Consider the following 72089-nt stretch of genomic DNA (forward strand, 5'->3'; position numbering starts at 1 on the left):
GCTCATGTAAGAGTTAAATGAATTCTCTCTAAATGATAATATGAGTCTTTAATGGGTTTTGATTTGACATAATTCCTTACATGCTCTCAGTGGAATACTCTTTAAGAGCTGGATTATAACTGTATAGCTCTCACAGGTCAAGTTACATAAATCTATTTATGAAGTATAAGCCAGAGGGCTATTTTAGGAAGTTTCTATGGGTTCAGAAGATGTATTGCCCAGAATGGTTTTTAGGATTTATCCTCATTTTTTGGGATTTAACTTCTCTCTCATTAAAAAAACAAAACAAAACAAAAACTAGTTACAGGATAAAACCTGGCACCAAGTGATTGGAGCACTATTTACATATGGTTAGGAAGGTTACGGCTGATCATTTCATAAGAATTTGTGACTTTTGGGGAATGAGTGGAAGTTGAGAATGACATAAGGTGTTTTCCTTTGGAAGCTGGAGGTTCAATTCATTTAATCCTCTTCAGAAAACACCACTGGAGTCAAGTTTAGCCCAGAAACAGATGCTAAACACCATTTCGATGTATTCAGCTGGTATAAGTGTTATAGGAAGCCACTCGTAGGCACGAAATACTTGATGTAAAAATAAAAATTCATTTAAAACTGGTCTTAAATCTAAAGCTCATTTTAACAATTTTATTACTTCAACTAAGATAAAATGTGTAATTTAAATAACGACAAATAGTTAATTAATGTATACATAGCACGTAGCCCAAGCAATGTTTGAGAGGTGTCTTAAATAATGTAGCGATTATGCATGATAAAGAGAAATACACGTAGGAGATTGTGTCTTATGGCGTTACGCCACACGTTACTTGAGCTATCACCTTTTCTTGAGGGTTACTTAGGCTAAAAGAACTTGCTTATGATGTGACTAACATTTCAACATTTTAAAACTTGGTGAAAGCTTTAAAAGTAGCAGTTTTTTTTCCCCATTTTATTTTATTATTGAGTATTTTTATTAACATTTAATGTATTATTATTTGTCCCAGGGGTACAAGTCTGCGAATCCTCAGGCTTACACAATTCACAGCACTCACCATAGCACATACCCTCCCCAAGGTCCATAACCCAACCACTCTCTCCGTACCCCCCTCCCCCCAGCAACCCTCAGTTTGTTTTTTGAGATTAAGAGTAAGTAGCAGTTTTGAATGCATTAAGTAGTTCATTTTTTCTCCAGGCACAAGATTTATTTCACCAATAACACTTCTAGTTAATAGCTGATGCTTTCCCAAAAGAGAGCTCATCAATGGTTTCTATTACTGTTTTCATTTTAAAAGGCTTTAAAATCAGTGACTGTTTTAGCCGATTTTCAAGGAATGTGGCTCAGGCTTAGTGAGAGGCTCTTGACAAAGCTTTTCCTGCTTTGTGGTCAGCTGCAGCTAGGAGACCAGAGCTCTGTGAGACCTGGAGGACGGGGACACACCAGAGGGCTGCCTCCTAACTACCGGATTCCCTCCCCGCTGCCCAAGTTCCGGACTTAGAGTGGATGTGTCCTAGTTGCTGGGCCACACGTATCCAAACGACCCATACTCAAGGGCCCTCTGAGTAACAAATGTAGTTCTTTGAGCATCACCTTGACATTTTACTTCTGTCCTTTTATTCTTTTCCATTTGCTTTATATTGTTTACTCTGAGAATTATTTTAAAAGCTTGAGCCACTAGCACCAGCTTAAAACCAATCTTCTCAGTAACCTGGGTGGCTCAGTGGGTTAAGCCTCTGCCTTTGACTCAGGTTATGATTTCAGGGTCCTGGGATCGAGCCCCACATAGGGCTGTCTGCTCAGCAGGGAGCCTGCTTTCCCCCCCTTCCCCCCACCTGCCTCTCTGCCTACTTGTGATCTCTCTCTGTGCGTCAAATAAATAAATAAAATCTTTAGAAAAAAAGAAAAAAAAATCAATCTTCTCTCTTGGTTTCCTAGTACTCATAGGATTCTGAGGGTTCTTAATCAAGAAAAGTTCACTATTTGGTAGTTCAGCTCCCTTTGCAGGATAGGCTCATTATTCTCTCAGCAACCCTCAAGTCATATTTCTTTTTTTTTTTTCTTAAGATTTTACTTATTTTATTTGACAGAGAGATCACAAGTAGGCAGAGAGGCAGGCAGAGAGAGAGGGAAGCGGACTCCCCACAGAGCAGAGAGCCCGATGCGGGGCTCGATCCCAGGACCCTGGGATCACGACCTGAGACGAAGGCAGAGGCTTTAACCCACTGAGCTACCCAGGTGCCCCAGCCTCAAGTCATATTTCAAATCTTCCTTCAAAATACAGTTCTTCTAGGCAAATCCATGAATAACTGATTCATCACAGATATTGTGTTAAATCAAACTAAAAATTAAACGAATTTATAAAGGAAATGTCACAACTGAAAGAGCATGACCCTGGGCGTTTGGAGACTGGGCTGCAGTGCTGGTTCTACAACTTGCTAGGGGTCCCTCATCTTGATTTGCTTGGTCTTCACTGAATTTCACTTTCCACACATCATTTACTTAAAATTTAGCAAGGTAAACTATATATAATCAATATCTTGATATCTACTCAATACATAAAGTACTATTTATCAAAAAGAAATATTTACCAGATATATAAAATATGCCTATCATGCATATAATGCATATATGGATAATTATGAATGCAAAGATGAAATATATAAAACATAAGATAATATATAGTATAATTATAATTAATAATGTAGTAATTATTATATATTATAAGATAAAATTACACAATCTCTACATAATAGAAAGATTATATAATTTTCTTCTTATTACTTTTACATATTTTATTCTTGTGTTTGCACAGCGTGTTGGGCTGGGTTCTAGACAACTGGTTTTCTCCCAGTCTTTCTATTTCCATTGAATCATCCAGAAGGAAGGCTCTTCCAGCTGCAGGAGAGTTAGTGGAGTGCCAGAAACAAATGAGTGTGTTTAATTAATGCATGTTTAGTTAATGCAACAGAGTACAATAATATTACATACATCCAATATTATAAGTTCTTCCAGTTTAAGACATATATATATATATATATATATATATATATATATATATATATATATTTAATATTCCTGTCATCTAGATACAGCTCAGCCTTGGAAACATAAAGGTTCTTTAGAATAGGATGATGAAGGAGATGATATGATATGAAGGAGATGATATCCTTCTTTGGCTCTTATAATTTTTTATGTTCACATCATCACCACTCTTGTTCAACATAGTATTAGAAGTCCTAGCAACAGCAATCAGACAACAAAGAGAAGTAAAAGGTATCCAAATTGGCAATGAAGAAGTCAAACTCTCTCTCTTCACAGATGACATGATACTTTATATGGAAAACCCAAAAGACTCCACCCCCAAACTACTAGAATTCATACAGCAATTCAGTAACGTGACAGGATACAAAGTCAATGTACAGAAATCAGTTGCTTTCTTATACACTAACAATGAAAATACAGAAAGGAAAATTAGAGAATCTTGTCCATTTACTATAGCACCAAGAACCATAAGATACCTGGGAATAAACCTAACCAAAGAGGTAAAGGATCTGTACTCGAGAAACTATACAGAACACTCATGAAAGAAATTGAAGAAGACACAAAAAGATGGAAGACCATTCCATGCTCTTGGATCGGAAGAATAAACATTGTTAAAATGTCTATACTGCCTAGAGCCATCTATGCTTTTAATGCCATTCCGATCCAAATTCCACTGGTATGTTCACATCTTCAGATGAGAAAACTAGGTCCCAGAGAATTAAGCCGAGGCACGAGAGGCTCCTGCCTTTTCTCTGTCTGCTTTGCTTTTACCAGGTCAAACTCTACGCAAGATAAATCATCAGTGACCATCAAGGTGGCCTCATGGCAGCAGGACCCTTTGAAAGTTATTTTCCTAACAAAGATCCACAGTGGGGTTTCTTTCTAAGCCGGCCCTGGGGGTGGACCTGATCTGTCCTGCGTCCCTCTCCGCCCACCACCCCCAAGCTCCAGGGGAAAAAACTGCTCAGCCCCACCTACAGTTCCCGGCCCCTTGGCCCCTCTCCAGAGCAGAGAAGGCATGGGCTGCGGTGTGAGCACCAAGGTGGTCCCAGGGTCACCTTTTCTGGCCCCGGTCAAGCAGGAGGGTCAAGGCCAGGGCAACTTCAGAGGCGTAGGACCTGGGCCTGAGGCGGTGTCCGAGGCGGCTTGGAGGATGCAGGTGGCCCACTTCCGTGCCAGGTTTGACCCCCGTGTCCTTGCCAGGTAAAGCGCCAGGTGAAGCAGTGGCAAAGGGGCTGGCCTGGGACTGGGTTGAGGAAGATAAACCAAGCACCCATCAAGATGGCCTTAATGTTCCCCCCAGCTTGATTAAACCTTAGACAGCCTTCTTTCAGATGACAGGTCCCTGATGTCCCTACTCTCTCTGCCTCTTTGAGATGTAAGTCTTCTACGATCTAGGAATGTCTTTCCCAAGGACTAGGGGGCCATCCCTTTGAAATGTAATCAGGAGGCCACTTTCTCCCAGTCTCTGTGGGAAGGCAGGAGCCCAGCTTCCCTAAGCACTAATTAGCAAACACAGGTGGCCTAGTCAGGTGCACCAATCTCCCCTCCCCGCCCCAGCCCCCCACTAAGTTCCTCTAGGACTTTTATACTAGCTTGCCCAGTGCTGAGTATTTTCTTGCCTTTTGTTTCAACTGAGTTGAAGTCAGTCTCTCTCCCCTACTGCAATAGTTTTGACTCCAGTTGTAATAGTCTGGAATAGTCTTTTCCTCTGTTTTTAGCAAGTGTTGGGACAAATTCTCTTTGACACCTCTAAGCAGGGAAGGCAGAGGATTGGGAAAATTCCAGACTGAAAGTAGGGGGGTGGGGCTGGAGCGCCTGGGTGGCTCAGTGGGTTAAGCCGCTGCCTTCCGCTCAGGTCATGATCTCAGAGTCCTGGGATTGAGCCCCGCAACTGGCTCTCTGCTCAGCAGGGAGCCTGCTTCCTCCTCTCTCTCTGCCTGCCTCTCTGCCTGCTTGTGATCTCTCTCTGTCAAATAAATAAATAAAATCTTTAAAAAAAGAAAAAAAAGAAAGTAGAGGGAGGACAGGAGCAAGGACGAGGAGGGAATCTTGACCTCAGAGCTGGGGAAGGAGGAAGGCCCCCCAACCCCTACAGGGTTGATGGGGGCCTTGCCACAGATATGCTGGGGCTGGGACCAAACAGGCATGTTTGTGAAGGATCTTTACCACATTCTTGAAAAGGAGACCATAAATCACGGAATAGAAACAAGTCTTTGAATCAGCCAGACTTGTGATCCACTCTTGTGTCTTTTATCATGTGTGGTTGAGAATGTTCCTTAGCCTTTCTCCTTCCTCAGTTTTTGCCTCAGTAAAGTGGGAATAATAATAATATCTACCCCATACAAATGTTGTGAGGATAATTGACGTAATATATGCAAATTGTGGTGAACAGTGCATGACACAAGTCTGTATTGAGATATTAGTTCAGTATTTTTTATTGTCTTCCTAAGGCACACATAAGACCTAGCTGACGGGGTGCCTGGGTGGCTCAATGGGTTAAGCCTCTGCCTTTGGCTCAGGTCATGATCCCAGCTTCCTGGGATCAAGCCCGGCATTGCAATCATTGGACTCTCTGCTCAATGGGGAGCCTGCTTCCTCTTCTCTCTCTGCTTGACTCTCTGCCTACTTGTGATCTCTGTCAAATAAATAAAATTAAAAAAAAAAAAAAAAAAAAAAAGACCTAGCTGACTCCCTGTAAGAAATGAGCGAGGATGACAGGTTGGTTGGACCTGAAAACTGCCTTCCTCAGAACATACCATGTTGGCCATAAAGAGGAAGGAAATCATGAAGTCCTCTTCCACTCTGCAGGGCTTGGTGGGACACAGTGGTGGGTGGCTCATCTGGCTTCTCAGGGACATTCCTTTTTTTTTTTTTTTTTTAAGATTTTATTTATTTACTTATTTGACAGAGAGAGAGAGATGACAAGTAGGCAGAGCAGCAGGCAGAGAAAGAGAGGGGAAGCAGACTCCCTGATGAGCCCCAATGCAGGGCTCAATCCCAGGACCCTGAAATCATGACTTGAGCCAAAGACAGAGGCTTAACCCACTGAACTACCCAGGCGCCCCTTCAGGGACATTACTAGTCCTCAAATGATATGCTTACTTTACTGCATTGCTGTGAACACAGTCTGTGCAGAGCCACTTCCCAGCCTACTTGGGAACTTCTAACACAAGGAAACGTTTTGGATTAGTCCAGTAGCTGCTAAGCTTAGAGACAAAGTTGGCTGATCCAATTGAACTTGATTCAGAATGGACATGGGATCTTATGACTGAATTGGTTAGATGGCATCTCTGGTCATCCATACCCAGAGAGAATGAGGTTGCTGTGGTCCAGTCTTATCTACTCTCATAACCTCCATCTGCAGGGTAGTCCTTTAGAGTGTGAAGAGGTCATAGAGGTGGAAGGTCACAACATTGTAAGGGCCCTAGTGACTAACTCAAGGCTCCTTACCTGATGAGATGTTAAGTCCCAAAAGATTAAGTGACTTGCCCAAGTTAGTGACAGAATTGAGTCTAGAATACAGTTGTCTTTCTTATTCATTGTGATCCACTTAGAATTCTTGCAGAATAGAGACAATAGAATTTAAATCTTACTATATGCCCTTTCTCAATTGCTTTTATCAAACAGGTTGTGATATTACCATTGTTTCTGGCTTTCATTTTTTAATACACATTGAAAAAATTTCCGGTTTGTAGCAGCTGTAGTTAAAGTAATAATTTCAATTTCGAGGGTGATGTAAAATTGCACCTCCTACAAAAGTAATGTTGAGGCTTCCCTGTTGGGCGGTGAGTAGGAGTGGAGCAGTGGAAGGGCAAGGAATGGCATGGCCTTGTAAATGCCTTCTCTAATGCTTGATTTGATCCTTAATGTTTTCAAAATATATGTGATCATTTGGAAATAATATGTATTCAATGAGTGATTCTTTCATTCAACATTTATTGCTGTACCTTCTGTGCCAGGTGCTGCAGAAGATATAGCCACTCAAATCATAAAAATAGTCACCGTCCATGGCCATCACGGGATCACAAGCAAGGCTGCAGTTATTGGAATTTGTTATGAGACATCGGTTATTCAATCTGAAACCATTTATTTCTACTACTCTACATTTTGGCTTAAAGCTTCAGTTCCCTTCAGTGCCAAATTACTAGCATTTTTTTTTTCAAGTATTTGGTGTATGAAGGTCCCTTAGCAGTACTGAATAAAGCTCCTTTTCTTTAAACAAAAGAGTCTAGTTCCTCAGAGATGGTAATTCATCTGATAGCGGATGATTAATTTCATGAGCAAATGAATTTGCCTGCAGTTTTGAAGGCATAGTGATAAATTAGTATTTGCAAAGTGCTTTCATTTCCATTAAAGTTAAATGTAAATTTTGGCTAGTCTGCAAAGTAACAGAATTTGAAATGCCCGTGATTATCTTCAAAATAAACCTGAAAGTGCATGTGAATAAAAAAGCAAAGTTGGAAAGAGAAGAGGCGACAGAATCCACTTAAGATGAGTAAATTGCTCTCTGTTTTGATAAAGCAATTGGCCAGAAAATTAAATGCACTGCATAGAACAAAGCTGTTTTCTATAAGCTGGTACAGCCAAATGACACTTTTATTCAGGAAGCACAGGACTATAAGGAATAGATAGGTAGAGGGAAGAATTACTGGAAGAATAAACTCAGCAAAAAGAAGTAAGGCTATTTTCAGCACAGATTGATGTTTGCATTGGGATCTCTGTTACTGAGTATGTAACCGAAAGCGTTACCTTTCCCTACATACTCCCAGAGCTCGTTCCACTTGCTGGCATCCTTTCCGGAGAAGTTTTAACAAAGCGGAAGAGCAGCAAATTACAATAAAAGTAAGGCGACCTGGGTTCTCATCCTCACTGTAGAATTTAAACAACCAATCTGCTAACCTGATCTTGAAATTTCTTCATTTGTCAAATGAGGGGTTGGAGTAAGTCATTCTCTAATATTCTTTCCAGCTGTAAAATCATGATTCTAAGTGGAGCACTTTCTCAACATTTCTTCTTCTTTTTTTTTTTTTTTTAAGATTTTATTTATCTATTCAGCAGAGAGAGAGAGAGAGAGCTATCACAAGTAGGCAGAGAGGCAGGCAGAGAGAGAAGAGGAAGCAGGCTCCCCACTGAGCAGAGAGCGGATGCGGGGCTCAATCCCAGGACCCTGAGATCAGGACCCGAGCCAAAGGCAGAGGCTTAACCTACTGAGCCACCCAGGCGCCCCTTTCTCAACATTTCTTAAATAGACGGTTGAACTTAATAGAATTCACAAATTGACATAGGCGTTTACACAGATAATTCAAGTTTAAGATCACCACTCTTTGAAATCCTAGCTGACCTCCTGGCCTTTCCCAGAGAGAGAGAGAGAGAGAGAGAGAAATAACTTTATGCATTGACATATATCCCATGTTAAAATTCTGTTTCTTGTGTAGAAATTGCAAGTGCAGGGGGATAGCTGGGAGAAAAGTGTGGCTGTTAACACTCTCCCCACCTGATGTGTTTATTTTATCAGTGCTTGTCTATCAAGGTGCTACTGTGGACGAGATAGGGCATGGGTACTCAACAGGTGAAACACCTTTAAAGGGGTTGGATTTAAATCCTATCCATTTCAACCATATCTGTGTGACCTTGGAAAATCACTTAATTTTTGTTATTCTTAATTTCCTTATCTGAAAAAGGGAGATAGTATTATGTTAGCCAATAGGGATATTGTAATTAGAATTTTTTTCAAAAAATAAATTTTCTGGCACACAATAAATGTATAATAAATGGTAGTTGCTATTATTAAGACTGTTGTCTTAATAGTTACCTTTCCACCAACTAATTACTTTTATATCACTTACCTCCATTTCAAAGAAGAATCTGGGGAGGCTTTCAAAAATAACAAATACAGTTAAGCAACAATGAGTAAGGGAGTCAGACGGGGGGGGGGGGATGTAAAGATCAAAGAGATGATAGGAAGCACCAACTTCGGTAATTTTAAGAATCTTCCCTTCAGAGGATAACAGATTTGGCTTTTCTTCCCGACAGATACGACATCAAGGCTCTCATTGGGACAGGCAGTTTCAGCAAAGTCGTCAGGGCGGAGCAGAAGACCACCAAGAAGCCTTTTGCAATAAAAGTGGTGGAAACCAGAGTGAGGGAAGGCCGGGACGCTTGTGATTCTGAGCTCACCATCCTGAGGCGGGTTAGACACCGATACATTGTTCAGCTTGTGGAGATCTTTGAGGCCCAAGATCGAGTTTACATGGTGATGGAGCTGGCTACAGGAGGAGAGCTCTTGGACCGACTCATGACTCAGGGCTCCTTTACAGAGCAGGATGCTGTCAGAATTCTCCAGATGGTTGCTGATGGCATCAGGTATCTGCATGCCTTGCGAATAACTCACAGGGACCTAAAACCTGAAAATCTCTTATATTATCATCCAGGTGCTGAGTCGAAAATTTTAATCACAGATTTTGGTTTGGCACACTCCGGGAACAAAAGTGGAGACTGGACGATGAGGACACTCTGTGGAACCCCAGAGTACATAGCCCCCGAGATTTTGCTAAGGAAACCATATACCAGTGCAGTGGACATGTGGGCTCTTGGCGTAATCACGTATGTTTTACTTAGCGGAGTCCTGCCTTTTGATGATGAAAGCCATACAAGACTTTACAGGAAGATTCTGAAGGGCAAATATAATTACACAGGAGAGGTAAGAAATAATTTCACTCCTATTGAGTTAGCCTAGTATAGTTTCTCAACCTCAGCACTATTGACATTTAGTTGACATTTAGGGCTGGATGAATCTTTTTTTTTAAACTATGAACAAAAATAAGAGTTAGTAATTTATTACTCACAAGTTCTGGAGGGTACGTGTTATGCCCAGAGCCACACAGTGAGGTTGGTGAGGTTGATGGGCAGGGGTGGGGCAGGAGAGACAGGTTGGCTGATTCTTTATGGAGTCGGGGTGAGTTGGGGGAAAGGGGGTGGGAGTGGGGGTGTCCTGTGCATTGCAGGGTGTTTTGCCGCAGTCCTGGCCTCTACTCCACCCTCCATACACTACTGGTAGATACTGGTAGGTGCTGGATATCTAGTAAATACACTAGATTCAACACCTACCTCAAGTTGTGCTAACAAAAATTGTCTCCAAACATTGTTAAATGTCCCCTGCAGGGCAGAATCACCCCTGACTGAGAGCCATTGGTCTCAAGATAGCAAGAGCCTGTGTTACTGAGTTGTCTGTGGTTAGCACATGACATTGATAAGTAGACCAGGGAGTTTGTAGTTTTTCTTTCATCAGCTGAGTAGACTGGTATGTACTCAGAAGCTCAGCATGACGCTTGGGTATCTGGTGAGAGATTTTCTGCCTTGAGTCTAGATGATCCAAGCCCTTTCTGTAATGTTTCCTTAGTGAAATGTTTAACCTCATAGCTTGTGTAAAATATTTATCCATTGTTTAAACTTGGAACTCCCAATGTTTATGAATGTGTTCACTTCCTGTTGTTTTTGGGTAGAGAAGGAGAGCTGTTGATGCTTGTGTGTAGGAAGCTTGACAAAAGGGGAAATTCATTTCATGTTCAGCAAGTGATCAAATATATGTTCAACTATGAAAGGTTCTTTTTGTCATGAAGAAAAATATTGATAGTTTGATTATAGCTACTTAAGGGATAACATCTATATGTAACTATCTTAAGCAAAATCAAAAGCTAAATAACTAATTTAAATATTGTATTTTCTATACTTTGACAAAGCTTTAATATCTTATCGTATATATGTACATTTTTAAAAAAACTTATCTAAACTGGTATTTGAGACCTAAGACTTACATGAGAAAGTAGGAAAGGATGGGGAGAATTCACAGACAATGTAGTACCATCGACTATTAAAAGTTTAAAAGATGTCTAGCCTCACTAATAACCAAAAAATACAAATGAAAACAAAGTCTTTTTTTTTTAAATTGAAATCAATAAAGATAAAAAAAAGCATTTCAACTCTACTCATTGCTGTTAAGAGATCAACCATCTCATTCACTGTTGGTAGAGGGCAAATTTTACAGATTTCTTGGGATGCAATTTGAAAATATGCATCTAGAACTTTTAAAAGTTTATATATTTTGTTCTGGTAATTCCACTTCTAAGAATCTAATGAGATAATACCAGATCCAGCAAAGGTTTCAGTATAAAGATGTTCATCTGAGCTATAGTTATAGAAGTGGAAAATTGGAAAAAAAAATCCTAAAAGAAAGTTTGAATAAATTATGGGACATCCATATAATAGAGTGATGGTCCCTAAATTATGCATGCTTAAAAAACTGTACAGACTTTGGAAAATGTTCACAGTATGCTACCAAGTGAAAATAAAAAGGCGGAATACAAATTGTATAGAGCATGATCACAATCATGTGGAAAAATGTATGCATAGGAAAAAAAGCTTAAAAGAAATACACTAAAATGTTTTTTTTTTAAATTTTAAATTTTTATTTTTTTAATAAATTTTATTTTTTTAAACATATATTTTTATCCCCAGGGGTACAGGTCTGTGAATCGCCAGGTTTACACATTTCACAGCACTCACCATAGCACATACCCTCCCCAATGTCCATAACCCCACCCCCCCAACCCCCCTCCCCCCATCAACCCTCAGTTTGTTTTGTGAGATTAAGAGACACTTATGGTTAGTCTCCCTCCCAATCCCATCTTGTTTCATTTACTCTTCTCCTACCCCCTTAACCCCCCCCTGTTGCATCTCCTCTCCCTCATATCAGGGAGATCATATGATAATTGTCTTTCTCTGATTGACTTACTTCGCTAAGCATGATACCCTCTAGTTCCATCCACGTCGTCGCAAATGGCAAGATTTCATTTCTTTTGAGATGGCTGCATAGTATTCCATTGTGTATATATACCACATCTTCTTTATCCATTCCTCTGTTGATGGACATCTAGGTTCTTTCCATAGTTTGGCTATTGTAGACATTGCTGCTATAAACATTCGGGTGCACGTGCCCCTTCGGATCACTATGTTTGTATCTTTAGGGTAAATACCCAGCAGTGCAATTGCTGGGTCATAGGGTATTTCTATTTTCAAAATTTTGAGGAACCTCCATGCTGTTTTCCAGAGTGGTTGCACCAGCTTGCATTCCCACCAACAGTGTAGGAGGGTTCCCCTTTCTCCGCATCCTCGCCAGCATCTGTCATTTCCTGACTTGTTAATTTTAGCCATTCTGACTGGTGTGAGGTGGTATCTCATTGTGGTTTTGATTTGTATTTCCCTGATGCCGAGTGATATGGAGCACTTTTTCATGTGTCTGTTGGCCATTTGGATGTCTTCTTTGCAGAAATGTCTATTCATGTCCTCTGCCCATTTCTTGATTGGATTATTTGTTCTTTGGGTGTTGAGTTTGCTAAGTTCTTGATAGATTTTGGACACTATCCCTTTATCTGATATGTCATTTGCAAATATCTTCTCCCATTCTGTCAGTTGTCTTTTGGTTTTGTTTACTGTTTCCTTTGCTGTGCAAAAGCTTTTGATCTTGATAAAATCCCAATAGTTCATTTTTGCCCTTGCTTCCCTTGCTTTTGGCGATGTTCCTAGGAAGATGTTGCTGCGGCTGAGGTCGAAGAGGTTGCTGCCTGTGTTCTCCTCAAGGATTTTGATGGATTCCTTTCTCACATTGAGGTCCTTCATCCATTTTGAGTCTATTTTCGTGTGTGGTGTAAGGAAATGATCCAATTTCATTTTTCTGCATGTGGCTGTCCAATTTTCCCAACACCATTTATTGAAGAGGCTGTCTTTTTTCCATTGGACATTCTTTCCTGCTTTGTCGAAGATTAGTTGACCATAGAGTTGAGGGTCTATTTCTGGGCTCTCTATTCTGTTCCATTGATCTATGTGTCTGTTTTTGTGCCAGTACCATGCTGTCTTGATGATGACAGCTTTGTAATAGAGCTTGAAGTCCGGAATTGTGATGCCACCAACTTTGGCTTTCTTTTTCAATATTCCTTTGGCTATTCGCGGTCTTTTCTGGTTCCATATAAATTTTAGGATTATTGGTTCCATTTCTTTGAAAAAAATGGATGGTACTTTGATAGGAATTGCATTAAATGTGTAGATTGCTTTAGGTAGCATAGACATTTTCACAATATTTATTCTTCCAATCCAGGAGCATGGAACATTTTTCCATTTCTTTGTGTCTTCCTCAATTTCTTTCATAAGTACTCTATAGTTTTCCGAGTATAGATTCTTAGCCTCTTTGGTTAGGTTTATTCCTAGGTATCTTATAGATTTGGGTGCAATTGTAAATGGGATTGACTCCTTAATGTCTCTTTCTTCTGTCTTGTTGTTGGCGTAGAGAAATGCAACTGATTTCTGTGCATTGATTTTATATCCTGACACTTTACTGAATTCCTGTACAAGTTCAAGCAGTTTTGGAGTGGAGTCTTTTGGGTTTTCCACATATAGTATCATATCATCTGCAAAGAGTGGTAGTTTGACTTCTTCTTTGCCGATTTGGATGCCTTTAATTTCCTTTTGTTGTCTGATTGCTGAGGCTAGGACTTCTAGTACTATGTTGAATAGCAGTGGTGATAACAGGCATCCCTGCCATGTTCCTGACCTTAGCGGAAAAGCTTTCAGTTTTTCTCCATTGAGAATGATATTTGCGGTGGTTTTTCATAGATGGCTTTGATAATATTGAGGTATGTGCCCTCTATCCCTGCACTTTGAAGAGTTTTGATCAGGAAGGGATGCTGTACTTTGTCAAATGCTTTTCCAGCATCTATTGAGAGTATCATATGGTTCTTGTTCTTTCTTTTATTAATGTGTTGTATCACATTGATTGATTTGCGGATGTTGAACCAACCTTGCAGCCCTGGAATAAATCCCACTTGGTCGTGGTGAATAATCCTTTTAATGTACTGTTGAATCCTATTGGCTAGTATTTTGGTGAGAATTTTCTCATCTGTGTTCATCAAGGATATTGGTCTGTAGTTCTCTTTTTTGATGGGATCCTTGTCCGGTTTTGGGATCAAGGTGATGCTGGCCTCATAAAATGAGTTTGGAAGTTTTCCTTCCATTTCTATTTTTTGGAACAGTTTCAGGAGAATAGGAATTAGTTCTTCTTTAAATGTTTGGTAGAATTCCCCCGGGAAGCTGTCTGGCCCTGGGCTTTTGTTTGTTTGGAGGTTTTTGATGACTGTTTCAATCTCCTTACTGGTTATGGGTCTGTTCAGGCTTTCTATTTCTTCCTGGTTCAGTTGTGGTAGTTTATATGTCTCTAGGAATGCATCCATTTCTTCCAGATTGTCAAATTTGTTGGCGTAGAGTTGCTCATAGTATGTTCTTATAATTGTCTGTATTTCTTTGGTGTTCGTTGTGATCTCTCCTCTTTCATTCATGATTTTATTTATTTGGGTCCTTTCTCTTTTCTTTTTGATAAGTCTGGCCAGGGGTTTATCAATTTTATTAATTCTTTCAAAGAACCAGCTCCTAGTTTTGTTGATTTGTTCTATTGTTTTTTTGGTTTCTATTTCATTGATTTCTGCTCTGATCTTTATGATTTCTCTTCTCCTGCTGGGTTGAGGGTTTCTTTCTTGTTCTTTCTCCAGCTCCTTTAGGTGTAGGGTTAGGTTGTGTACCTGAGACCTTTCTTGTTTCTTGAGGAAGGCTTGTACTGCTATATATTTTCCTCTCAGGACTGCCTTTGTTGTGTCCCACAGATTTTGAACTGTTGTGTTTTCATTATCATTTGTTTCCATGAATTTTTTCAATTCTTCTTTAATTTCCTGGTTGACCCATTCATTCTTTAGAAGGATGCTGTTTAGTTTCCATGTATTTGCGTTTTTTCCAAATTTCCTCTTGTGATTGAGTTCTAGCTTCAGAGCATTGTGGTCTGAAAATATGCAGGGAATGATCCCGATCTTTTGATACAGGTTGAGACCTGATTTAGGACCGAGGATGTGATCTATTCTGGAGAATGTTCCATGTGCACTAGAGAAGAATGTGTATTCTGTTGCTTTGGGATGAAATGTTCTGAATATATCTGTGATGTCCATCTGGTCCAATGTGTCATTTAAGGCCTTTATTTCCTTGTTGATCTTTTGCTTGGATGATCTGTCCATTTCAGTGAGGGGAGTGTTAAAGTCCCCTACTATTATTGTATTATTGTTGATGTGTTTCTTTGATTTTGTTATTAATTGGTTTATATAGTTGGCTGCTCCCACGTTAGGGGCATAGATATTTACAATTGTTAGATCTTCTTGTTGGACAGATCCTTTGAGTATGATATAGCGTCCTTCCTCATCTCTTATTATAGTCTTTGGCTTAAAATCTAATTGATCTGATATAAGGATTGCCACTCCTGCTTTCTTCTGATGTCCATTAGCATGGTAAATTGTTTTCCACCCCCTCACTTTAAATCTGGAGATGTGTTCGGGTTTAAAATGAGTTTCTTGTAGGCAACATATAGATGGGTTTTGTTTTTTTATCCATTCTGATACCCTGTGTCTTTTGATTGGGGCATTTAGCCCATTAACATTCAGGGTAACTATTGAGAGATATGAATTTAGTGCCATTGTATTGCCTGTAAGGTGATTGTTATTGTATATTGTCTCTGTTCCTTTCTGATCTACTACTTTTGGGGTCTCTCTTTGCTTAGAGGACCCCTTTCAATATTTCCTGTAGAGCTGGTTTGGTGTTTGCATATTCTTTCAGTTTTTGTTTGTCCTCGAAGCTTTTGATCTGTCCTTCTATTTTAAGTGATAGCCTAGCTCGATATAGTATTCTTGGCTGCATGTTTTTCTCATTTAGTGCTCTGAATATATCATGCCAGCTCTTTCTGGCCTGCCAGGTCTCTGTGGATAAGTCTGCTGCCAATCTAATGTTTTTACCATTGTATGTTACAGCCTTCTTTTCCCGGGCTGCTTTCAGGATTTTCTCTTTGTCACCAAGACTTGTAAGTTTTACTATTAGGTGGCAGGGTGTGGACATATTCTTATTGATTTTGAGGGGGCGGGGGTCTCTGAACCTCCTGGATTTTGATGCTTGTTCCCTTTGCCATATTCGGGAAATTATCTCCAATAATTCTCTCCAATATACCTTCTGCTCCCCTCTCTGTTTCCTCTTCTTCTGGAATCCCAATTATTCTAATGTTGTTTTGTCTTATGGTGTCACCTATCTCTCGAATTCTCCCCTCGTAGTCCAGCAGCTGTTTGTCCCTCTTTTGCTCAGCTTCTTTATTCTATGTCATTTGGTCTTCTATATCGCTAATTCTCTCTTCTGCCTCATTTATCCTAGCAGTGAGAGCCTCCATTTTTGATTGCATCTCATTAATAGCTTTTTTTATTTCAACTTGGCTAGATTTTAGTTCTTTTATTTCTCCAGAAAGGGCTTTTATATGTCCTGAGAGGGCTTCTCTAATATCTTCCATGCCTTTTTTGAGCCCGGCTAGAACCTTGAGAATCGTCATTCTGAACTCTAGATCTGACATATTACCAATGTCTGTATTGATTAGGTCCCTAGCCTTTGGTACTGCCTCTTGTTCTTTTTTTTGTGGTGAATTTTTTCGCTGTGTCATTTTGTCCAGATACGAGTATATGAAGGAGCAAGTAAAATACTAAAAGTGTGGCAACAACCTCAGGAAAATATGCTTTAACCAAATCAGAAGAGTTCCCAAATCGTGAGTGGGGAGAAAGGGGATAAAAAGAGGTTCAGAAAGAAAAAAAAAAATTAAACAATTAAAAGAAGAAAACGAATAAAGAAAAAAATATAAAAAGGAAAAAAATATATATATATATTAGATAAACTAGTTAAAAAACGTTAAAAAAGAAAAGGGTAAAAGTTTAAAAAAATTTAGTAGAAGAAGAGAAAAAAAAATTGAAAAAGAAAAAAAATTAAATTAACTGCAAGGCTAAAGAATCATGGGAAGAAAGCCAAGAGTTCGTGCTTTGCTTTCTCCTCCTCTGGGATTCTGCTGCTCTCCTTTGTATTGAAACTGCACTCCTTGGTAGGTCCTGGCTGGGTTTCTTGTTGATCTTCTGGGGGAGGGGCCTGTTGTAGTGATTCTCAAGTGTCTTTGCCCCAGGCGGAGTTGCACCGCCCTTACTAGGGGCCGGGCTGAGTAATCCGCTCGGGTTTGCTTTCGGGAGCTTTTGTTCCCTGAGCACTTTCCGTAGAGTTCCGGAGGACGGGAATGAAGATGGCGGCCTCCCAGTCTCCGGCCCGGAGGAGCCGAGAGTCTGGGGCCCCACTCCTCAGTGCTCCCCCAGAGAACAGCGCCCAATTTCTCCCGTCACCCTGGCCTTCGGCCGTGCTCCGAGCTCACCGAGCCTGCGACCACTTCAAGGTAACCCTGAGCTTAGAGCTCACTCCTCAGCTCTGTCTCTGTAGCCGGCTTCCCTGTTCTAATACCTGTATGCTCTGCGACACTCAGACACCCCCAATCCTTCTGTAACCCTGCGGGACCTGAGACCACGCTGACCCCGTGTGGGCTTCACCCCGGTTAAGCCTGTGGAGCGATGTCCCTCAGCGGAACAGACTTTTAAAAGTCCTGATTTTGTGCTCCGTTGCTCCGCCGCTTGCCGGGAGCTGGCCCCTCCCCCCGCGCTCTATCTTCCCGTCGCTTTGGATTCACTTCTCCGCCAGTCCTACCTTTCAAAAAGTAGTTGATTTTCTGTTTCCAGAATTGCTGTTCTTCTTCTCTTCGATCTCTCGTTGGATTTGTAGGTGTTTGCCATCTTTAGATAAGCTATCTAGCTGATCTCCCGCTACCTGAAGTAGTCTCAGCTGCTACTTCTCTGCCATCTTGACTCCTCCCCCCGAAATACACTAAAATGTTAACAGAACTTATTCCTGGTTTGGGAATTATGGGTCATTTTTTTTTTCTTTATAATTCGAGTATCTTTCTGTTTCTGTTGTTCTTTTGTTTACAAAGAATACATATTTCAGTTTTTGTTATAGCTTGGTGACTCTTCCATTCTACATGATGTTGGGAGGAGGTGCCATCATTGGGGTTTGACTGGGATGGAATGTCCATGATGATCCCTCAAATAGCTGACATCTTGGTGGGGACGGCTGGAAATCTGGAGTCAATTAGGTCACTGAAAGCATGAGGCTTTATTCACCCTCCTCTCTCTATGCTTCACAGGGCCTTCTCTTCATGAGGGTTTCTCCATGGCATCTTCCCAGCAGGGTGGTCAGACTTTTTACATGGTAGTTTAGGCCTTCCAAAAAGGAGTATTCCAAGAGGGAAACAGAGGAAATTGCCAGTGCTTTTCAAGGCTGGGGTTGGAAATTGCACAGCATTACCTCTGCCTCATTCTGTTGTGAGTTCTGCAAGTCTTAGGGTAGCCCAAATTCAAGGTGGGAAGAGATCACACACAGTCTAACTACTGGGGGTGTGGTTTATTGGGTCATATTTGGACTAGATATCACGATTACTTTTTCAATGTGCAAAAATAAAAAGCAGTATACTGTTTTAAAAGTCCTTTTCATCAGGTTTAATTCAGAGGGTTTCTAGGATTGGATTCTCCAAAAATGAGAAGACAATTCATGTTCAAGTGACTTAGTAAGGGTAGACTCCCAGGAAGACAGGTAAGGGAGTGGGGCAAGGAGGGCAGGGAAGATGAGGAGGCCAGAGCCATAAAGGTAAGCCTCATCTTGCAGGGAAGGATTCTTTAGCATTCTTCCAACCTGAGGCAGGCAAGCCGGGTTTTCACACCTATCACTCTTTGTTAGTCAATGGGGGTGATGATGGTAGGGAGCTGGTGGTAAATTTTTACATTCTCTGGGGATCAAAGGCAAGTGGCTCCAGGAGCCCCAGGGTGGTCACTGAGAAAAACAACAACAACAACAACAACAAGGTGTTGGCTTTTAGAAGGAAAGCACTCCCAAGGAAGGGGATGTGTGTACATACAGAAAAGAGGGGCTAGGGTCTGGATGGAGCATGGTGGCAATCTCTACTTTTTGAGGAAGTGCCTATTTGTAACTTCAGACAACATGCAACACAGTAGGATTGTGGCTGCTTGTAATACTGGGTTAATAACCCCTTGGCTTTCTTTCCTGTGTTTGTCAGTCACCCATGTCTATCATATTCATATTCTCTTATAATATTACAAAAGGTCTTAGCCATCTTAAGCTGCCATAGCAAAATACCACAGACTGGATGACTTAAACAATAGAAATTTATTTCTCACAGTTCTAAGGGCTGAGAAGTCCAAGATCAAGTTGCCAACAAGGTAGGTTTCATTATGAGGCCTCTTGTCTTGGCTTGTAGGCAGCTGCCATCTCATGGTGTGCTCATGTGACTTACTTTTTGTGTGTGTGTGGGGAGAGAGAAGAGGTAGAAAGAGGCAGAGAGGGAGAAAGGGAGGGAACTCTGGTGTCTCCCTCAGAAGTTCACTAATCCTGTCAGATCAGGACCCCTCCTTTATGACCTCATTTAAAAACTTAATTACTTCTTTGGAGGCCTCATCTCTAAATATAATGATACTAGGGATTAGGGCTGCAACATATGAATTTCAGGGGGACACAAACATTCAGTCCATAACATCAGGATAACAGATTGATAGAAAAGCCTATCATCATGTTCTCTCTGTCATATTATTATTATACCTGCCACTTATTAACAAGCATACTAATTTGTAAATGCACCAATTTTATTTAAATACCGGGGTGACCATCAATTCTGGAAGAATAGGTGTGGTAGATAGAATACTAGCCCCCCCAAAATGTCCCTACCCTAATATCCAGAATCTGTAGATGGGCCACCTTACATGCAAAAAAGAATTTGCAGATGTGACTAAACTAAGGATCTTGAGATGGAGAGATTATCCTGGATTATCTGGATGAACCCAGTGTGATCACTAGGGCCCTTACAGTAGGTAGGTGGGAGACTCACAGGTAGAGGAGATGTGATGAAGGGAATGTAGATTGGAATGATTTACTTTGGAGATGGAGGAAGGTGCCATGCACCAGGGAATGTGTGCAGTCTCTAGAAATGGGAAAAGGCAAGGAAAGAACTGTCCCCTAGAGCCTTTAGGAGGCAGCGCCACTGATAACTGATTTTAGCTTTTAGACCCATTTTGACCTGCAGAACTGTCGGATAAATGTGGGTTCTTTTTTGTTTGTTTGTTTTTTCTTGAAGATTTTACTTATGTATTTGTCAGAGAGAGAGAGAGCACAAGCAGGGTGCATGGCAGGCAGAGGGAGAGGAAATCTCCCCACTGAGCCAGGAGCCCGATGCAGAACTCCATCCCAGGATCCCAGGATTATGACCTGACCTGAGGCAGGCATTTAACCAACTGATCCACCCAGGGATCGCATTGTTGGTTGTTTATTAGAGTTCTTTTGTCTATAACTAAAATTCCAAGTATGACACATTGTGTGAATCACTTCTTTTCTCTAGAAGTCAGGTGAAGAAGTGCAATAAATGGGACAAAACTTCCAGAGAGTTAAGTGTTGTATCTCTTATGATGAAGAGGAATGATGTTTATTATTTATAGAAAATATTTTGTAGACACCTGGCAGGTATATACTCTGACTCCAACCATGTATAAGCAAAATAATTAGCTATAATATTAATGTTTAATTCTTCTTGATTTTGGTGTGAAATATATTACTTTTTATGGAGCTTTGATGACCATTCCACTTGTGTTATTCTTTCCTTTTTCTGAATAGTGTTTAGGATTATAATAAATTTCTTTTGTTTTCACGTTTAATCTGAATGTCAACTTTCTAAGACATTGTTGGCTCTTTGAAGGCTAGGACTGTATCATATTTTCCCCCTTATATCCAATAAATTTCATGAAAAGTTAAGTATAGAGAATGCATTTAAGAAAAAGAATTGCTTTTAAAAAATTAAGAGATTCTGGTTTATAACTGCATGAATAAATGTATCTCAACTATAACTGCATTGAGCATAGAATACAAATTTTAATTTATAGTAAGGTGGACTATATTTATTTATTTTTATTTTATTTTGTTTTGGTTTTTAATTTAAATTCAATTTAAATTTAAATTCAATTAATTGCACATAATGAATTATTAGTTGCAGAGGTAGAAGCCTTATATAATACCCATTATATAATTATATCAGGTTCCCTTCTTAATGTCCATCATAGAGTTACCCCATGCCTCCACCCAGCTCCCCTCCAGCAACCCTTAGATTGTTTCCTATGATTGAGTCTCTTATCATTTGTCTATCTCTGATTTCATCTTGTTTTATTTATTTCTCTCTTCTTCTATGATCCTGTTTTATTTCTTAAATCCACATATCAGTGAGATCATATGACAATTGTTTTTCTCTGATTGATTTATTTCACTTAGCCTGATACCCTCTAGTCGCATCCATGTTGTTGCAAATGGCAAGATATCATTTTTTTTGATGGCTGAGTAGTATTCCATTATATATATAAACCACATCTTCTTTTTTTTTTAAGATTTTATTTATTTATTTGGCAGACAGATCACAAGTAGGCAGAGAGGCAGGCAGAGAGAGAGGGGGAAGCAGGCTCCCCGCTGAGCAGAGAACCTGATGTGGGACTCGATCCCAGGACCCTGAGATCATGACCTGAGCTGAAGGCAGAGGCTTTGACCCACTGAGCCAACCAAGTGCCCCATAAACCACATCTTCTTTATCCATTCATCTGTTGATGGACATCTGGGCTCTTTCCATAACTTGGTTATTATGGACATTGTTGCTATAAATGTTGGGGTTCAGATGCCCCTTCGGATTACTACATTTGTATCTTTGGTGAGTAAGGTGGATTTTAGGTAACTAATACCTTCAGTTGTTAAATTTATTAGATTCATTCTGGAGTGTTAGGATGGTTTGGAAGGGTACATTTACTCTACTCACTGGGCTTTGCAGAGTAGGTGTAGGAGTTCCCCTTTCCAGTTGCTTCCTACAATGTCTGAGAGGCAACCAGGCTAGAAAGACACAGCACATGGTGAAGAAAAAAGAAACCCTGTGTCTACTGTGTGAAGGAGGCCTTTACTTACCTTTTTGATTACTAATACCATCATGATGTCTTTTAGCTTGGTGGCAGGGCTCATGCTGGAGAGAGTAAGACTCATCCATCGTTTCTCCCAGAGACTGTTGGAAAGCATCCTTAGGAGGTCTCCACCCTCCTTCTTATCTGGCCTTCCTCCAGCCAGGAATCATGCTGAGCTCTGGGAATACCCACGTGAAAATGCTCAGTGTCCCTGCTCTGTGGGCTCAAGTAATCTTGTCTGAGAGACCAGGTTGTCGTCATTGTCTCCTTCTTCCTCCCCTTCTCCTTCTACCACCCCCCCTTCTTCTCCTTCTCCTCCTCCTCTTCCTCCTCCTCCTCCTCCTTCTTCTTCTTCAGATTTATTTATTTATTTGAATATGAGAGAGAGAGAGTGAACAGGGGTGAGAGGCTGAGGGAGAAAGAATCTCAAACAGACTCCCTGCTAAACACGGAGCCTGACGCGGGGCTCAATCTCACACCCCTGAGATCATGATCTGAGCCAAAATCAAGAGTCACATGCTTAGCCACCCAGGTGCCTGAGAGACCAAGCATTCTTGTGTATCTCTTCAAATGTAAGTGCTTTGATACATGTAGGAACAAAGGTGGAAAGTCCACGGAACAAGGGAAGATAGCCCCTTACTGGTTAGGAAATTTGGGTCAGATTTCATGAAGGAGAGGACATTTGTGCTGTGTCTTGGAGGAGGGGTAAGAGTTTCTGAAAGGGAGGGTCATCTGGGTGGCTCAGTGGGTTAGAGCTTCTGCCTTAGGCTCGGGTCATGATCTCTGGGTCCTGGGATCCGGCCTTGCTTCCTCCTCTTTCTCTCTCTGCCTGCCTCTCTGCCTACTTGTGATCTCTGTCTGTCAAATAAATAAATAAAAATCTTAAAAAAAAATACTAAGGGAAAAAAAAGTTTCTGAAAGGGAAATTGGCACATTCCCAGTAGAACAACATATGCAAAAGCACATAAAAGGGAATATGTTGCATAGTAGTAAAATACAAGAGTTTTGGAGCATTATTGTGTAGGTGAGTGTGTATTTATGCGGGTATTTTGTAAAGGAGTGCAGTGTCCTGGTTAAAGGGCAGGATCTGGAGCAATGCTGGCTGGATCCTTTCCCGGCTCTGCCACTTACTAAATGTGTAACTTTGAGCACGTTTCTTAATTTCTCTGTATCTAAGTTCCTTCATCTGTGAAACAGTCATAATGATAGTGTTTACCTAACAGGTTTGTAGTGAAGCTCAAATGAGCTAAAAGATGTCACGTGCTTAGAATAGTTTCACATATTAATACATAGGGCTATGTATGCGTTAGCTCTTTCTGTTGGGAAACAGTGGGAATACAAGTTTGACTTTTGCTTAAATAACTATTATATATAAAAATATGTAAATATATTATTACAGTGCCAAGTATACCTTTTTCATCCTTTAAATGAAAAAGTGAGAAAAGTGAGGCATTAACATTTTAATGCTAGTAAAAATTACACATTTTTGCCCATGCGTTGGAAATCATGTATTACTGTCCAATTATATTGCACTGTATCACAGTAATCTTTTTTTGATGTGAAAAAAGTTGATAATAAAGTGAGTCTTATAGCCATATTAGCCAGCCAGCAAAGATAAACACTGGTATTAAAACATATTTTTTAAAAATCCTACATGGAAAAAATATAAATGAAAAAAATATTCCGTATAGATACTGATAGAAAATGGTCCCCATGTTCTTAGATTCACCTATGATTGCCATACTGGTAGGAAAAATTTATTGATGCACTCCCTTAGGAGGAATAGATCTGATTAATTTTACTCACCAGCCATGACCCCAATTTTCTTTCTGTATCCTTATCTCCATTAATTTCTCTTATTTTTTCTTTGCTCTATTTCTTTTTCATTCAGGTTATTAAGTAGGAAAAAGAGAAAGGAGAGCAGAAGATCTGGTTCCCTAATTCCCTTTTATTCTCTTTCCATCACAACTAGAATTTCAATAATGAAATGAACCATATTTTAGTTAGGTCATAATTCTTGTAACTTGGTTCCCATTCCTGTGATTTAGTTCTTAAAACACTTATGCTCACAAAAATGTGGTGCTCAACTTTTTCAGTGATATTTTTACTTTAAAAGTTTTACAGAAAATAATTTTAATGGCTATAAAATCTCTCATAATGTATTTCATTTCTGCTTTCACTTTCTTCATCTCTTCTCTGACTTAATTGTACAAGTATATACTGTCTTACCTTTAACTCAAGCACACTGAGTGCTTCTTGGAATTGAGACCACGTGCATTTCACTTTGGCTATGTAGATGCTACCTTTGGTGTAAGGGGTAGTGATTAGAGTGGAAAGTAGTTACCTGTTTTCATGATTATGTTGCACTTTTTGACCTTGATATCATCAGTAGAATTCATGGAGTTGAAGAGAAAAGAACTATTTGTGTAAAGCTCTTGCTAACCGAGAAATATCTAATTTTAATGTTATACTTATGTTGCTTATGTTCTGGCTTATAGGGTTTATAATAGGAACTAGTTCTAATATATATTATATATGGAAGAACATATTTTATATGGTGGGTTTCAAAGGCCAATTGAATTTTTTGTTGCTCTTATGTTCTTCTTCTTCTACTACTTTTTATTTGTTAATTTTTAAAAAAATATTTTATTTATTTATTTGACAGAGAGAGAGATCACAAGTAGGCAGAGAGAGGGAAGCAGGCTCCCTGCTGAGCAGAGAGCCTGATGTGGGCTCAATTCCAGGACCCTGGGATCATGACCTGAGCCGAAGGCAGAGGCTTTAACCCACTGAACCACCCAGGCACCCCTATTTGTTAATTTTTTGGAAGAATATTGAATACATCTCTTTTTAACCTTGAGTGCTTTGAAATATGATAGGTATGCAAACAAATTAGGCTTTGTCCAGTCCTCTTTAAATTTCAGTGTTTTCCTTATAAGAAAAACTGGAAGCATCATTTCTCTCATGTCAAGAACCCCTTAGCTCACAAAAATATTCTCTTTATGAGCCTGGTATATGATTAATTGGTTCTTTTTCCATTTTTTAATTTGATGTTACCTGTAATAAACTCGTATATATCTCCTGACTTTTCCCAGGTTTTACAAATGCTCCAATGGATATTGCATTCTGACATAATTAGCTTTTTGTCTTTGAACAATTTCAGCTTTGGCAAAGATAAAACAACTTAAAGTCTGCTCTTAGATCGGGAAGAAAACATTTAAAATTTTAAATATTTATACATAATGATGTACAGAATCTCCTGCTTTCTGATAGAAGGAAGAGTGATTTTCCCGGTCTCAAGTAAGAAAGTTATAGAGAGTTCATTGGTACTTTGGGGCACATTTACATAAAATTTAATTGCAGAGCTTAAGTGAAGCCCTACGGAGGCCCTACACTAAAGTTCAAAGGAAGAGAAATGCTAGTCAGAGAACTGTCCTCAGTAGAAGTTTTTTTGTTTGTTTTTGTTTTCTGTTTTTTTTTTTTTTTTTAATATTTGATTTATTTATTTTAAAGAGAGAGAGGGTGAGCAGGGGAAGGAGCAGAGAGAGAGGGGGAGGGAGATAATCTCTAGCAGACACTGGGCTGAGTGCAGAACCCTACGGGGCAGTGGGGGCTTGATACCAGGACCCTGAGATCATGACCAGAGCTGAAACCAAAAATTGGATGCTTAACCAAATGAGCCACCCAGGTGCCCCTAGTAGAAGTTTTATAATAAATGGTACTATTTGAAAATTTAAGAAAATTTTTTATATATTTAATTTTTTTAGTAAACTCTACACCCAGTGGGGGGGCTTGAACTCACCATCTCGAGAGCAAGTGTCACATACTCTTCTGACAGAGCCAGCTGGTGCCCCCCAAAGCTACTATTTTTAAGGAGATAAATGCTACTAAGAGTGCGCTTAACCCAAGAATTTGAATGATAGCTTATCCATTCACTTAAAAATAGATATTTGTAGTTTGTTGAAAACTCTATAATTAAATCCATCAATAATTATTACCCTGTATTTCAGTAAGCTCTATATTTAGCAAATTTTAACATTAATTATAATCCTTAAAATTTGAGATGTTGCATCTAGAATTTTAGGAACTGTGTATATTCTGTGTGTGCTTTTGTGTGCGTTTGTAGTATCTAGCTTCCTTTTTTTAAAAAAAAAAGATTTTATTTATTTATTTGATAGAGATCACAAGCAGGCAGAGAGGCAGGCGGGTGGTGGGGGGAAGCAGGCTCCCTGCTGAGCAGAGAGCCCGACTCGGGTTCGATGCCAGTACCCTGGGATCATGACCTAAGCCTAAGTTAGAGGCTTTAACCCACTGAGCCATGCAGGCTCCCCTAGTGCTACCTTTTTTTTTTTTTTTTTAATAGTTTGAAGTTTTTATTTAAATTCCAGTTAGTTAAAATATAGTGTAACATTAGTTTCAGTACTAGAATTTAGTGATACATCATTTCTATATAGCAGCCACTGTTCATCACAAGTGTCCTCCTTAATGCCCATCACCCACTTAGCCCATCCCCCATCCTCCCTCCATCAACCCTCAGTTTGTTCTCTACAGTTAAGAGTCTGTTTTATGATTTGCCTCTTCTTTTCTCTTCCCCAATGTTCATCTGTTTTGTTTCTTAAATTCCACATATGAATGAAAAATTATGTGGTATTTGTCTTTGTCTGACTGACTTATTTTGCTTAACATAACACACTCTAGCTCCATCAACATCATTGCAAATGGCAAGAGTTCATTCTTTTTGATTTCTGAGTATTATTTCATTGTATACATATGCTACCTCTTCATTGGTCAGTGGACCCTTGGGCTCTTTCCAAAATATGGCTCTTGTTGATAATGCTGCTATAAACATTGGGTGCATGTATCCTTTCAAATCAGTTTTTTTTGTAACCTTTGGGTAAATAGTTAATAGTGCAATTGCTGGATTGGAGAGTAGTTCTATTTTTAACTTTTTGAGGAAGCTCCATAGTGTTTCCCAAAGTGGCTGCACCAGCTTGCATTCTCATGAACAGTGTAAGGGGTTCCCCTTTCTCCACATTCTCTCCAACATCTGTTGTTTCCTGGGTTGTTAATTTTAGCCATTCTGACAGGTGTGAGGTGATGTCTCATTGTAGTTCTGATTTGTATTCTCCTGATGATGAGTGATGTTGAGCATCTTTTCATGTGTTCGTTAGCCATTTGTATGTCTTGCTACCTTTCTTCTTATTTGGTTCATTACCTCTGAATGCAGAACATTGTTTTGAGGACACACATTTATCATGATAATAGTAAGTGGACTCCGTATGGGAAGTTTTAGGTAATTTTCATCTTCCAGTCCTCTGAATATAGTAGGTAGATATGTCTACAAAAGAACTGAAGGAGTTTCATTGTGGTTTAATAGTAAAAGAACAAGAGCAATTAAAGCTTACCCCATATTTTATATTTTGAAAACCATTTTTCACATACTTGATCTAAGTTGGTTCCAATAGCGATGCTGTGAAAGAGATATGATGCCCATTTTTTTTTTTTTTTTTTTGATGAAGAAACTGAGACTATTTAGAGCTGTATAGGACTGGGCAGCTTGTAATCCAGATCCACTCGCCTCACTCCCAGTCTTACTTCACATTAAGATGGGGTAACCAGCTGACCGATAGCAGTGTCTCTTTGAGACTGCTGAGAAAAGCTGAACAGAGGAATTTTCAAGGTAAAGAGCGGGAATGGCGAGGTGAATGTCCAAACTGGTGAAGGGACTACATAATGTCATCAAGTGAGATTTGGTCCATGATATGAACTTGATTGAATGTGTAGCCTCCAAATCATTTTAAAATTTTTTAAAGTAATCTCTATGCTCATTGTGGGACTTGAACTCACAACTCTGTGATCAAGAATCACATACTCTACCGACTGAGTCAGCCAGATGCCCTTCTAAATTGTTTTTTGGTCATATACCTCTATTAGTCAAAAAATTATGCGCAGGCACACTCAATTTGTATTCCTTTATAGAATACATACATATAGTATATTAACTTATTTTATACTTGATACAACATAGACAAAAATAAATTTTAGATTAGGAAGGTAAAAATAAATAGTTCTCACATTTTTTTCTACATCTGTCCTTTTCTACTGTGTAATGTATAATTGACTTCTAGGTACTCTCCAGTTGTTCTTTATGGCTCAGGAATCCTGTAATTTCTAACCCATGTTGAAATAATGCACTTTGGCTGAAGAACTTTTTTTCTATGTTACCTTTTTCCTGCAACTGCATTTTAAGTGTAAATTCATTTGGGGGTCTTCTTAATGAGCTCTTCATAAATCTCATTACACATATTTTATGTTTTCCAGAAAGATTCACTTGCTTGTCTTATAATGCTCCCTTAGAGACATCGAACTTAACCTTGAGCCTAGATAAATGTGTCTGGATCCAGTGCCAAACAGATGTCTAGCCAAAGCAAAGGACATGCCATTGTGAGTGTCAGCCACTGACGTACTTTGTCTAGACATGTGGTGTTTACATTTTATTTTCCCTGTGTTTTGAGTATTTGGCAAATGTGCTCATTTATTTCATGCATTTTATTTTGGGGGAAAGTATTTCTCAGATCTCATTTGCCTAAATAAGCTGAAGGAACAAAAAAGAGCAATTCTATTACTGGTTTCTTTTGATTCAAATTCTAGGTTAATAAACTGTTAAGAGATTGGAGAGTGTGACATCTGAACTGAGTCTGATTTTTCCTGACACAAGGACAAAGACAATAGGTTGTAAGGATTTCCTTATCTTTCTTGGGAGAGGCAACTTTTTAAAAACACATGTCAACCAGAAAATATTTGAGATACTGGTAATTTTGTCAATGTTTCTGCTTTGTAGATGACAAAGGATACAGAACTACAGTTTTGTTTTGTTTGGTCTATGGTATGTGTTGATAGATAATGCAGAAAACAAGTGCAAAGCAACAGCTCTCTTGTCTCCATCCTCACAAAAGTCACCCTGAATTGCTCTTATTGTACTTAAAATATGTGCAAAAGCTGTAAATGTCACCAGAACAAATCCCTGAAACATCAAGTAGCTGGTGTACACATCACACCCTGCAGTATCTCTGCTCCATGCCGAATCCCGCTTGGAGCTACCTGATGGGGAACAACGCGGCCCTGAGTGTGTTGAGGATCTGCACAGCAGGAGGAGTCTTCCCTGAAGGGCCATTTTGTTCTGCCCTTTCTCTCTGGAGGCTGGGAGATGGAGGCATCCTAAGTATGGAGCAAGCTTTCAAAGGGAGAGAAAATTTGATGATTTCTCAATCCATTTCACTTTCCACTCTAGCTGATTCTTGGAGTCCTGGGAACTCTAGGAGATGACCAAAGTGTGGTAAATACTAACCCGAGGCTGGTGTACTTCATGGACGACAGCTGCTTTGCCTTGTCCAGCCCACATAAATGTGATGTGGGAACTCACATTGCTAATTGAAGCACACTGGACAGATTTCTGGAAAGGAAGTTTCCTTCACTGAACAGAGAATTTGGAAGACAATTTGTGTTTGGCTTTTCCTTTTACCAAATAGATTTTTTTTTCTTGGCTCTCTCAAAAGTGGATTTTCAGGTTCCCGATATATTTAATGATACGGCATTTAACTTGCTTATTTGAAAAAGTCTTCCAGGTTTGATATGTGTTAATCATGTAACTAAGAAGATGATGCTCTATGTGTGTTTGTGTATTTTTATTTTATTAATTTTATTCTATTTTATCTATTTTTCCTTCCTAGCCTTGGCCAAATATTTCCCACTTGGCGAAGGACTTCATAGACAAATTGCTTATGTTCGAGGCTAGTCATCGCATGTCAGCTGGGCAGGCCCTGGGTCATCCCTGGGTGATCACCAGGGCTGCCGGGTCTTCCATGAAGAATCTTCAGAAGGTCATATCCAGGAACCTCATGCGGAGGGCGTCTCTCCCCTCTCAGAGTCCTGAGTCTGCACAGTCTTCTAGGTCGCGTTCTTATCACAAATCAAAGCATATACGGAGCATGAGAAACGTAAAGGTAGAAGAATCATCACTGTCTGCACTTTTGGGAACAGATAACCTTCAAAACCACTTTAACCAATTTTAAGGCAGATCAACACGGATAGCATAAGGTCAGTAGGGACCATTCAATTAGGATTAAAGCACCTAAGAAAGCTCCATGGACCTGGGAACATGTGGTTATTGTTGGAAAAGGTAGACCTTAATTTTAAACACTTTTTGTCTGTAACATTTCCTATGTCTGTATTTATTCCCCAAAATATACTTCTGTGAAAGATAAATAGTAAATACTAAATATGTTTATATAATTAGAAATAGATGAAGAAAATATCTTGAGAATTGATGGATTAAGTAAAGTGGGGGATAATAGGAATAAGGGATGTATATATGAAGAAATGAAGAATCAGAGACATAGTGATAGTTAGAAATGAGGAATTAAATGTATTGATACTGAAATTACTGAATTATATTTATGACCACTGTATGGTGTTAATAACCACTAGATAATTACAATAACAAGATAATTACAAATACCTCTTAAGTTCATATCTAGTCAGCAATTATTAATGGAAATTGCTAATTATAAAGCATATAGAAAAACTTAGGTGGCAATAAAACCAAAAATAAAACAGTGAAACTATCTCAAACTAAAAATCTGCACAGCAATGGAAACAACTAACAAAATGAAAAGGCAACTGATGGAATGGGAGAAAATATTTACAAACCACATATCTGATAAGAGGTTAATCCCCAAAATATCTTCAAAACCCCTATGACTAATTAGTAAAAAAAAAAAAATAGCCTGATTTTAAAAATGGGCTAAGGACTTAAGTAGATATTTCTCCAAAGAAGAGGTCAAATGCTGAATGATATCTCTATACCTATTAGGGGGGCTATTATCAGAAAACCAAACCAGAAGTGTTGGTGAGATGTGGATATACACTGTGGGTGGGAATGCAAAATGGGGCAGCCACTGTAGAAAGCAACATGCAGGATACTCAAAAAATTAAAAATAGAAATACCACATAACCTAGCCACCCCACTTCTGGGTATTTGTCCAAAATAATTGAAATCATGATCTGGAAGAGATATTAGCAAGGCTATGCTCACTGCAGCACTAATCACAAAAGCCAATATGTGGAAATAAGCTTAATGTCTATCAACAGATGAATAAAGAAAATGTGGCATCCACATGTGATGGAATACCATTCAGTTTTAAAAAATAAGGAAATTCTGCCATATGTGACAACATGGGTGGACTGGAGTATATTATGCTAAAGTTTGGAAGCCAGTCCCAGAAGGCCAAACACCACGTGATTCCACTAGACATCTAACGTAGTCAAACTCAGAGGCCATTGCTAAGGGCCAGGGAAAGGGAAAATGGGGAGTTACTAATTAATGAGTATAAAGTTTTCATTAAACAAGATGAATAAACTCTAGAGATCTGCTGTACAGCCTAGTACTTAGAGTCAATGTTAACGTATTGGACACTTAAAATTTTGTTAAGAAGCTAGGTGTCATCTTACCACAATAAAATTTTTTAAAAAGAATCTTAAGATATGTCTTCTATCCTTAAGATACTCAGTTTAATTCGGGCATTATTCACTGGAACATGGGAGTTCTGTGGAATCAGACAATAGTGATTTTTTTCTTTAGTTAGCCTTTATCACACACTATAATTTACAAAACAGTACGTGATCATCTTGCTTCATTCTACTGTCAGTTCTTTTTGGTTATCACAGCTTTTTTCTAGAATCATTTAATCAAATACCTTGATAGCCCTAAATACCTACCATGGGATAATTATAAATGGTGTGTTAAAAGAAGTAAGCTCTGGGGTGCCTGGGTGGCTAGTGGGTTAAGCCTCTGCTTTCAGCTGGGGTCATGGTCTCAGGGTCCTGGGATCAAGCCCTGCATTGAGCTCTCTGCTCGGCGGGGAGCCTGCTTCCTCCTCTCTCTCTGCCTACTTGTGATCTCTCTCTCTGTCAAATAAATAAATAAAATCTTTAAAATTAAAAAAAAAAAAAAAAAAGAAGCAAGCTCTAAAACTCCATTCTCCAGGCAAGGCACTTATGGTCTGATCCCTAGTACAGTAAATTTTTATAAAGTGATACAAAGACTGTGATATTACTGTTAAGTATATCTGAGGGACACTCGTATGAATGGATATAATAAATAATGATTCATCAGCTGACATCACTTAATTTGTTTAATGAAGTACAATAATAAAATGCTAGAGTGACATTTTCTATAACTATAAAATCAGTCTTAGTTTTCTATTTTATTTTTCTCTTTTAGGTTTCATAAGTGGAACATTTGTATGTGACATAGAGATATGAATGTGTAATTAGTGACAACAGTATTTTCACTATAAATTGTAATGCTGCACCACGTATGGCAAACAATGGGTTAGTTACTTTACTATGAAAGAAGTCAGAGTCATTAAAAAAATAGGAAAGTGGACAAATATTTTCACAGGTAGTTTATAAAAATCCAAATGACTAATAAGCATGTGAAAAAATACTCAATTTCACTCCTAATTAAAAAGGACATTAAAACAACAAAGACATAATAACTTTTCATCTATCAGATTAATGCAGTTTAAAATTTCTATAATATATTTGGTGAAAGTTTACAGGAAAGCAGATAGTGTCATGCTCCATTGAGATATTGGAGTGCAATCTGGTTCTACCTCAGAGGGTAAGAGTTTGGCGGCAATATATTCAAATTAAAAATGCATTGACCCTTTGGTCTAATAGTGGCATTTCTAGGAATTTGTTCTACCCATATTCTTGCCAATGTGTGCAAAGACATGTGTATAAAAGCATATAAAACATTGGTATTTATATAAACAAGAATCATAAATAAATTTCCATCAATGGGGAACTCAAATAAAGCATGTTACATTTAAGCAAAGAGCTACTATACATTAAAAATGACATGGTACCTCTGTATCTTTTGTTATATGATATGCTATTGTATTAAATGGAAGGGCAAGGTGCAGAAGGGTATTACAATATGATCTTATTTGTGTGAGAAATATTTTCAGAAGCTTGAAGATTTGTAAAAATTTGATAGAGTTATTATCTCAGGGGAAAAAGAATAGGAAGTCTGGTGGAAGAGAAAGGTTTATTTTTCATTTTAAACTTATTTTTACTTTAAAAGTTTTAAAATTGATGGATTTTCTTTAAATCTATAGTAACAAAAAAAAAAAATCCAGTTAAAAATGCAAGTGGCACGAGGGAAAAAATAAAAAGGGAGAAGCCTGAATATGGAGCCCTCAAGAAACTGGGGACTGACTAATCAGATGTGAAACTTGGTTCTTTATCTAATGGGATAGTTCATATATTTTCCACTTGAAACTTTCTGAATAAAAATACAAACAATAAAAATTCTAATGGTAGTACTTTCAGATTTCTTAAGTAAAAAGAAATTAGTTCTAAACTGTAGCTGTGTTATTCTGTCCTAACATTTATTGCTCATTCTGTGCCAAGGACTATGCCCAATACCCTTAACCCATATTATCGCATTTACTTCTCATAACAAACCTATGAAGTTAGTATTATTCTTAATTTGACCTTACAGATGAGGAAGCCTAGGCTCACAGATGTGCGGTAACTTCTGCATGGTTACACAGCATGAAAATAGCAGATCTGGAAGTAGAAGCTCAGAACTCCTCCTTCAGTGTCTATGTTGGATCAGTTCCAGGAGATAAGAATGCAAAAGGCAGGCCCTGATGCCTTCAGTTCTGTCCATATTGACACAAAGAAATAGTGGGATACAATGTTGCCTGAAGTTATGATGTAAATATTTGTCATTTCCATGAATAGTTTACTTTTCATGTCCTTTGCTTAAAACCTAAAACAGCAGGTTACGCTGAGGTGCTTTCCTCTCCAGGCACCACTTCAAGAGCCCACTGCAGGCATCCTCTGGCCCAAAGTCAGGACTAGGTTATTGCAGCCAACAGAGGAAACTGATTGCAGGGTGCAGAGCCAGGTTTAGGAGAGGCTTAGGAAGATGGGTCATGTCTCTGAGATGGGCAGACAGGGAGTTATCCAGGGAGGCTGTCTGGGGCAGCAGGAACCAGACAAGAAGGGTCAGGAAAGGGGTGCTTCTCCATTAGATGGGGCCCCCAAATGTGGGGCAATGATCAGGTGGACCTGAGCCGAAGCCAGATCCATAATCGACTGAGCTACCCAGGCACCCCAACTCTCAATGTTTTTAACTTTTCATGGGCAGGGACCAGACCTTATTTATCTTTGAAACCCCAGAACGTGGTAGGCTGCAGCTAACAGGACCTCAGTTACTGTTTGAAAAGAAGATGTGGACCATTTACTGCCTGCCCTTGCCCCCCAGTTTTCCCCCATTCGGCAGCAAAAGTTCCTGTTGAAGATCAAAATCTCTTGATCTTTTGGTAGAAGTTGGGTGGATGAGATGAGAAGAATGTAAGAGTCCTAGTGGGGTGCACACTGGGAATTCTCATGAGTAGGAAAAAATACCCTTCTCTTTTGTGCTGGCTGCCCCTGGCCCCTCCCAGCATGTCCCCAAACGCTTTAAGGGTTTTGAATGGAAGATTGTGATTGGGTAATAAGTTCCCTTCCCTCCAACTTTTGTAAAGTTCTTACAAATCAACTCAGTTTGTTTTTAACTGTCTCTTTGAAAACCGTTCTTTCACAGGCTTAATTTCTTATTGATTTGATGTGACAAGGAACTTGTAGGTCATATTGTAATGTCCCAGGGTGGAGTGTTCCCCACCCTTCTCCCCCTACCCCAGAAGAATCAGACTAACAAGCAAATCAATCAGACTAACAACCAACTGTATGTATGTATTATCTACCTATTTTTTTGAATTTTAAGGATTTTATTTTTTTTTTAAGTAATCTCTGTACCTATGTGAGGTTCAAACACACAACCCCAATATCAAGAGTCATACACTCCATTGACTGATTGAGACAACCAGGTGCCCCACTATAACTGTTTTTGAATAAAAAGGTTTTGATAATTCTGCAAGTTAGACATATCATATGATTTCATTGTGTGAACTGGAAGAAAAATAGGGAGTAGTATTTTTCATATGTTTTGACCCTATTCTACCATCCTCTGGTGAAATTAGGTATTGCAAACTAATTTCTAAACATTTGGATATTCTTTTCTTACTTCACTGAGCTTAACATGAATAGAGTAAAAAAGAACACCGAATTATTTTGTAAAAAAATACAAGAAACCTCGTATTTCCTTCTTATTTCTTTTACGAGATGATTTCCATTTTTTCTAAAACAAGTTTATCCTTAACAATAGTATTAATTTACCTTTCATCACTGTCTAGTATCCATTCAGATTTTGTCTTGTATTATTATATGTCCTGAATTTTCTTGTCTTAGTAAATTCTCTCTTACTGGTAGTTTTTCCTTTTCTCCTAGTGGGCATGTAATGACTTATGATTATCTTTGTTGTGTATTTTAAAAGTGTTTGTCAAGAAGATCTACATTCCATGATATAAACACAAGGTTAATAACCATATTTTGAGGAATTCTATACTTGATTGACATACTCTGAATAATAGAAATCATGCACACACGAGTTGTATTTTTTCCTTGTACTGTATATCATACCATTGTCTATTAAAATACAAATGTGATGTTATGTGTATACACCTCTGGAAAGTTAAAATATTTAGGCTGAAGTATAAACATCTTCAGCTTAATATCACAAATAATTACTGACTTGTATTTGGAATATATTTTCTAAATATTTAATATTTAAACTACTTCATTTAGAAAAAGTCACTTTAACCAAGAGTTTAATTCACAGGTAAACTTTTTAAAACCTAAAACATGAATTAGTGTGATATTTATTTTTGTATTTATTTATTTTGAGAGAGAGAGGGAGTGGGAGAGAGAGAGAACCTGTGTGAGTGGTGCCAGGGAGCGGCAGAGGGAGCGGTAGAGAGAGAATCTTAAGTGGGCTCCGTGCCCAGCGTGGAGATTAGAGTAGGGCTCGACGTGGGGCTCAATCTCAGGACCCTGAGATCATGACCTGGCCCACCCAGGTATCCCAAATTGGTGTGAATTTTAATTTGGAGACTTAAGATGGTGCATTAGTTTCCCAGGACTGCTGTAATAAGTTACCACAAACAGCATGGCTTAAAACAACAGAAATTTGTTCTCTCGTGGTTCTGGAGGCCAGAAATCCAAAATTGGTGTATGGACAGGTTTGATTCCTTCTCAAGAATGTGAGGGAGAATCTGCTTTATATCTCTCTCCTACCTTCCAGTGGTTGCTGGCAATCCTTGGCTTTCCTTAGCTGGTGGCTGCCCTCCGATTGCTGCTCCAGTTTTCATACGCCTTTCCCCTCTGTCTTCCCTTCTGTCTCTTATAGGGATGCTTCAACTGAGGGTAGGACCCACCTTAATTTAGGATGATTTCCTTCCTAGATCCTTTCCTTCATTACATTTTGAAAGACACTTATTCCAAAAGTTCAGGAAAAAAGAGCTGTAAAACCAATAAATCACTGAAGTAGTAATTAGTAAAAATATATCGTGTATACATCAAATAGACAGTTAGCTGACCAAGAGCATCCAAACCAAAACATAGAATGATGCTCAGAGATATGTTGTTAGAACACAGTTCCCATAATCTGGAGGCAGTAGCTGTTTACTCTTCACAGTGACTGGTGACAATATTAGAATCTTTTTTTTTTTTTTAAGATTTTATTTATTTATTTGACAGACACAAGTAGGCAGAGAAGCAGGCAGAGAGCGAGGAGGAAGCAGGCTCTCTGCAGAGCAGAGAGCCTGATGCGGGGCTCGATCCCAGGACTCTGGGATCATGACCTGAGCTGAAGGCAGAAGCTTTATTTAACCCACTGAGCCACCCAGGCACCCCAATATTAGAATCTTCTTAAATGAAAGGGAATTGGTCAGTGGTTACCTCATATCAATTTTGGGGAACAATTTGTTACTTATGATCTTCACAGGCACAAGCAAGAAGTGACACAGGGTCAAGTTAGCCTTGCTTGTCTTGCAAAATAAGTTAAATTAAGCTTCACTTGTATGACTAAGCTGGTTTGGTCTGCTCAGGGAATTTTCAAGTCTGGTCTCCGTTTGCATTTCCTTTGAACACAGACAAGGTCACATTCTAAGGTTCTGCTTGGATATATCTTTAAGGGGTCACTATTCAACTCGCTACAGATAGGAATTAACCCATATGGTTGTGACTCTGGAGGCAATGCTGGGTACCTTCCTTTAGATCTGGCTTCCTAAACCATTGTCTTCCGTTTTCTGTAGCATTTGCTCCTGACTTTGGGTTCACTTCAGTCCTTCATGCAATGGTGCTTTGAGCAATAACTAGTGGATTTGTTTGCAACACAGTTCTATATAATTATTCCAACTTTATAAAATTCTTTAGTTGCATTCTTTTTCCTGGTATATCAGTTTAGGAAAAAAAAAGATATTTTATTTGTCACAGGGAAATAATTGGGTATGCCAGTCTTTATTTATTCTTTTCCCTGTTTCAAAGGTTTTTAGTTATATAAATAGATAAAACTGAGGGAAAAATCTGAATTGAATGGAAGAGAAAAGCAAGAAAAAATTAAAATAAGAGTAGAAAGAATAGGAAAAAACTAGAAGGAAAAATTAGCATATAAAATTATAAATAAAAATAAAAATATTACAAATTTTTATTATTTTATTTTATTTTCATCATGATAAGTATACTCTTCAATCCCCATCACCTATTTCACCCATCCCCCACCTACCTCCCCTCTGGTGACCATCAATTTGTCTCTATAGCTAAGAGTCTGTTTCTTGGTTTGTCTCTCTCTCTCATTTTTCCTTTGCTTCTTTGTTATGTTTCTTAAATTCCACATATGAGTGAGATCATATGGCATTGTTTTTCTCAGACTAACTTATTTCTCTTAGCATTACACTAACTCCATCATGTTGTTGCAAATGGCAAAATTTTATTGTTTTTTTTTGTGGCTGAGTAATATTCCATTAGCTATTTATACCACATCTTCTTTATTCTTTCATCTGTTGACAGACACTTGGGTTGCTCTCATAGTTCAGCTACTGTAAATAATGCTATATTAAACGTAGGGGTGCACGTATCCCTTTTAATTAGTGTTTTTGTATTTTTGAGGTAAATACTCAGTAGTGCGATTCCTGGATCATAGGATAGTTCTATTTTCAATTTTTTGAAGGAGCTACATACTGTTTTCCACAGTGGCTTCACCAGTTTGTATTCCCACCAACGGTGCCAGAGCGTTCCTTTTTCTCCACATCCTCGCCAACACTCATTTCTTACATTTTTGATTTTAGCCATTCTGACAAGTATGAGGTGATATCTCACTTGGTTTTTTTTTTTTATTGTAGTTCTGATTTACATTTCCCTGATGATAAGTGATGTTGAGCATCTTTTTTTAATGTGTCTATTGGCCTTATGTATGTTTTCTTCAGAGAAATGACTCTTCATGTCTTCTGCTTCTTTTTAAATGGGATTATTTGGTTTTGAGCTATTGAGTTGTGTCAGTTCCTTATATTTTTTTGATACTAAAACTTTATTGGATATGCTATTTGCAAATATCATCTTTCATTCAGCCTTTTAGTTTTATTGATTGTTTCCTTTACTGTGCAGAAAATATTTTTTAAAAATTTAAACTGTATATTGTAGAGGATGGTTTGCTAAGGATAAACTTCAGAAAAGCTGACTCTCAGTTTTCTAGCAGTCCATTCAAAGAAGAAAGATAACATGCTTCAAAGTGACAATAAAATTAAAACAAATTAATTTTAATTAGTTACATAGAGGAACCATATTCATTCCTGACTCTGAGACTCAAAGTAAAATTTCTTGTGGGATCTCCTGGAGAGGATGTGCAATGTAATTAGCGGGTGCAATGCAATTAGCAACCTCTTTACAGTAAACACACTGAGAGACTCAACAAGTTCCTTGTTCGTGATGTCCCTCAATGTAGGCCAAGGAGTAATTTGTGAAAATAGCTCCAGCACCCTCAAAAGCCTATGGTCCAGGTACAGAACTTGTTGGTCCCAATGGCTGAAGAGAGAGATTTCTAGAAAATCTAAAGGAATGGGTATACCAAAATATTATTTCTCAGCACTCTTTGATTTATATTTTGCCGTAGTGATTCCAGGCTCTACTTGTGACAAGAATATGGAGGGTGACTGTCCCACAGTGCCAATTCAGGGTACCATCATATACTCCAGCTGGCAGCCCGTGGGGCTGGACCGTCAGGCTATGGTGCCCACATGCTGAAGAGAAGCTGCCCCCCAGGGCAAGACAGGATGAAGTCACAGTAAAGAAACTGAAGCCTGCTACACTGCCCTGAGGAAGGGACAACAAGGCCACCACAACTCTACAGCACATGGTGTGAATAATTTTATATTTGAAAAATCTTTAAATGGCTGTGGAAAAGTATTTACTTCAGATATAAAAAAATGTCAACCTGTTTCGTAGAAGCTAGAGGGGTGGTATTATCCCTTCTTAGTGTCCCTTCTTCTGTAATAAAATGGCATCAAGAACTCTTTGTAAGGTAACAATAAATTAGCATGTTGTCTAGAATTAATATGTTTATTCTGGTTAAAAGTTAAGGATTATCTGACAAAAAGGATCACTTTGATTTTAAACGATCACCAGCTCTTCTTTCCAGCAGATACAGGGTGATAGAATCATTTATCTATTAAAATCATACCTGGTTTGTGACAATAGGGCCTTTTAAGCTACATTTTAAAAAGTGACTACCTATGACTTTGTTTTGTTTGCTTATTTCTAGGGTTTTATTTTTAAGGACTCTCCACACCCAAAACAGGGCTCAAACTTACAACCCTGAGATCAAGAGGTACAGGCTTCACTGACTGAGCCAGTCAGGGGCCCCTGGATTTATTTTATATTGGATTCCTTACCAATTATTAGCACATTTGCTTAAAAAAATAAGTGATCTAGCTATAGATAGAAGATAATCCTTCATTGAGAAGGGAAAATCTTTGTTTTAGCAAGATGGCAAGACCCTTTTTCTTGGATACTTTATGCCAGAGCAAGTCCACAGAAAAGACAATTTCATTTGTTTTCCAGGATGCTGCAATGGTTTGGGATGAGTGGAAGGATCATAGACTTTTATGTTGGGTCCTTGACTGCTCACACCTCCTACCCACTCTAATACCAGTACTTCTAGTATTAAAATAGTGGAGCAGAGAGCCTGAGCATTGGTGCAGACGCTGTTCCATGTTTGTGGGCTATCTATGGGACTAGCTTGCAGGGTTGAGCTGGGTAGCTCTCCTCTGGACCTAGAGGCAGAGTTCTGTTTGTTCTCACAAACCATCTAAGGGTAGATTCATACCAGGGAATTCTCATGGTATGAGCTTTGAGGGCGGCTCTGGCTACGTGTAGAGGAACTTCAGAAGAACCTTGTTTCACTCCATACCAGAGCTGGCCTTGGTTTTAAAGTGATTAGTGAAGCTCAGGGCTAGACGCTTTGCATTAGCATCACTTCTTTTCTAAGAACATTCTCTGCTGTAAGAAATACCATCTATCCATACCCACCAGCGTGGGTTAGGGACAAGCCGAACAATGAGAAGGGCATGAATGGTGTGTGAGAGTGAGCTTCATGCCCTTTTAGAAGAGATTTATGCTCAGAATGGAAACAGGAAATAAAAGGGAAGAAAGTCAAGGATATGGTTCCTTTCTAGCATATGCTCCAATGTTGTTAAAGAAACTGAGGGACTCTTCTTCCCAGCCAGAATCAGGTTGAAACAAAGCCTCCCTCCAAAGTGGAGAAACCGTCCTCGAGTAATCTGGGAATTCCAGCTCAGGTTGTAGGTTTTCACTAATCCAGGGTCCTGCTAAGACAAAAGGTATGGGACTGGCATCTTTCTAAGGGGGTACTTGTTTCAGTTGGCTTGCAGACAAAGCAGGAGACACTAACAACAGAGGGGCCATGCGCATTGCTCTTTGGCAGGGAAGCCAGGGAGGAACAGGGTGGTTTGGGAACATGACAGTGCACAAATACCCTTTGTGAAGTCCCGAACCCCATGGCCAGTGCAGAGAACGGTCTTTTTGGGTTGTCCCCGTGGGAACGGTTTTCCATGGAAGATAGTATGACAGAGCAACTGTTTTTCTATGTTCAGATAGGAGTGATTCTGAAAATAGGGTTTTATTTAAAGTCTTTAGAAAATATTTTGTGTCTACTCGGTGGAAAAAGAAAGAAAATGGACAAAAAAAATCAGTCAAGAACGGAGTCCTCAAAATTTCTACCCATTCAAGTCTTCGAAGAAGGGGGAAACTGATGAACACAACTTTATTAACATTTATCAAGAAGAGAAAATGGAAAATGGCATTATTTTCTTTGTAACACCTAATAAGCTAATAGTTTTCTACTTAGGAAACTGATCACTTTCTTAAAAATGGGGAAGACCACCTCTAGCTATAGAGAGAAGGAACCAACTTGTAGATGTTACAAAGATAATGAGAGAGGTGAGGCAGAAGCACAAGTTTCCTTCCAGTTGTTCTGGGAGCAGAATATCACCTTGATAGTCAATCAGTATCCTTTTTTTTTTTTAAGCTTTCTCCATATACAAAGCACTATTATTTTAAGACTATATCTTAAAACGTTTTGTTTTGTTAAAACAAACTTTAAATATAACTGTATGCTTACCCATTCTATTTTAAGTCTTCATTGGATTGCAGTATCATTTCCAAACAATGATAAATATTATAAATATTATGCTTTGAAAAAAATGCCAGTTCTCTTTTTTTGAGATATAATTGACAAATAACATCATAATAGTTTCAGGTATACAACAGAATGAATCAGTATGTGTACATATTGAGAAATCATGACCACAATAAGTCTAGTTAATGGCCACCATTACACACGTTGGAAAATCTTTTTTCTTATGATGAGGACTTTTAAGTCTACTCTCTTAGCAACTTCCAAGTATCAATTACAGTATGATAATTTTGTTTGAAAAGTTTGTATCTTCTGACCACCTTCATCCATTTCACATATCCCTACCAGCTACCTCTGGCAACCACCAATGTGTGCTCTGAAAGATATGGCAGTTCTGAAATTTGTTTCAGTCAATGACCATTTCTATCGTAAACCTACAAGAGGAACATGAAAAAGGAGATGTGCCCTGTAAAAGTCAATGACCAGAAAATACACACTTTGCTTAGAGATGGTTACCCTTTCATGAGAAGCCAGTGAGGCAGACATACGACTCCTGGTCACCCGTGGCTTATCTACCAGATGATGACTACCCAGCCCTGCCCGACCCCCCAGCTTCCTTCTGTCTGACCCATCCAGGTTCTGCACCTGAATGAGGCTCAGGGAAGAGCTGAGAACGTCTGCTTCACACATCACTTAACAGAAAAACAACAGCAGCAGTAGCAACAACAACAAAAAATTAAAAACATAAATACAATGAATTTTTTTGGGGGGGTGGCTAGGTCAAAATTTGCTTCTTTATAAACATATCTATATTCTAAAACTGTATTTTAAAAAGATCCTAGTGGTGCCTGGGTGGCTCAGTCCGTTAAACATCTGCTTTGGGCTCAGGTCATGATCCCAGGGTCCTGGGATGGAGCCCCATGTCGGGCTCCGTGCTCAGAGGGAGCCGGCCTCTCTCCCTCTCCTCCCTGCTTGTGCTCTCTCTCGCTATCTCTGTCACTGTCTCTCTCAAATTAATGAATAAAATAAAATCCTTTAAAAAATTAATAAAAAAATAAAAAGATCCTATTTTTAAACCGTCCATACCACTGCTCCTCTAACCTTGTGCTTACTGCAGAGGTAGCTGGACTTCATAGAGCATATATGGTAACATATATAGTATGTAACATACTTAATAGCATATATAATAACATATTGTAACCAATGCCATGTCCTCCCAGGTTGGAAGGTGCTCTTTGTAGCTGTAATAAACTAGGGGTGGAGTGGCACAGTATCACTTGTTAAAGGAGAACAGATTAGTGGAAATTGTCTATTCAGATAGACAGTGAGGGTAAACACATCCAAGGTTTGTGCTAACTGCTCCACCACAGCCTGAACAGTGTCTTCTCAGCCACTTTCTGCTTCCACTCCGTCATCAAGCCCTGTTCCTTCTACCCCCGCAATGGCTCTCTAATATGTTTCCTTCTTCCCATTTCTGTTGTCCAACTACCATTTCAGGAATTTTCATTTATTTTTCTAAATTCCTACTGCAGTACCTTTCATACTAGTAGGTTTGCTTCTGGTTCCTTTGTTTTCAATTCTTCTTCCATATGACACACACGATGCCCTTGATGGGACAGCATGGTCTCACAAACTGGAGGAGAGGTAGGCTGGGGGTGGGGTAACTGGGTGATGGGTATTAAGGAGGGGACATGTGGTGATGAGCCCTGAGTGTTATATACAAGTAATGAATCATTGACCGTTACATCAAAAACTAAAACTTGGCTAATTGAATTTAAATTAAAAAATGAGAAAAACTTAAGAAAAAGCAAGAAAGATGAGCTATTACAATGAATACCACAAAAATACAAAGGATCATAAGAGAGTACTATGAGCAAGTAGAGGCCAACACCTTGGACAACCTAGAAGAAAGGGATAAGTTCAACAACAACATAGAAAGACTGAACTGTGAAGGAAAAAAAATCTGAATAGACTGATCACTAGTAAAAACATTGATTTGAGAATCAAATCCTCCCAACAAAAACAAGTAGCCCAAGACCAGACAGTTTCACTGAGGAGTTCAACCGGACAGTAGAAGAAGAATTAATACCAACCCTGTGTCAAGTTGTTTAAAAAACAGGAGAGAAGGCTGTATGTCCAAACTCATTTTATGAAGGCAGCATAAACAAAGACAAGACAAAGACACGACAAGAAAAGGAAAGGCCAATATCCCTCATGAACAGAGACGCAAAAATCCTCAACAAATTATTGGCAAAATTAACTCAACAATACATCAGGAGAGTCACACAATAGGATCCAGTGGATTTATTTCAGGGATGCAAGGATGATTCCACATCTGCACATCCACCAATGGGATACACCACTTTAACAAAATAAAAGATAAAAATCCTAGGATTGTTACAGTAGATGCAGAAAGAACACTTGACAAGATTCAATGTGCATTTATGATAAAGACTTTAAACCATCTGGGTATTGATTGAACATACCTCAACCAAACAAAGGCCCTATATGAAAAGCCCACAGCTGACATTATACTCGAGGGTGAAATGTTAAAAAGTTTTCTACATGATCAAGAACAGGATAATGATGCCCACTCTTACCATTTTCATTCATCATAGTGTTGAAAGCCCTTGCCAAACTATTTAGACAAATACAAAACAAAAAAAGATATGAAATCTAAATAGGAAAAGAAAATGGTCACTATTTGCAGATGACATGACACCGTATGTAGAAGTCCCTAGACTCCACACATACACACACACACACACACACACACAGCCTGTTAGAATAAACAAATTCAGTAAAGCTGCAGGATACAGTGTCAACATACAGAGACCTGTTGCATTTCTTCTTTTAAAAGAATGTATTTATTTTACAGAGAGAGAGAACACAAGCAGGGGGAGCAGAGGAGGGCAGGAAAAAGCAGACTCCCTGCTGAGCAGGGAGCCCAATGCTGGACTCATTCCCAGAACCCCAGGATCATGACCTGACCTGAAGACAGACACTTAACTGACTGAACCACCCAAGTACCCCAACTTGTATTTCTATATACAGATACCAAACTTTCACAAAGAGAAATTAAGAAAGCAATGCCACTGACAATTGCATTAAGCAACGAAAATCTAGAAATAAAAGTAACCAAGAATGAGAAAGACCTGGTATACTGAATACATGGTGGAGAAGGAAGGAAAAATATGCGTGTGTTGGTGGGTGAATGTATGGACCAAAGATTTGGAAGATGACACAAATAAATGGAAGCATACACCATGCTCATTAACTGAAAGAGTTAATACTGTTAACATGTCCACTGTACCCAAAGCAATCTACAGATGTGATGAAATCCCCATCTGAATTCCAATGGCATGATTCAAAGAAATAGAAGGCAAGGAGCGCCTGGGTGGCTCAGTGGGTTAAAGCCTCTGCCTTCAGCTCAGGTCATGATCCCAGGGTCCTGGGATTGAGCCCCGAATCGGGTTCTCTGCTCAGCAGGGAGTCTGCTTCCCTCTCTCTCTCTCTGCCTGCCTCTCTGCCTACTTGTGATCTCTCTCTGTCAAATAAATAAAATCTTAAAAAAAAAAAAAGAAATAGAAGACAATCCTAAAATGTGTATGGAATCACAAAAGACCTCAAACACCCAAAGCAATCTGGATAAAGAAGAAGAGAGAGAAGAGCCCAAGATGGCAGAGGAGTAGGAGATCTTAATTTCATCTGGTCCAAGGAATTTAGCTAGATAGCTATTGAACCATTATGAAAACCTGTAAATTCAAGCAGAGATCAAAGAAAAGAATAGCTGCAACTCTACATACAGAAAAGCAATCACTTTCCACAAGGTAGGAGGTACAGAAAAGTGAGTCTAAGTCTCTAGGCTGGAAGATAAACCGTGGAGGGAGGGATCCTCCATCAGCTGGCTACCGCCAAGTGCTAGGGGCAGCAGAGCACAAAATCTGAACTTTTAGAAGTCTGCTCTGGTGAGGGACATTGCTCTGGCGGCAAAGCAAGGGGTGGAACCCTCAATGGGACAGTATGTTCTCAGGATCCTTGGGGTCCCAGGAAGACCAGGGGTGCTTGAGGGCAGCAGAGCTCCCAAGTATTGGAGCAGGGAAGCTGTATAGAGTGAGCCAAGGAGTGGGCTCTAAGCTGGAGGTTGCCATAAACTGTGATCCACAGCACAGTCTGGCCACTGTTCTTTGAGAAGGGGCCAAAGAAGTGGCACAACTGGAGAGAACCCACTCTGGAGAGAGCCCCCTTCTTCCCCCAGGAAGAGTGGTGCCTGAGCATGCTCCAGGAATCTGCTGGGTTTGGAGACCCCAAACAGGGTCGTGGGCCAGAGATAAGAGATGTTTGGTCACAGGACCAGTTAGCACAGAGTGCAGACAGAGACCAGGGAGACATGAAGGATCGACCGCTCTTCTGTGAGGCACACTGAGGAGTGGGGCCCCAAGGTCTCAGCTCCAGGGCCAGAGATTGGAAGGCAGCCATATTCATTCTTGTCCCAAAAGATTGGGATCATTTCTTGCATATTATCAGACCACAATGCTTTGAAAATGGAACTCAATCACAAGAGGAAATTTGGAAAGAACTCAAATACATGGAAGCTGGAGAGCATCCTCCTAAAGAATGAATGGGCCAATCAGTCAATTCAAGATGAACTTAAAAATTCATGGAAACAAATGAGAATGAAAACATAACTGTTCAATATCTTTGGGATGTAGCAAAGGGGGTCCTGAGAGGGAAGTATATAGCACTATAAGCCTTTCTCAAGAACCAAGAAAGGTCTCAAATATATACCCTAATCCTACACCTAAAGGAGCTGGAGAAAGAACAGCATAGAAAGCCTAAACCCACAAGGAGAAGAGAAATAATAAAGATTAGAGCAGAAGTCAATGAAGTAGAAACCAAAAGAACAGTAGAACAGATCAATGAAATAGGATCTGGTTCTTTGAAAGAATTAATAAGATTGATACACCCCAGATTTCTCCAGAAGAAAAGAGAAAGGACCCAAATCAATAAAATCATGATTGAAGAAGGCGAGATCACACCCAACACCAAAGAAATACAAACAATTATAAGAACATAGGATGGCAACTCTATGTCAACAGATCAGGGAGTCTCGAAGAAATGGATGCATTCCCAGAAACCTAGAAATGACCAAAACTGAACCAGGAAGAAAAAGGAACCTGAAGAGCCCCATAATCAGCAAGGAAATTGAAGCAGTCATCAAAAATCCCCCAGGAAACAAAAGCCCAGCACCAGCCAGATGGCTTCTCAGGGGTATTCTACCAAACATTTAAAAAAGATTTAATACCAATGCTTCTAAAACTTTACAAAAACAAAACAAAACAAAAAAAACAAAAACAAAAACAAAAAAAACTGGAAGGAAAACCTCCAAACACTTTTGATGAGGCCAGGATTACCTTGATCCCAAAACCAGACAAAGACCCCACCCAAAAGGAGAATTACGGACCAATATCCCTGATGAATATGGATGCAAAAATTCTCACCAACATATAGCCAAAAGGATCCAACAGTACATTAAAAGGATGGTTCACCACGACCGAATCAAATTTATCTTACACATCTGCATGACTTAATGTAGTTCTCCATAGGACTCTACTAGTGTAAGTTATGAAAACAAAATCTGAAATAGATTCCTGGAATCTTATCACATAAATTATGAACAGCAATGACACTTGGCTGGCCCCTGTGACAGTTGCTGAGTTGCAATTACAAAGTCATGATTATTTGGAAGAACAATGGATATTTTTGTTTCTTCACTCAGGCTTGTGACTGTATCCACCACATGACTCTTCTACTTTGGCATTTTTTATACATTACCTATTGTTTATTTTTCAGATTATAGTAGGCAATCGTGCTCATTGGACAAATCTATAAACTCCAGGAAGAAAATCAAATTGCCCATGCCAATACCTAGAGATATCTATTGCTCACATTGTCATATTTTATAAACATGTACACACTGTTTGGTGGTATGTTATTTTCCACTTTTATATTGTGACATTTTCCTATCTCTTTAAATAATCTTCCATGTACTTTTTAAATGACTGCATGGTGCTTTATCATGGGCTATCTCATAACTTAGTTAACCATTATCCTACTTTTGAGGATTCAGGTTGTTCCAAAGTTTTTCAATTGTAAATAAATAGTATAATAAAAATTTTGGTGCTGTTCTTCTTTCCACGTTTGTTCTTGGGAAACGTCTCCAGAATGGAATTGCTGGGTCAAAAGGCATGTACTTTTTATTCTCTAGAAAACTTGTATAAATTTATACCTCCTGCACCCTTGCCAAAATATTGGGTATGAGTAATTGAAAAAGAATCTTACTCAAAAAGATGAAAAATGATATCTTGATTTAATTTGGATTCTTTTCCATTCCACTTGCAAATGATCCCAAAGATGAATTAGAGGGTAGAGAACAGAAGTAAGAAATGTATGAAAGGATAATGTGTTATTTTGACAAGCTTTTTAAATTCTACCTCTGCCCCTATTAGCCTACCAGGAATAAGACAAACAAATCCAGAACTGTAATAGCTTGTTCTATAATTTATTGACAAATAGTACGGAATAATTTATTTTCAAGAGGTATTCTTGGTAACGCCCTGTCCTGCCTTTGACTGTGCGCGGCACACCTCAGAGCCTGGATGAGGCTAAGGGGGCACTTCCTAGTCAAGGTGGAGACCCGTCTAAACTCAGGCCCGGAGGAACATTAGCAGCGATGGTTCATGACCTTCACTTGGAGGCAGCGGCAGGATTAGCCCGTTTTTTGCTCCCACGTTTGTGTGAGCTGGAAGGAATTGGCCTTATTGTTACCGTGGAGTGTTTGCCACTGTTCTCACTCGGTTTTGTGGATCTGACAACTGTATACTTTTAGGTAAGCTTCGGTCAAGTGTCTTTACTCAATTAGGGGGAAGTTATTGGTCTCTAACAGGCAGTTGCTTATGAGAGAAATGGAAAATGTAAAATCCCTTATTACCTGTTGCTGGCAACTTCTCACAAGAGATGAAAATATCAACTTTTTACTCTGTTTTGTTGAAATATCGGAGATAGTTCAATTTACAATTAGGAAACCAATCCCTACCCCTGAAAAACAAACAAGCCAACCCAGGCAAACGAAGCGAATGGATTTCTTCTTCCCTGAAACTGGGCAGGCTGGCCCTAAGGAGAGAGATCACATGCTTCTCGTTGGGCAGATGCTTTCACTGACTTCAGTTCATCCCTCCAGAGCACCACACAAATGTGAGGCATTTTCTGTGAATAAGGAAGGACCCTTGACAACACAAGCAGGCTATCAAGCTCCAAATGCTGAAAGCCTCAGTTAAGCAATTTATAGAAGAAATTATTGTATATAGTTTTACCACGAGAGACTATTGTCGTTCTTTGTAAAGATACACCTTTTTCTTATAAGGCAATCTCTTTGGGCATCAAAATTTTTCCTTTTAAATGGCAGTGTAATTCTACCAAATTGTTGATATTTCTACTCTCATCCATGCAGATTGACTTACCTCCTAGTTTGTATATAACATGGCAGCCACAGACATGAGTGAGAATGGATTCCAGCATGTGCAGACAGTGGAAATGGGTAGGGACATGTGGGCAGCAAAAACACATGGATTCCACCGGTAATATGTATAGACGTGATTTTAACAGAAATACAGAACCACTAACCTAACATTGTAGGCATTCATAGCCCTTCCAAACAATGGCTCATGAAATCTCTAGATACCTATGATAGAGATTTTTATTGTTTCTTAAATTTTTTATTTAAATTCTAATTAGTTAACATACAGTGTAATTAATATTGGTTTCAGTAGTAGAATTCAGTGACTCATCACTTGGCTGCTTATTCTTAGTAGAGCAGATTGGCTATATAATCCTTAGACACTAGATGGCGCCATAAGATATTCCTATGTTAGTATATCGGCGCTCTGGAGTGATACTGGCTCAAACCCAAGCTTGAGGTTGAAAATTTCTATTAAGGAAAAGGCAGTGTTTATAAAGCCAACATTTTCTTTTTACTTTCATAAAGTCTTCATATAATCTTCAAAAATGGACTAGAGACATACATGTTACATAGGCATTTTACATGTCCCATACACTGGGCTGTGAAAGTGTCCTTACGGGATATGTTCACATTTGCCTGGGCAAGTCTGTGCCACCACGTCTGATCCCACACTCTTATGCGGCGGAGGTGTGATGTCTGATTCCTTAGGACCGAGTCTTCTTCTACCCAAAGACCTTTCATGCTGTGTCCCTGAGCCCGAAAATGTGAGTGGGTCAGTTTCTAAGCTAAGATTAGAACTTGAAAGACTCCCAGTCTTGGGACGGGGTGGCCTTTTGTGACTCCTGGATTTGCACGGAAAAATCCCTCAGTCGAGCACCCCATCCCCTCCATATTGAGGGGACTATCATCTCACAGAAGCTCAAAGCTCACATCCAACCTGAGTCTCTAGTTTAGCTCAAAGATCCAGAGGCCTCTCTGGCTTTGCTTCTGCTCACTGCCCTGGCAGCCGCTTCTGGCTTTGATTAAAAAGTGCCTGAGAAGTGTTTCACACCCTTTGCACTCAGGCGTGTATTCTAAACACTTCCTTCTTATAAGATCTCCAGAATTTTCATGTTTTCCGAAGAGTGATTCCGGTCCCCTCCCCCATTATCTCAGTCCACCATTTAGACTGGAAGTCCTTTTTTTGCCATTTGAAAAAGAAACACCCTTGAGATAGATAAATGAGAAGGAGGTAAAGGAAATGATGGTGTTCTCAGGTGGCGTGAGCTTTGGTTTCCAGGCCTCTCCAGCCTGGGTTATCCCAATCAGGAGGTTGTCAGCTGTGAGGGATGGCCCTGCAGCACTTTCTTTTCTTGAAGGTGAAACAATTTTCCCGAAATTCCCACCTTGTCTAAGGTTACACGTTGGCAGAAAATGCAAGTTTTATGCTTTCCTCAAACACTCTCCTCTTACGATTCTGCCTCCCATCCATAGTGATATGACCACTTAGGTTAGGCAGTCTCACTTGTGAGTCCTCAGAGTGTGTTCTCTTTGTGGCTGCCAAGCCAGCCAGAGGCTTACATAGAATGTGTTCCAGACAATGCCAACATATTTTCCATTATTGCCACTTGCTCAGGGACCCATGGCAAAAGGCGCCACCAGTACCCTCTTTTGAATAGTATCTCCTTTCACCAACCCAGTCCCCACATTCCACCTCATCTCAATCTGAGCCCCCTGCCCTGACCTCCTGGTCTCCAAAAGTTACAATATGAGATAGAAATTGTTTTATGAGAAAAGAGAGAGGAAAGAAAACTTTTAGAGATGATGCTTATGTTTATGGTAGTGTTTATGATGGTGGTTTCACAGGTGTATACTTGGGCTCAAACTCTTCCAGATCTATACATTAAATGTGGACAGTTTCTTTTGCCTGTCAAGGATAACCTAAATTAAAAAAAAAAAAAAAGTGTGTTCTTTGGGAATTCACTAGTAGGAGAATCATTTTAATGAAGATATTTTTAATCCAATGACATCAATTTGTATTTTAAAACTATCCCTTGGAGGGACGCCTGGGTGGCTCAGTTGGTTAAACCGCTGCCTTCAGCTCAGGTCATGATCCCAGCGTCCTGGGATCGAGTCCCACATCGGGCTCCTTGCTCAGCAGGGAGCCTGCTTCTCCCTCTGCCTCTGCCTACCACTCTGTCTGCCTGTGCTCTCTCTCTCCTCTCTCTAACAAATTAAAAAACAAAACAAAACAAAACAAAAACCTATCCCTTAGAAACAGTCTCCCCTCTCTCAGTTCATGTAGACATCTACAGGATGCTATCGTCAGCATCAGATTAACCAAAGCTTGAATTGAAAGCTGCTGAGAGGGGCGCCTGGGTGGCTCAGTGGGTCAAAACCTCTGCCTTTGGCTCAGGTCATGATCCCAGGGTCCTGGGATCGAGCCCCGCCTCAGGCTCTCTGCTCAGCGGCGAGCCTGCTTCCCCCTCTCTCTCTGCCTGCCTCTCTGCCTACTTGTGATCTCTGTCTGTCAAATAAATAAATAAAATCTTTAAAAAAAGAAAGAGAAAGAAAGAAAGAAAGAAAGCTGCCAAGAGCAGGCATTTCCGATAATTCAGTGGTAGAGTCTTTCTGGTCACGTGTGTGTATCTGTTTTTGTATTGAACTTACTCCTCTTCCTGCTTTTTTTTTTTTTTTTAAGATTTTATTTATTTATTTGACAGAGAGAGATGACAAGTAGGCAGAGAGGCAGGCAGAGGGAGAGGGCGAAGCAGGCTACCTGCTGAGCAGAGAGCCTGATGCGGGGCTCGATCCCATGACCCTGAGATCATGACCTGAGCCGAAGGCAGAGGCTTTAACCCATTGAACCACCCAAGCATCCCTGGAATAAAAATTTTTTTTGAGCCCAAGTTAGGACAGCTGCCCAGAATACACAATCTTCACAGAGAAGAGGATGCTACAGGGAAGGAACATTTGGTGCAGGACTAAATACGTTTTTTTTTAAAATAAAACATAAAGAGTTACAAATTGTTATAACACAGGACACTCCAGAAAGTTAAAGACTTTCTCTTATGTCTACAGTGTGCACAAGAATCTGTGACTTCTATCTTACGGGAACCAGGGAGGGTCTTTCTTTCTTTCTTTCTTTCTTTCTTTCTTTCTTTCTTTCTTTCTTTCTTTCATGCTTGGAATATTCCTTCTTGGTTATTTTTTTCAATGAAGCAGGTGTACAGTGTATGCTCAGGGCAGAAATTGAGCCCATGCTTTGACATTTTGGGGAATCTTTTTGAACTTGGTAAAAGTATAGTTTCCCTGGGAGGCCCGGAGCAGGGCCTGCAATATGAAAAGTTGAAAATCAGGATGCCTAGGCCGTTCAGTAGGTTAAACAACACAGTTGATTTCGACTCAGTTTGTGATCTCAGGGTTGTGAGCTGGAGCTCCGTGTCAGACTCCGCGCTGGGTGTGGAGCCTGCTGAAGATTCTCTCTCTCCCTCTGCCCCTCCTTGCTGCTCTCTCTTCCCCCCAAAAATGAAAAGAAAAAAAGTGGAAGATTCTTGTATTTTATCATCTCTGTAGTCTCTTTTCCTATGTTTCTTTCTCACATTCCTTTTATGTGTAACTATCTTTTATCTTGAATAATAATCACCTATTTAAGGAGTGATTAAATGTAACAAATATTTTCTTTATTTTTTTTTTTAAAGATTTATTTTTTTGACAGACAGCTATCACAAGTAGGCAGAGAGGCAGGCAGAGAGAGAGGGGGAAGCAGGCTCCCCGAGCAGGGAGCCCGATTCGGGGCTCAGTCCCAGAACCCTGAGATCATGACCTGAGCCAAAGGCAGAGGTTTAACCCACTGAGCCACCTAGGCGCCCCCAAATATTTTCTTTAAATAAAAATATAAAAAGGTGAATTTTGTTCAGTATCTCTGAAATACCTCTTTGCATTTAGAGGACATATCTATAACATAGCTAAATATATACATAAGCCATGTGTGCAGCTGGCATCTTGGACCAACGGCTGGCCCCTTTTTGGTGGGACATTCTCTCTGCTCTTGACTGGTTAACTACTGCTCACTGTCCCTGCCTCAATTTAAATGTCCTTTTCCGAGAGACATGCTGAGAATCCCTGCTGTTGTTTTTCAGAGGACCCATATTACTTGTTACTGTGCTTGCACAGTTGGAAATACATGCTTATTTGAGTGATTGCTTATTAAACCTTTCTTTTTCTTTTCCTCTAGACAGTCCACTATGAAGCTCTTGTTTCCCCAGGATCTCACACAATGCTTGGCACATGACAGACAGTCTAAACATTTATTATGTGAAGGCATTAATGAACTTTGCTCTTTTAAAGACATGGTTCTGTTAGCTAACAGCTGTGGTTATATTAAAAAACCAACGGTTCTTTGGGAATAGGGCAATGTTTGAAAATATTTATTTGGCTTCACTCAAACCCACACAGCTCAGGACAAATTTCCTTAATGGCTTTCTGAGTTCTAATTATTAAGTTGTAAGTAAACTATCCACCCACAGGAGGTTGGTGATGACCTTGAAGGTGAAAAATACATTGATTCTTAAAAGCAATAGACTGGTTGAAACTGGGATAGGCAAAAAAGGCATCTGTTATCTTGTGAATGTAAGACTTATGTTTCACAAGCATGAAAAATAGAGAGGCCTACATTGGCAAGGGGGACACTGAAATGCAGAGCTTAACAATTGCAATCATGATTTGCTCTTGCGGGGCTTACAATCTTGTCAGTATGTACTGGCGAGCTTTTGGGACAAGAGATAACTGAAAAGATAATAATAAAGCAAATAAGGGCAATGATTGTGATATTCATAAAAATGCATGGTAGTAAGAGGAGTGATTAATTCTGTCCTGGAGAGTCGAGGAAGGTTGGACAGAGGGAGCGATCTCATAGCAGGTCCTGAAGGATGAGTAGAGGGCTTGCACCCTGACTAAGAAGGGAGAAGGAACAAGAAGAAACGTACACATAGTGGCATGAAGGTATTAAGCCCCATGAGTCATCCGAATGTGAAAGAGACCTGGTGTGTGGATGGGGTAGAGGCAGTCAGTGGGTAGTGAGATGTGAGCCTGGGAGGCAGGGCTGTGGTGGACTTGTGAAACTGTGTAAGCCAAAGAAAGAAAGGTGTGAATTAGCTTCCAACATTGGCAATGGGAAAAATAGTTTATTTTGTCCATTTAAAAATAGCATGGCAATTAATGACTTCCAGGGAGATACTTTTTTTTGTTAAGATTTTATTTATTTATTTGACAGAGAGAGACCCAGTTAGAGAGGGAACGCAAGCAGGGGGAGAGGGAGAGGGAGAAGCAGGCCCCTCACTGAGCAGGGAGCCTAAGGCAGGGCTCGATCCCAGGATGCTGGGATCATGACCTGAGTTGAAGGAAGTCGCCCAACACTTGAGCCACCCAGGTGCTCCGGGAGCCACCCAGGCACTCCGGGAGATACATTACTTGGCCAGCATATCTCTGGTGAAATCTTCCCTTCTGAGGTTCTCACACTAGAAAATACAGCAGGAAACTAGTTGGTGTAAATGTGAATGCATTTGTTACTTTGGCAATTAAATGTGTCTCAAATGCACTAGTGGGCTTTCTGATCCCTCAGTGGAGTTCTTCTAGAAAAAGACAGCACTAGAGGACGGTAGTTCAGAGCAAAAAGTTTGGCTTCAAATTGTCCAGAGTTGAGTCCTGACTCCACCTTGAGTAAGCTACTAACCCCTTTAAACCTCAGTTTTCTCATCTGTGAAAGGGATATAAAGATAATATTACTTCCTCATGGAGCTGAGTAAGGATTAAGATAATGTGCATAAAGCTCTTAGCTCAGTCCATCTAGTACAGGGAAATGCCCAATAAATATTTGCTAATGAAAGATCCATCTACCACCCAAGATGTAATCAGTGCACATCAGAATCCAGTTCCTGACCCATGAAGCCTGAATTCGTCATTGTTCTGCTCCAGAGCTACCTCATTAGAAATTTGCTAAAGTTAGAAATGAGTCTTGATTTTCAGGGGCCTTATTAAATAATCCTTCCCAGGCTCTACGTGAAATCCTGATGGAGGATACACAGCTGCGAGTCTGCATGGCTGTCACCCCCAGACTCTGAATTTCATTGAGATCATAAATCTGAATACAAGTAGTTTTGTCTCAGTTATTTGGGGGGACAATTAAAAGCTTTGAAAATCATATTTTTGGTCACTGTGAAGCAGAAAAATTGGAGTTACTTTGGAGCAGCCATTACTCTTGTCATGATAATACTGGAAGAATAACATGAGCTAAGACGTGCAAGTAAACAGAGAATTATAGGCAAATGCTTATACAACGTGGCTTAGAAAATTCAAGGAGAAGTTGTAGTTAGGTGAAAGGAAGGCCATGGATAAGAAAGTCTGTAACAGAAGAGCTTTGGGGGCGTCTGAGTGGCTCAGTGGGTTAAGCCTCTGCCTTTGGCTCAGGTCATGATCCCAGGTTCCTGGGATCAAGCTCCGCATCATCGGGCTCTCTGCTCAGCAGGGAGCCTGCTCCCCTGCCCCCTCTCTCTGCCTGCCTGTCTGCCCACTTGTGATCTCTGTCTGTCAAATAAATAAATAAAATCTTAAAAAAAAAAGAGCTTTGAAAGAAATGGCGGGGAAGAACAGATGTTAATCTCTGTCTCCTCCTTCCTTGGAAGGAGTGGAGGGTGAGCAATTGGTAAAGACGCTGGGTTAACATTGCCAAAGACAACAATAACTCCAGGAAAAAGTCCTGGACATCCTGCACGTTTAACGAAGAAGAGAAAACAAAACAAAATAGGCAGAAAGGATTTTTGGCAAAAAGAGTGAAAAACATTTCCTCCCATTTTATCAGGAAGAAATGAATCATTTTCACGAAGCCCATCTTCACTCACTGCCCGGGCGAACACAGAAGATGGGAAGGAGGCAAGTCTATGCCGAATCCACAAAGAACTGAAGAATTTCAAGAAAAAGAAGGGATGTTACTTTAGAAAATCACCTCAAACCAGAAGTTTGATGTGACTCTGGAAATTATGAATTATTCTCCTGTGATGATTACATGAGGAATATGACAGGCTTGTACTTCTATTTCTTAGTCTGTTGAGGATTGCATCAGCCCCACTACGTGCTCTCCCTCTCTCTTTCTCTCTTTCTCCATCCTCCGTTGGATCATCTGAGTTAATATTTCAAGAGGACAACAACATTAGAAACAAACCAATGAATGATTGTGTCAACATGTGTATGTTTTTGCTTTTACTTACTAAATTTTAAAGTTGTTAAGGGCAAAACATGTCATGGTGTCCTCACAACATCCCATATTTACTGCTAACATGATCTTGGCTGTAAGCTGTCTGTGCACAATTATATTAGCTATGAAATATGAATATTAGTAGTTTCAGCCTCATTTGGTCATTGTGATAATATAAACATATCTTGTTGAGGGACACAATTCAACTCATCACACTCCTTCATTTTTTAAATTATTTTTTTAAAGTTTAATATCAAGTAATTAACATATAATGTATTGTTTGTTTCAGGGGTACAGGTCGCTGATTCATCAGTCTTACATAATACCCAGTGCTCATTACAACACATACCTTCCCCAATGTCCATCACTCCGTTACTCCATCTCTCCAGCAACCCTGCTTGTTTCCTAAGATTAAGACTCTCTTATGGTTTGTCTCCTTCTTTGGTTTCATTTTTTTCCTCTCTTCCCCTATGGTCCTCTGCCTTGTTTCTTAAATTCCACCTATCAGGGAGATCCTATGATAATTGTCTTTCTCAGATTGGCTTACTTCTCTTAGCATAATACGTCTAGTTCCAGCCACATCATTGCAAATGGCAAGATTTCATTTTTGATGGCTGTGTAGTATTCCATATATATATATATATATATATATATATATATATATCACATCTTCTTTATCCATTCATCTGTCAGTGGACCTCTGGGCTCTTTCCATAGTTTGGCTATTGTATATATTGCTGCTATAGACATTGGGGTGCAGGTGTCCCTTAGGATCACTACATTTGTATCTTTGTGTAAATACCCAGTACACACTCCTTCCTTTTATATTCATTACAACTATGACTATATATGATCATCAGATATTAGTTTGCAATCAAAATGAACTATGAGGGACACCTGGTAGGGGGGCTCAGTTTGTTAAGCGTGTGCCTTTAGCTGAGGTCATGATCCCAGGGTCCTGGAATCAAGTCCCCCATCGGGTTCCCTGCTCAGAGGGGAGTCTGTTTCTCCCTCTGCCTGCTGCCCCCTGCCCCCAGGTTATTTTCTCTCTCCCTCTCTCTAACAAACAAACAAATAAATAAAATCTTAAAAAAAGAAGAACTATGAAAGGGAAGGTTATTTAAATTACCCGAGATTATAACAAGTATGAAATCAAACTCTCTGATTCATAGCTCTTTCCCTAATACAAAAATTTATCTGCAGGCGCAGGGCTATAGATTAATGGTTAGCAAATGAAATGTCAGCTTTTTTGTTCAGTGATTGTTTGACTTACATGTATTTACACACATTGTGGTGATTTTAATCTTGAACCAATTAGGATTGTGCTTTCATTCCTGGTTCTGTTGTAACACTACAGAAGACAATCACAAAGCAAACAATCTAGAAATAGAGCAAATGGTATTGTGAACACAGCCTGATACAGATGAGGGAGACAAATATGAAGTTGAAGGCCTTTGCTGTTTCATTTGTTTGAGATTTTTTGCTTCATTTATTTGTTCAATCAAAAGGAAAGATAGTTTTCTAAGAAAAAGATTACAGAGGGAATCCGGCATGAAGAGTACTTTGGGAACTTTAAAAAATATACGGATACAGATTTATTTTAAGAAGTTGGCTCATGTGATTGTGGGGCCTGGCAAATTCTAAATCCGCAGGGCAAGCCATGAGCTGGAAGCTGAGTTGGAAGTGCATAGGGCTGGCAGGCAGGCTGGAAACTCAGGCAGGATTTCTCTGTCACAGTCTTGAGGGAGAATTCCTTCTTCTTTTCTGGGAAATCTCAGATTTTGCTCAAAATGCCTTCAATGAATTAGTTGAGACCCACCCACGTGTTCAAGGGCAATCTCTCTCTCTCTCTCTCTTTTTTTACTTTTTGGGATCTCAGTGAAGTAAAACCAAGTTGCAATGTTGTCCAAAGTTTAAGGATCATATGTATAGGGGAGCAATATAAATTTTTTTATAGGTCATTAAGGATGCGGAGACAGAAGTGCATGAAGTCACTTTCCTGAGCTTATGGGACAGGACACAGCTAGGAAGCTGAGCTCCGGACCCCTCACCCAGTTCACTGTCTGGTACAGCTCTGGCCTCAGCTAGTGCAGTGGCCTCCTGCCTCTACATCCAGCCTCATGAAGTGACCTCGGACTCAGAGCTTGTACATGGTGGGCCTCTGGATGCTCACCTCCTCACAGAAAACATTATTAATCAACAATTATTCTCACTGCATCACCCTTGTAGTATGTTTTCATCATATGTATTAAAGGATACCCAATTCTGATTGATTATATTTTCTAGGCACGAGCTTGAGTATTTGAAATTCAGTTTAAAAACCTGCATAACAGCAAGAAAAATGACAGCATAGTGGTTAAGCAATGTCATAAGCCACCAACCCCAGTCCTACCCCACCCCCCCATCTGATCCTCAGCATTCCCAGAGGTTGGAAAACATCAGCAAGGTTGGTGCTCTATCCACGGCCTCTCAGAAGGAAATAGGTCAAGCGGAAGTGATCTTAGGATCATTTTGGCTCTTAAATACCTCTCTTCTCTTCTGGAAGTTGGCTAAGCCCAAGGCTCATGCTAATTATGCTTTTTATATGTCGAAGTCCGCCACCTGGCCATCGCTCTGGAATGTGTCTTAGACAATTTTAAATTTATCTCAGGTGCAATTGAATTGCTGGTCCCCCTCAGAGTTACATATCGTAGTTCTGCAAGGCTGTCCCCAAGGAAGTGCCACATTTGCAGACAGTCAGCTCCACAGTGCATCATGCTGGCTGTTCTAAAGCTCTCCAACTTCTCGCTGTTTAACCCAGAAATGTGCTAAGAAAATGCAGTGCACACAGAATGTTTTGGAAAAGCAAACATGTTTGCAAAAATGATTTTTTTTTCAGGGTGTGTGTGTGTGTGTGTGCCCCTGGCTGCAGTTCTTCAGAAGGTAATTTTTATGCTGACTGACGGTTAGCACAGAACATCAAGGCTCTCATAACCTCATCTCCTCCCTCAGGTCCATGTTTCTACTGAATTATAGATACGGCATGCACGTTTTCAAATGAATTTCATCTTTCTGGCATTTGCCCGAAAGAGTAAGTTCCATTGCTCATTTTAGTCATCACTTTCTCTTTGACCTATTATTACTCAGATTTCCCTTTGTCCGTAAAGATGAGAAATTCTCCTGTGATGAGCTGGTCACAGCCATTTCTGAGACTGAAGGAAGGCAGTCGCATGTAGGGATTAAGTGTGTGAACTTGGGCCAGATGGAAGGTCAGAATCCCAGCTCTGCTTCTTTATGGAAAATTACTTGCTCTACTCTTAACTTTACTCATCAGTAAAATAAGGATGATCATCATTGTATTTGTTCTTGGGGTTTAGTGGAGATTAAAGGAGAGGGCGCACTCTGACTGCTTAGCCCAATGCCTGGTACATAGTAAATCTAGAATACATATCATCTAAAATTATTTTCCCAGGCACTTATACTAGTTCAGAAGCTGGAGGGTTTGTACCCTAAACTCTTTATAGTTATTTACTGGGAACTTGCTCACATATGGATGTCTTGAGAAATCAAAACAGCTTTGTGAGTTAATCTCTAATGTGAATCAGTGAACACTTGGTGTCTGTTTCTAGGACACCAGGTACTCCACTTGGCTCTGAGAGTACAAAGGTGACTAATCACAAACCCTGTTCTCGGGCAGCTTGCAGCCCGTAGGGAGAGAGTTACAGACACACGTGGCTGCGCAGTGCCTGGGCCGTGATGCAGGGATGTAGCAGGTGCACGGGGATGCTCAGAGGAGGCACCAGGGAGCTCTGAGCAGCCTCCCAGGTCTGGTTTCCTGTCTATATGCTGAAGGCATGCAGGCAACATGCAGACTCTTCCTTCTCTCTAAAAGCATCTAGAGTTTCGTTTTTCCAGAGCACCACCAGCTTCCACCAGGTTCACCTTGTAAATGTTTCTTGCTGCTCCTCACTCTAGTGACCACTCTAGTGTCCCAGCTTGGATGCTCCAACTCTGGTCTGGACTCTTGCAATGGTCCCATGTGGTCTCCAGTCTTGTTCCTACCCAGTCCATTGAAAAAGGAAACACAAATCTGGACTGAGTAAGGAGAGACTTTTTTTAAAAGGGTTATGGCAAGGTGTGTGTGTGTGTGCGTGTGTGTGAAATGAATTATTGCCACAGGGAGAGTGCTCTGACGGTGAGATCCCAAGCATCAGAAGGGTTTTTCTTTTAGGAGAGGAGTAAACCAGGCTAGAGAGAACTGGGGGTGGGCAAGTGGCACGAGCGGGACTGGCATGATTGGAAAGCATCCCCAAGAATGTTCTGAGGCCACTCGGCTCTCAGGAGGGGTTGTCGAGGAGCTGCGTGCTGGGTCCGGCTGGTAAGGAAGGGGCAAAGTTCACCTTACCAAAATCTGATTAACAAGCATTTGGTTCTCATTCATCAGAGGGGGACAAAACAGTTCAGCTAATTATTTATGAAACAAAGAATAGGAATTCGGAGGGTCTGTATCCAGCCTTATCATAGGTAAATAAAGGAGCCTCCATGAATCTTATCTAAGGATATAGGGACTTACTTCTTTGTAAGTATTTTCAGAGCCCAAAGGGACTTCTTAAGCTTCACCATTTTCTAGCAGTGTGCGGCTCAGGTAAAGTTCAACACTGTCACCATTCTCCCGCTGGCTGCAAGAACTTTCTTTCTGAATGACAGTTATGGCCAAATGGTTCCCTGCTTAACCTAGCTCGTGGCTCTCCTCTTGATGGCCCTTGCTTATAATTCTGCTGTATCTTAAGTTTTGGACTCCAGAAACACCAAGGAGCTCTGGTTTCCTGTCCATGTGCCATGTGGTGTCTAATCTTTGTGTCTTTGTTTAAACTGTCCCAGTGTTTGCAATGCCATATCCTTCCCCACCTCCATTTACTAGATAACACCCAAACTCCTAATGATCCTCAAATTCTCAGATGAAGTGACATGAACTTCCTCAGCCCGGTGTCAGACTGAGATAGATTATTTTCTTTGTGTTTCTGTAACACTGTGAACTTATAGCTCTTGTTGCACTTAGCACTTTACAACAATTGTTCTTTGTGTGTTTAGCGTCAGGAACTATGTTATAAGCCCTCTCAGTCAATATTTGTTCAGTGTGTGTCTGGTTCTCTGGCAAATAAACTCACTTATGTATTTATTTATTTTTTGGTTTCTTTGTTTTGTTTTTAAGATTTATTTATTTTGGGGCGGGAAGGGGTAGAGGGAGAGGGAAAGAGAGAGAGTCCTTAAACAGACTTATCACTGAGCCCAGAGCCCACAGGGAACTCTATCCCACCACCCTGAGATCATGACCTGAGCTGAAATCAAGAGTCAGACCTTAACCAACTGAGCCATTCAGATGCCCCAAACTCACTTATTTGTGAATTTCCATTTTTCAGATGAGAGCACTGAGATTAGGAAGCTAAGCAATTTACCAGCTATCCTGTGGAGACTTTGAATTGAATAGAATGGATACACTGATATCAAGAGTGTTTTAGAATCGTATCTCTAGAGTTCTCTTATCATTTGCTCTAGTAGTGAAAGAATGTCCCAACTTGGTGGGATCATGGTGCTCACCTAGTTCATTGCTACCAATGTGCAAGTTTCTAACCTCTGGGAGGTAAAAGACACAGAACTCCTTGTGTTTGAACCACACTGGCTCCTCTCAGTTCCTGTTGAGGTTCGGAACCGTGAGCGTATCTTCCTCAGGAGTGTAACATTCAAGGTAACTAGCACTTATGGTCAACACAGCTCGAGAAAGCGGATATTCTTATTCGGAGTTCTGAGTAAAGTGTTCAGAATTTGCTTAGGTTTCAGTCCTTGAGAAAGTTTTCTCAAGTTTCAGAGACTCCTCCCTTGTCTCATTCTCTGATGCTGTAACAGGGGCAAATTGTGGGTTCTGTGGCCTTACTTAGGGCAGACAAAGACCGACTGAGAGATCCAGTGGTTGTTCATTCTTTCATTCATGCAATTATCTATTTACTCACTCATCAGATAACTTGACCAATATTTCTCAAACGCTTAATTTGTGTCAGACACTATTGCAGGCTTTGGGGATAAAGAGAAATACAGAATGTGGTTCCTTTCTTTAAGGAATTTATAAGCTTCTAAAAGAATTAGTCAGGTAGGCAAATAAGCAATAAAAAGATACCAGTGCCAAGTCAGAAATACTGCTGGTTGGGAGAAAGGAGAAATGGAGCTGTAATTCTTTAAACTATTATTTATGGTAATTGCAGTCTATTTCAGGTCTTAGGTCGCGTAATTTTAAGTAATGAAGCCAAATCACCAACCAGATTCTGTCGAGAGGCAACTTGCCTCCATCAAAACACTGTTATGATTTTGGAGAGTTAAGTCTATGTGTATAGATTGCATATATGGCGAAAACATAAGAGTACACTTTGAATCAGTAGTAAGACATGAGAACCTGGGTTGGACAGAGAACACAGGTGCTGATCTCTGAGTCTGAAAAATAATAAATGTCAGAGTATCAGCAATGAACTGGCCAGTTACACTCTCTTGATAAAAATACCATCATAGAAATCAAAGGGTTTTCTTATTTTTTACTTTTTTTATTTTTTATTTTTTGTTTGTTTCCCTGTCCCCTGTAAGTGGTTGACAGTATAAAACTCTGAAAGACATTCTTGGGAGATTTTTGTTTCTCATATTTATTTTCTTGCTATTTCGTCCCTCCACACTCTTGTCCGAGCTCTGGTACCCCCTGCCTCATATCCAAAAACACACAGGAAGTCCTGTCTTTTTGCTCAAAGGCCTCTGAGGCATATTGATTTACAAAGGAAATAGCTTATGAAACAAAAGGGCATACAAGCCCAGGAAATGTCTCTCTTTCCTCATGGAGTTCTTATTGAAATGAGAACAAAATACAGTATCTTATTCTGACGGCCAGTGTTTGCAAGACGGCCTCCTCTTTGCTGAGCTAGTGAATCTTCGCAGGACTCCTTCTGAGACAGGGCTGAGGTCCCAACACTACTGACTGGAGCCTCTTTATCTTCTCACCAAGTGAGGACAGTGGTATTCTTCCCCTAGGAGGCTGTTTATATTTACAAAATTCAGGAGAATTAGAAATGGTCCAACTTTGGGAAAATGAAAAAAAGAAGATAATATACAATACAATACTAACACTTTGAGTTCATTTTCTTTTTTGAGTTGGTTTTTTAACTTTTATTTTCAAAAGGGCACCATCGTGAGGAGTGGTGGTATCTAGAAGCCAGATAGACCTGGGATTGATGACTCTTATACTTACTGGTTGAGTGACTTGGATTAATTCTCTAACTTCATTTTCCTTCTACATGTTTAACAGTTATACAGTTAAATGTAGGTTGAGGCCAGGGATGCTGTCAAACATCACCAGATACCAGTAGCATATCCCTCCCACAACTAGTCGTGACAACAAAAAATGTCTCCAGCCATTGCCTGGGTGTCAATATCATCGTGGGCTGAGAACTATAGATAGAAAAAAAAGGTGCTTTGGGTTCAGAGAGGGAAGAGTGCATTGTACATCTGGTTATTCTACCTACTAATTCTAAATTTCACTTTTCTCACCTTTGAAAAGTAAGGGTTGATAAGATGACCTTTAAGGTGACTTCTATGTCCAACCAGCTGTGATTCTATGGAAGGAAGAAAAAAAAGATAATGAAGATTGAGAAGACTTGGAAGTGAAGGCCAGGGAAATTGACTAAGATATGAATAGTTCCATAACTTCTGTATTTCTGAACAAAGTTGAGCATCTATACCACTAAGAAAGAGTTGCTAATCTGAGCTAACTAGCTAGGGAAGGATGGATCAGAAATCCAGACAAGGAATTGGGACTTTTACAGATGATGGTGAAGATGATGATGATGAAGAAGAAAAACTAGAAGAAGGTGATGCTGATGGCCATGACAGTGTTGGTACTGACAAAGGAAACTTAAAAAATGTTAAGCACAAACTATGGACCTGCCTCTCAGGTGTGTGGATGACAAAAGCTCAGCGTTTAGGCTCGGGTGGAATGTAATGACAGGAGTCACAAAGAAAAGCTGCAAGAGCCAGACTGCTCTCAGATTTGGGGTAAATCAGAGCCAAAGGAAGTGAAGAAACTTGGGATTTTAGCACACATTTTGTGGAAGGAAAAAATGCAATAAGATCACCTGAGAATGTATATACTTGCTGATGATAGTATTAATACTTCATTATTAAAATCCAAGTGGGGATCATTTTCAATGGAAGTAGAAGAAGGGGAATAGCAAGGCACCTGGGTGGCTCAGCTGGTTCAGTATTTGACTCTTGGTTTTGGACCAGGTTGTGATCTCGTGGGCTGTGGGATAGAGCCCCAAGTTGGGCTCCTCACTTAGCAGTAAGCCTGCTTGAATGATTCTCTTTGTCTCTCTCCCCACTCACCTGTGAGCGTGTGTGCTCTCTCTCTCTCAGTAAATAAACAAATCTCAAAAAAAAAAAAAAAAAGAAGAAGAAGAAGAAAGAGAACAGTAAGAGGAAGGGAAATATAAATATAAAGGTGCTAAGATACAATGAAAGTAGCCAAAAAGCAAATTAGTCTCATTAATGAAAATATTTCTTAACTCTTATTCTTTTTCTCTTGGATATATTCTGTTTATTGCATTTTACTGATTGATGTTATGCTAGAACGTAATAGATCAGGGCGGTTTCTCATTGTTGTGGTTGTTTTGATTTTAGGATCAGTCTATGGTTTTAGGATCAGTCTATTGTCAGAGATTTAATATGCTCCTGGAGATGCGCACACATTTTACATTGTGCTTTGGGAAGCCACTCCAATTTCTCTTGCGTGTTTGGTGCTGAGCAAATTAATTCTATTCTTAACTTCTTCCTTCATCAGATCCTCTTTGTTCGGCTTTTAAAAGGATCAGTGTGTTAGACCGAATTTATAGTCAGTTACCAAGAAAGAACTTTGAGATGCTAAATTCTCAGTGTACCAAAACTTGTCCTTTGGATAATGGCCCATTCTGTGTATCGTAACCCAATGTTAAGTACAATAATAGTAACCTAGTTTAAATAAGTAAAGGGGCAGGGGAAATAAAAATTCAATAGAATGAGGTAAGAGTTATTTTTTTTTTCTTGTAGTAGGAAAGAAATTGGAATATTTCCAAGGGCAGTGGCAAGGGTGTATGCAGTAATATAGTTGAGATACTAATGTGTGGATGGGTGGGCATTAGGAATTGGAATTTTGGGAAAATAATTAAAACTAAAGTGAGTTAAGAGAAATAATATTTAATATAGTTCTTGATCTTTTCCCTGAGAAGGCTATTGGTGATTTTTAGTATCATGATTCCCTTATATTCATTTATTCTATATTACCAGAATAATAGACAAGATGCCCAGTTTTGAGGGGTGAGTATGTCAGGAGTAATGGGGGAAATTATATGTCTTTGGCTATACTGAGCCTATTATAACTGAGAAAAAAATTTATCTACCATCTCTCTCTCTTTCTATCTCTATTTCTATCATGTCTCTAAAATATCTATGGATTCCATTACCCACTTATGGTAACTTATTTTTACAAATTAAGGATTTTGAAAGCAATTTTATTCTCAGAAATAAGAATAATCTTGGGATAAAATTTTGCAGTGAGACATCATTTCTCCATAGTCCTGTTAAAATATTCAGTTTAAGCTCTCCTGATGCATTTATAATTCCTACAGTCATTGTACAGTAACTCAGGCAGAAAAAGGAGTTTTATTATGAATCTTATGCTAGGGTGTGCTTGCAAATGCTAACCTATTAACATTACTTTCATGAAGAAATAAAATAATGAGTTAGTTTTGCAAGTGAAGAAAAGAAACCATCACTACTAACGGTATAATCCAAACACAAATGAATAGGATGTATGTACATTTTTCCTACGTATATTTTTAAAAATACAATCTAAAAAACCAATTATGTTAGTTGAAAATACGTCGGCATGCATTTGATTTGACAATGTTAGCAACCAAAGAAAAACACATACTAAATGCATAGATAAAATCAGATAGCTCTAAATACATTTCAATCACCTTAACATTTCTCCTATTATTCACTGATCAGACTAAAAAATAGATTTGGGAAAAGTTGGCTTTCTCATAGGAATGCTAAGTAACTGAAAATAACATGGGTGCTTTACTAACAATATTTACGAAGTGCCGCATATCTTTAAGGCAATTCTCTAAATGAATGCTTTCACTTTTCACCTACCAGCAACAAAATCACTTCAAATAAAAAGAGCAAAAGAGTATTTGCCTAGGCCTGGTTGGATTATGGCACCTGCAGCAGATTTCAGTGTCTTCCCACTGTCTAATATTAAAGCCTGTCATTTAGGGCTCTCCACATTTTGTCCCAGACCTGTCATTCGGATCTGCTACTTCTCCCAAAATGAGGTCTGACTATGTATTTTTTGTTTTTTCTTCTATTTTCTCTTCCTTCCTTTCATGCTCTAGCCAACCTGAGGAATTTTCTTGCCTCTGTCTCTTAGCTAGGGTGTTCCCTCTTACGTAGAATTTCCATTCCTTTATCTCCATCTGTGAAATCCTTTGCAACCATGAAGACCCTCCCAACATTACATCCTTTTCAAGGGCTCTCACGATCCCTCCTATTGGGGATGTTTTCATCTCTCTTCTAAACAAGCAAGGTTGGTATCAATTCCTGCACAATGCCTAGCCCATGGTGTTGTACAGGATATGCACACAGTAAACAATGATTGAATGTGCTGTCTGTGGAGTGACTGTAGCAGATTCCTGCTGAGATATTTTCCTTTCCGCATCCACAGGGTGTCGGCATCCCCTGTGGGATAAAGTGGGAGGAGAGGGAGTAAATCTGCCTTGGCTCAGGAGGAACAGTCAGAGTAAAGACTAAGTTTGTTAAAGCAAAGTGACCCAGCTATACCATTTATAGTTCTTGCAACAGAGTAGATCTTCTCCCCTCTTACACAGTGCTCTATGTGGTTGAGGCTGGGGGATAGCTCTACTCTATATGGTCATTCAGGAATACTTTGCTTCCATCGTTTTTCTTCTTTTCCTAGGGCACGGGCTTATCTGGAAGGCTGAAGCTGCTTCTTAGACATATCTGTGGCTAGTTAGCACAGGAATAACAAAGGAAGTCAAGAGAAACTAATTTCCTACTAAGCGAACGAAGCAGAATTTGTATACATTACTTCTGCTTGCATTCCACTGGTGAAAAATTTGGCCACATGGCCACGCTTAGCTGCAAGTGTGGGTGCCCAGGAAGAAGAAGAAGAGTGCATTTAATAAGGGCAGCTACATGGCTACTTCCATTAATAACTAAGTGTCCAGCCCAGCGAGGATCTGATTGGACTTAGTGGGTCCATGCACTCTCAGGGTCTGGATTCTCTCTGAATCAGAAATCCCCAAGAGGAAATAGGAATCCCTGAGAAGAAAGAGAAATGCCCCAGTGTACTCCTTGCATTTGGTTTCAAAAGGAGCAAAACATTTTAAAAAATAACATTAAGGTGTATACTGACACAAAAATAGCATTATGGAATATTTGTCATCACTTGGAGGTCAGAGTTGGGAAAGGTAGAGAAGGACAAAGCCAGGAGGACCAAATGCATTTCTTCTACCACCTAGCGCAATGTGGGGCCCCTTGGTAGAAGCAGAGGATTGATTTAAATAAATCAAAATTTATCGAATCCCCAAATGGATTGATTGAAGCCTAACACCAAACCATGAAAGCTGCTGATGTGGAGAAAATAGAAGACTAGTTCATATTTTTCTGGAGAGCCATACAAAATTTAAAAACATCAACATTCTGAAGGCTTAAACAGAGAGTTGCAGTTAATAGGGAGAAAAGGAAAATTTAAAGCATTATGAAGGACCAAGAGACTCCCAATTGACCAGGGACAACACATTCGGAAGTGTCCTTTCCACTGAGTAAGTTAGAATCTGCCACGAAGCAAACAGCAGTTTCCCCCACGGACGTTTACTGCCCATAGTGGAGGGTGAGAGCATTTTCAGAGTGCCATTTCACTAACCTTTTTACCAATTGCAAAAGCAATACCACAGAATGCTAAGAGCCTTATTTTTTTTTTCTACTGAGTATAATAAAATCTGTAATAACTGTGCCCACATTGTGGCAGCTCAGAGAACATAAAGTGCTTCTATCATTGTGTCTGCAGGAAACCAAGTGGAGAACGGGTGCCCATGGATGAAATTTGGAAAAAGAAGTCATATTTTCAGAATAGAAAATAAGAATTTTTATTTCTCCTGAAGAAAAGGCTATATCACCAATAAAATACTTTTAAATTGAAACTAATTTTCTTCTCCTAAAAATGACAGCAGACATGGAACAGAAACTCTAAGAGACTAAAAGGATTGGTAATGTGCACACTTAAAAACAGTCAAGACTGAAGCTCAAGGAATTGACATTTTGTTTTTGATACAAAGGAGAAATTAAACGGATATTAGAGGAGCTGAGTTTCAGACCATGGGAAAACATCCCTTTACAACAAACTGATGTACTCTCTCATTGACAAAGTTGTGTCCATTCTCTGACCTGAACTAATAAGGTGAGAGGGAGCAGTTTTATGAAGCAGAAACATTGTGAGAATCACTCTAAGCTTTCAGCTTCTGAATCTTCTCTACCATTGTTTCTGCATTCTGAGATGGTCCCTTCACATCCTTTCCATGTCTCATTCTATTTTTTCCTTTTATCCTCTGTAAATTTATCACAACTTCGCCCATAGAAATTTTAATTTCCTCTGAACTCAGAACATTTACTATCTGTAACACTGCTTGGCAGTTAGGATTGGCTTCCTGGCCTTTTTATTTAGTTTTAGAACTGTTTGTCCAGTCTTCCCTTGTACATGCTACCTCGCCCATCCCTACCATGAAGTCAGGAGATAGACAGAAGCTGCTTCAGGGCTGCATGTGAGAAATCATGAGGGTTGTGGATGTGGAGAAGGAGAAACATGTTGAATTTGAGACACTGAGTTTGTCTGCCTAGTATTGGTATCCATTTATTTTATGTGACAAACACTGATACAGAGCTCACTGTGTGCCAGGCCCTGGGCTAAATAACTCAGTGACCCTAGGAACTAGACACTGTATTTCTGGACGGTCACTATCCTCTCTAAACCCCGTTTATGGGAGCCATTTTGTGTTATCATTTCCCAGATGACCTTTGAACTCCAGGGTGTCTTTGCTCCTATTGTCAACCTCCTAACATTCTTGGGATTGAATTGCATACACTCAGAGGTGGTCAGGGAACCTGTGCCTTTTTCTGGCCCTGGTTGTCTGAACCAACATCTGCCTTCTTACCAATGGTAATGTCGTGGGTTTTTTTGGTAAAGTTTGTTTGGTAGTAATTGCTTTTTAAATTATTAGAAAAATGGGATTTAAATTAATCAAAGCATAAATATATTTACTGATGAGAATATATTCGTTTATGCCAATCAACCACTATATAAAATATTTAAAATCAAACTTCTGATGACTTTCAGAAATAAAATGTTTTGAAATGAAAATAGAAAAGTGTACTTATCTACTTATTGATCAATTCTGCCCTGAGGCAGAGAAGTCCTGAGGTTATAGGCAGAGGTTGTTATATTTGGCTGTGGGTTTGCTCATTGGCTGGAAGTTTAGATACCAATAATGTACCCATAGTTTCTCCCTTATTGGTCCTTTCTTTCTGACCTCAATGTCTTTGATTTAATAGAAATAAATGCAGGAGAGGGTACATGTTCTTAGGCAGATATTAGTTTGTGTTCTTTATGTTAAGAAATAGTACCATTGAGATGATTGCTATTTGCTAATAACAATAACACCATGTCTTAGTTTGTCATCATTCCCACCTCCTAGCATTTAGATGTTAAATAAGTGCATTGCCATGTAAAATTTAGCCAGAGTCACAAGCATGCAACATTGGATTCCAGGGACAGTGAAGACACGAGGAAAGTTCTAAGGACAGCATTGTCCCTATAATTCCTATGTTGAAGCCCAATTCCCAATGTGACCATATTTCCAAGAGGTGATTGAGACTAAATGAGGTCATAAGGATGGGGCTCTTATCCGATAAGGATTGATGGCCTTATAAGAAGAGGAAGAGAATATTTTTAGACCAGTGGTTACATGGGGTATTTGCAACTACCCACCAAGGAAGACATCCTCATATTCTTGATATGCTATCTGAGACACTCTAACTGACTCAGCATTGTCAAAGCCTCTGTTATCATAGCAGTGATGAGGAAGCAGGTGGAGTCATTCTCTATGAGGTAACAAGAGCGCCAACAGGTACTCTAGCCCTCCTGATCCATGGGACTCCAAAGACACCCATTGTGTGGCACCAAAAGTAGCTGTTGAAAAGCTACTCCAACTTTCCTGTTCTGGGTCAGACTTCAAGGACATCTGTGGCCCCCAAAGCAGCCATAATTTGCAGCTGGTGAAGATTCTTGGCTATAAAGGACTGTGCCAGATTTGAGCCAAACAACTGGGGAGAGCTACCAAAACTCACTGAAAAGTCATCTTGGAATCGTGGAAGTGGAGATACCGAGACAAGAAGAATAGTCCAGGAGTAAGTGAGAAAGCAGTTTGAGACTATTTTAATTTGAATAATAAAGGGTACTCAGTCTTATTTTGTAGATAATATAACTTACACACTGTTGATAATTTTATGTGCCAACTTGGCTAGGCTACAGTGCCTAGTTGTTCGGTCAAACACTAATCTACATGTAGTTGTGAAGGTATTTCATAGATATCACTAACATTTACATTCAATTGACTTTAAGAAAAGGAGATTGCCCTCAAAATGTGGGTGGGACTTACCCAAAAGGTCCAAGACCTTAAAGATGAAAAACTGAAGCTTTCTAAGAATGGATTCTCAAAACTGTAACAGAAATCCTGCCTGCATTTCCAGCCTTCCTGCCTGCCCCATGGGTTTTGGACTTTCAAGCCTCCACAGTCACATGAGCAAAGCTTTTTAAATCTCTCTCTCTCTTCATATACATATGTATATATATCTCCTACTGGTTGTGTTTCTCTAGAGAACCCTGACTGACATATATGTCACTAAGAAAAATCCGTAGATTTATAAGTGTTTTAGAAACATGGCAAATAATTAATTAAAATATTTTTAAAAATATAGTTACCAGATTGTGAGATTTTGATATGATAGGCCACATTAATTTAGTGGGAATAAATATTTCACATGCAAAATTATTGGCTGGCTAGCATGTCTTTTCCAACTCTAACACAAAATGATGCCAAACACATTACTGTAACATCACAGGGATCGTGATAATAGGCGGAAAAGTGGAAGACCCTTTCTCTTTTCTCCATGTTACAATAGCTAAACCATATGCAGAATTCCATGAAATGTAGAATTGCAAGAGATTAACTGGTATTAAAGTGAGGATGTAGGAATGAGGGTACTGAGGAAATGAAAGTAGGTGAGGTATTTGAAAACTTGTCAACCACTTAACAAGTGCATTTGATATTATACTTTTATCTAGAAAAACTATGCTCATAGCCATGTGTTAATTATTCCTGTCTCCAGATCTGGGGATATTCTGATAGTTACATCATGTGTTTGTACCTTCCAACCCTGATTTTGGATAAATATTTATCAAAGGGAAACTCAGTATCTTTTACTCCTAATTTAAATGTGCCAACATATTGTCAAACTGAGTGATTTGTGAAGGTAAT

The 72089-nt window shown here is 39.6% G+C and overlaps 1 protein-coding gene across 1 annotated transcript; it reads left to right on the forward strand.

Moving 5' to 3' along the window:
* Positions 1-4055: 4055 nt before the first annotated feature.
* Positions 4056-30089, forward strand: PSKH2 (protein serine kinase H2). Its single transcript, XM_032869234.1, has 3 exons — positions 4056-4240; positions 9074-9740; positions 29748-30089. The coding sequence occupies exons 1-3, from the start codon at positions 4056-4058 to the stop codon at positions 30087-30089; spliced, it is 1194 nt and encodes a 397-aa protein (XP_032725125.1).
* The last annotated feature ends 42000 nt before the right edge of the window (positions 30090-72089 follow it).

Source organism: Lontra canadensis, unplaced genomic scaffold (assembly GCF_010015895.1).
Source record: "Lontra canadensis isolate GAN:19392208 unplaced genomic scaffold, GSC_riverotter_1.0 scaffold37, whole genome shotgun sequence".
Classification (NCBI taxonomy): domain Eukaryota; kingdom Metazoa; phylum Chordata; class Mammalia; order Carnivora; family Mustelidae; genus Lontra; species Lontra canadensis.

Bases quoted from the DNA above. Each gene is read 5' to 3' on its own strand.
- PSKH2 (XM_032869234.1), top strand. From the start codon at position 4,056: ATGGGCTGCGGTGTGAGCACCAAGGTGGTCCCAGGGTCACCTTTTCTG. The intron at 4,241-9,073 runs GTAAAGCGCCAG...TCTTCCCGACAG, and splicing joins GACCCCCGTGTCCTTGCCAG to ATACGACATCAAGGCTCTCA. The intron at 9,741-29,747 runs GTAAGAAATAAT...TTTCCTTCCTAG, and splicing joins AATATAATTACACAGGAGAG to CCTTGGCCAAATATTTCCCA.